The sequence below is a fragment of the Lactuca saligna genome, chromosome 9 (genome assembly GCF_052625555.1).
Source record: "Lactuca saligna cultivar CGN05327 chromosome 9, ASM5262555v1, whole genome shotgun sequence".
Classification (NCBI taxonomy): domain Eukaryota; kingdom Viridiplantae; phylum Streptophyta; class Magnoliopsida; order Asterales; family Asteraceae; genus Lactuca; species Lactuca saligna.
Window position 1 is genome coordinate 37,837,324 of NC_136425.1, and position 72,089 is coordinate 37,909,412.

Sequence of the window (72,089 nt, forward strand, 5' to 3'; positions counted from 1 at the left end):
AAAAATGCCCTTGCCCTACGCTCCAATTATCAGCACCTCCTTCCCACTTCCTTCTCTCTTTCAGTGTTGATTTTATTCACCTGCAACAAGCAAAAAGTATGAGTCTGTGTTCTGCATTCTCGAACGAGCAAGAATAGAGCAGAATCAGAGGATGATGGCCATGAGAAGGAGACGCGCATGAACTGTAACAGAGGTGTTTTGCCTTCTTCGACTGCTTCGTCTTCCATTTAGAGAGTTAATAGTTGCAGGTTGGGTGGTTGCACGATGACTAATTGGGAAGAGATGGAGGATAGGTGAGACTTGAGAGTGAGGTGACAGCGAAGATTAATTAGAGTGAGATTGTAACGTGAGAATTAATATCCAACAACTCTTTTTATGTGGCTTGGCCTTTTAGTTTGTAAAAGTCATTTATGTGAGTTTTATATTGAGAATTAGATAATAGAGTATAAATCAACTTTCTAATGATACAAATACATAACCATTTTTTTATTATATAACCTAAATTTCAAGAATTATATATTAAAGTTTAATCATACAATATATATATATATATATATATATATATATATATATATATATATATATATATATATATATATATATCAACATTCATAAAATACAAATAGTTAACCATTTTCTATTTGGATTTTCAAATGATTTGTGTGTTATTTACATTTTGTATAAAAAATTGTATGTTTTTATAACTCTTCATCAACTTCATCCATCACCGTATAAAGTAGCAGGGTAAATTAGTCAATTTTATTAGTCAGTATCTTCAGTCAGATGTACAATCAAACAACATGGTTTCTTACTCAGTCAGGACTTCTTACCAAGATAGACATTTCTCAATCAACACTTTCGTAGTTAACAACTATCAAATGGGACCTAAGTCATTGGAAACCTAAATCACAAAGGAGCCCAAATCAGCACCACCCGCACCGCACGGGCTACCCGCGCAACAATATGCGAGTCACACACAACTATGCAGGGGCATTTCCAGGAATTCTTGTTTTGAGTTATAAGGGGGAGGTTGGTGTGTCACTTTTCCACACTTTCACACATCCGATTTTTAGAGCTTTTTCTCTGCATATTGGAGCCTCAAGAACACCAAAAACACTTGAAGAACATCATTATTTTGCTCTTGATTCTTGTTATATGCTTGGTACTTCTAACCTTTATTTTACTTTCTTGAGTTTGACTATGATAGGCTAAACTTTCTTTGGTTGATTTTGGTGAAATCCATGGATGCTTAGTTATTTGAAGACTATTATGAACTTGTGGTGCTTTTTATGAAAGTGTTTTACATTTGAACATCTTACCATCTATATGTATTTATTCATGAGTTTGGATGTATGCTTTAGTTGGCTAATTTCCTAATTAAGTAATGGGTCATCAAATTAGTGAGCAACAAATGGTTATTGTGTTAGTTTTTACTTCACACAATCATAAAAATACTTTCTCCAATATGGTAGTGAAATCATTTGACTCGTCTTGGATTTGGTGACTTTTTAGTTCTTAAATGCTAGTTAATTTTCACTAATTACGTGCTTAATGGAAATTGTGAATTTAATTAAAAAAATATGTTATGAGTTTCTCTAGCTAGTTTACCAACTGAGAAAAGTTGGGATGACCTCAAGCTTCTAAGGTTGATACAACCAAATTAAATTGAATTATAAGTCTTGCACCATAATATCTAGTGATAGTTAGCTAAATGTCCATGCTATGTAAGTCAAAGTCAATCATTCATCTTCTACTTATTTTATATCAAACATTGCTTTTGTTGAATTATGTTTTTAAATCTTAGTATAATTCTAGTTTTCTTTTAAATATTTTAAAAGATCAAAATCCCCCAAATTTATTTTATTTTGGTTTTACAAATATTTGTACAACAAGATTATCATAAGGTAATTAATTGAACAATTTTTGTGGATTCCATCCATATACCACTACACACTATTTTAGTGTGTAATATTGATGATATTTATTTTTGTTGGCCCTCAACAACCTCCACAAACTAAATATTGATATCTATTCAATGTTCCATTTTCGTTTTGTCTCCACTTAAGTACATGTCAAATTGAAGTCTTATCATATATAACAGAAAAGTTCATAACGAATTTTGTTAGGGTTGTGCTATAAGTACCCCATTTACTCACATACAGTGTCACATGGGGGTGGGGGTGGGGGGCACAAACACTATTACACTCACATATAGAGGGATACAGAACATGGGGGTACGTATAGAAATTGCCTTTTGTTAATGAAATCAAATATATGCTATTTGTTGTGTTATTTTTGTTAGCTTTATTCTATTTTGTTGCTATTTTTTTGTTATATTTATATAGCATTTCCTTTACATGTGAGAATGTCTGTCAAAAATAATCTAACATGGAGTAGGTTACCGATGAAATGGATATATGATAAATAAATGAGGAGACAGCAAGGAGAGACCAATTTTATAAGTAGGTACGTTATATATGAATGGTATGGATGAATAGTGGCAACTCATATCCTTATTGCTGACATGCGTAGGCCACAATAATAACATAATATATAAGCCACATAAAATATAAGAAGGAAACCATCAGACACAATAAAGAGAATTTTAATTAATTATACAAACATCAAAAAGAAACAACCAAACGCAATTCATGATTATATGAAACAGGAAAAACATGAAGACTGTATAAAAGGGACACGTCTCATGAATCTCACATGACAATAAATATATATGAATATGATCACCTAACTATAACCAATACATCCATATTTGTGACCTTAAAACACACCCCAAGAAATAAGGAGTTAGAAATAAAAAAGACAGTACATCTAACAAAAATATATTATTTTAATTATCTAACAAATATATTAGTTTAGTTATTCATGATGATCAGTGGCGGATACTTAACAAAATGTTGGGGATACCATGTTTGAAAAAACTACATTTACATTATACCGAAAAAATTCTTAAAAAATTTCCATCATGCCAAAAATATTTGAAGGTTAGACATATGTCTACCAATTATGACAATATACCTCGTAGATGACAATTGGAGAAATAATATGGGCATGATTCAAACGAGATTGATACGTCATCTTAATGAACCAAGTGTGAAAATATGAAAACCAAGTGTGAAAATATGAAAAGAAAATATGTGACCCATAGGCATTGAAAGGTTGTCTGGTAGCCAATATGAAAAGATAAATCACAATGTCCCTTAAAAACGTGATTTAAAGCTTGAACTTAAGATTTCTTATAGATTGTCATCTCCGTACTCCATAATGAAAATGATATAAATAAATAAAGTTCTCGGTAAAAACAAGGAAAAAGACGACTACAAAATAATTGTTCGTTTAACAATTCTTTTCTAAAGGGGTTAAATTGCCAATAGACCAAAGTGAAATGTAAGAAATCAGAAATGTAGGGGTTTAATTTTTCAAATAAAAAACTTTTGAAATTGAAGCAAAATAATGGTTATAAGGAAGGTTGGTAAATTTGTAAAAGCAAAGTACTTAGGAATGTCATCTCACCACCATAGATGGTAGTAGTCTAGGGGCCAAAGTGAGTGCCATCACTACTAGCGCCTGTTATTGATGGGCCGATGATGGACTACAACCATCGAATTGTGTTGTCATATTTTAGTCATAAATAAAAAAGGTAAGAGGGAGAAATATCTTTATTTTGTGCATAAAAAGTAAAACCCTACAAACTTTGTAACCAATAGTGGGTTTCAAAGCGAGGTCAATAGTGGGTGAGATCTATATCCTCTTGTTTCATATAACATTCCAAATAAAAGTTAATGGTAGTGGGCTTCTAATTATTTATATTAATGGATAAGGAATACGTTATTGGGCTAATTACAATAGGTAACCCACATTGTTCATTGGGTTAAGTTAAATTAAAACTCCAAATATTTATCTAGTGGAAAAGAATACAAAATTGGAATTCTAGTTAGTATCTTCTGAATTAGATGCAAAGGGGAAAGAAAAACGGGAAAATGAAATAATGATATTAAATGACTTTTGAATAAAAGAAAAGGTCAAAAGTTATTTTCTTACATGTTCTTGGTTAACATCGATAGAAAGAAAAAGAAATCAGCAAGTGTATATGTGTGTTGGTGTACTCTCCTTTATTATAAGAACAAGATCCCTTTACTTTTACAAAATCAAATATCTCTACATTCACACTTTCTCTCAAATTTACAGAAAAAAAAATCTTACTACATCACTCTCCTAATCTACACTCCTCTGTAAACCAAGTTGATTTACAGATCTAAACCTAAGTGAGAATAAGCAAGAACGAGATGAGCGAGTTAAGGCTTAGATGAGGAAAGAATACGACAACTTTATTAGAGAGAGACACATACTAAAAACCTAGAAAAATACTCAAAAAATAATGAATCAATATCATATTGTGACATCCCATAATTCACGGTTATTTTCAAATTTTATTTATGTTTATTTGAAAATCAAAGTATTCATTTTTAAAGAAAAATGTTGCGGAATTTGTTCCCAGAAAAATATGATAAATACATTATCAAAACATTTCCGAAAAATGTATTTTATTCATTTTAAAACATTGGAATGTCATTGTAAATACAAAAACATAAGCATAAACAAACCTTACATCTATTTGCACTAATGATTCACATCTCTTTTAATCTCTCAGTGTAATGTAGCTTTGTATCAACACTTGTGATACAAATAAGCTGAGTGGGTCAGGTTGGGGAACCTGGTGATCACATAGGGTTTTCAACCGATAATAATATAATTATTATGTTTAATCATCAAACAATCAACCCAATTACCCATCTATCTTCTATATTCTTAAAAATTTATCCTAAGAATCATATGTCCTTCATTCATTCATTCCTAAGTATCTTCCTAAGGAATAGACACAAAGTCCATTGCTGTCAGGGCTCTTAAATTACAACAGGTGAACACGTAGTTCAAAACATCTGGTAAACACGTAGTTCGAAAATACCTAATGAAAACCTAGTTCAAAAACACCTACAGGTTACGGGCCTGCTAACGTTTCACTGGATTGTCTAGAATAGTCTGCGGTCATTGTCTATACTCTCCTAGATGACTAGATCATCTTAAACATTGTGACCTCTCATCATTTTTCAATTCATCACACATCATCTAATTCATCTACCCATGTTTTACCCAACATATTTGTAGATATAAAATACATATACAATTAAAATAAATTAAAACATGTATAAATCATTCATCCAGCATAGATATCAGGAACACACAGCACGTAATTTATATTAAATACTTCATATTTATGTGTAAGATGAAAGTAACTATGAACTCACATTAGTAGCGTGATTGGATAGAATCTAACTAGAAACGGTCGGCGGTTCGTGATCGTCGGGCTCGGGATGCGGAAACGACCTTCAGAAAATCAGAGAGAATGAAAATAGAAGGTGTAATGAAAGAATGGGCCTCGATTGTTATTCATAGGCTGAGTTTGGCTTTCTCACGTAGTGAGAATCAATGCTCACGTCGTGAGCCATGGCTGTATCATCTCGTAGACTTGCCATATGTTTTTATAGCTCCGAAATACGTCCGGATAACTTCTCACATCATGAGAATGATATGTTCACATCGTGAGTCCAGTTAGATTAGGGTTTTTAACACGTGTCATGCTCTCAAGCAGTTGCATCTTCGGAAGGTCATAACTTCTACATACGAGCTCCATTTTTGACGTTCTTTATATCCACGCGCAAGTAGAGACATACTCTACAACTTTCATTAAGACCCCTAAGGCTAAAAAGTACTTTATCGTAAACTCACTTTTTACGATTCCTGTTGTCGTTCCGGTTTTGTCACGAAACTTCGACAGGTCATAACTTCTTCGTTATAACTCGGATTTTAGCGTTCTTTATATATACGGAAACCTTGTGACATATACTAAAACTTAGTTAAGATTATTTATTCTAAATAATAATCTATAAAAAAGACATTTTTGACGCTTATCGTCTCTAAGTTGACTAGCACGAATCTGTAGGGGCTACAACTATCACCCCCTTAGGATGATTACGTCCCAGAATCATCAACAAAATAGGGTCTTATATTTACTTCGTGTGTTACATTTTTATCCTAGGTAAATCGAATCTTCTATGTTCCTTCGAATGAGTATCTAACTCTTGTACTTCTTGACTGCTAACGGTGGTCAATCTTGCACCCGCTCTTTATCCTATTTTAGACTTTTAATCGTAACCTTCGAGTTACAAAATCGATCCTTATTGGAGACTCCTTCTTCTTCATAAACAGACTAATCTTAAAGAGAAGTTCTTTACTTCGATTATCATAATAGACCGATGGGTCATGTTCTAATGACCTCTCATCGCATGATGCAATGCTTAGACTCGGGTCTTTTAGAGTCAAATTCCATAATGGAATATACATTCCTTCATGTTCTAATGTGATATAATCACATTTTATCATGTAAGATTTCTGGCTATCTACTTCTTACTTAAACAATGGTCGCGATATTTCTATTGATCGCTTCGATTATTTTTCACTTCAATCTTCTGGCTTAAGTCGGATGCTACATCGAACTTGGTTCTCGGAACCATGTAACATATTTGTCTTAGTCGTACTCAATTTGATATGTCCACTATGGTCGGAATACCAATCATCTTCTTAGTAATTACCAAAACGATGGTAATGACATATTTAAACAAAACGGAATCAATTACTAGTTTCTTGGTAACCTTGTGACTTTCAATGATCCAAGTGTGAGTCTTGTGCTTCCAGTAGTATAGGCATCTACTACCATTCACACCTACTCATACTCGTCCCAAGTATTGTCTCCTAGTCCCCAAGTACTTATTTCCTAAAATCACAAAATGATTTAACACATATGAATGTGTCTAAATAATCATAAAATTTTCATTAGACTATACTAGGACTTCTTTCTTGTGTATCTTCAATCATCAACTTTGCTTCAACTTGTTTGGTATTGGATATTCCAAACCATGGGATTACTCTATGGATTATACCAAAAAAAATATTGCCAATTGAAAGTGTACTTCTCTCGTACTAGAAGTATTATTTATTAGATGCATTCTAAAGGCAAGATACCACTCTTACGATATCTTTCGATAAGTATCATTCACTATCGTAAGCCTTCTCATTTCCTCCATTTACTTAGTTCACTATGAGTCTTCACCATGATGTTATGCTCATAGAAGCATGCGTTCAGCATATTTGTAACATCCCAAAAACCAAGACCAATAATTTTTGTTTTAATTATAATCCTTATAAAATTTGGTTGAGGAAAACATTGTTGATATCACATTAGTTCATAAACCCTAGTTACATGTCTCAAACCCATAGTGTCAGATAGTAATAATGTCAGAGTAAAATCCCATAATTCTAAAATGCGAAATCATGTGTTTGCGATGCGCTGCTGCCCTGCCAGCTCCTTCCCCTTACACGAAGAGGTACCTAAAACCAAAACTGAAACTGTAAACACAAAGCTTAGTGAGCTCCCCCATTATACCACATACCATACAATCATACATACTGTCGGACAATTTTGGGTAGGGATGAGTGTACGCGGGTACCCGTCTCATTTGGCGAGAACTGGAACCGGCGGTTCCTAGAAAGTTAGAACCGGAACCGGAACCGCTCTAGGAGGTTCTTAAACGTTTGGAACCAGTCCCGGAACCGGCGGTTCCGATTCCGGGAGCGGGTAACCCGATCGCATTAATTTTGATAACTTTTTTCGACAAAACCGCAATTTAGTTCGATCCAAATCAAATCAATTCAAAGACGGACAAAATTGGACCAATATATTCTAAACTGGTCTAAGTAACACACCTTTATATGAAATTATATATATATATATATATATATATATATATATATATATATATATATAAACCGGTTCCAGCGGGTACCCAGCGGGTAACGGTTCCGAAAAAACGAGAACCGGAACCGGAACCGCTTAAGGCGGTCCCATAACTTTAGGAACCGGAACCGGAACCACCTAAGGCGGTTCCAGTTCCAAAACCAAAAGTGGGTACCTGGTTCCGATGCTCATCCCTAATTATGGGGTGCCCGACCTACCCATATCAAGCCATTCTGGGGTGTTGACTACCCGTGTCAGGCTGTTATGGGGTGCTGACTACCCGTGTGTCAGGCCGTTCTGGGGCGCCTGCCTACCCTCCGGTCTATCTCACCCGGTCACCGGGACGATTTCACCCCTACTACTATTACACAATAAAATATCATAAACGTGTTGTCAGACATATATGGGGTGTTCGACCTACCCTTCGGTCCTAACAACCGATCGGGGACTATTCCCCTCCTACTACCACTATCGCATAAAACATAACATATTGGCACATAGATCACATAAGGTAATAGCAAACCAGACAATTATCACATATACAATCATCTCAACTGTAATCAACTACTAGCGGGTCGACTTTGGTGCCTTAGACCCACTTTTACTGGAAGGTAACTCACCTTGAAAACTGTGTGTTGAATATCGCGAAAATTAGTCTCTAACAACTGCTCTGATGACTCCCAGATAACATAAACACATTAACACCCGATCAGAGTCTATAACACAACTTATGGTAAAATGACCATTTTACTCCTTGGTCCAATTGGGACATTCAGGAGTCCCAGTTCTAATATATTAAGCCCAACCCTCCACTGGCCTATTAAAGATTCATTAAGGCCCACTAATTGCCCAATTCCTGAATTGGGCCCCAGTCCCCCCTAATTGGGTCCAAAAAGCTCCAAGTCCAAAGGTAACAACTCCAAGGGTCCAATCTTGGCCCAATGCTCTAGTTCCAGATTTCTAAGTCCAAACTAGTACTTCTCAGTGGGCCACAGGGCCCCAAGCCTAGGCCTAGATCCTTAAGCTCGAAATCCCATGGTTTCCATTCTTCACACGTACGTGCGGCGTACCTTGAAAGTACGCCCAACGTACTCTTAGCCGTAAACGGAGGTTGACTGTAAACGGTAACTGACTGTGAATGGTAACGGACTGTGAACCACCCCAGTACGCGCACCGTACCAGGGTTAATGCTTAGCGTACTACCCAGTTTCCTTGGGACTTCACTTCTGACTTAATCCATTAAGTCTTTACATCTAAAATGTAGATCCATGTCCTTTAAGGTCTCCCAAGCCATAAAGTTACAAATTTTAGGTGCTTGCATGGATGGTTGGGGTCAAAACATGATTTTGGTCCATTATACCAACTTTAAGACCATCTAACCCTTGCATGGTTTTGGCTTTACCACCAAGATCCGATTTTTATGACCCTAAGTGCTTCTAAGAGTCCAAAAGTACAACTCTTAAGCTCTGCAACCAACAATACTCAAACACTCCCAACAATGGGGTCCAAAAATGACATAACCCCCCTCCCCCAAATAAACAAATCTAAGCATACAATGGTCAAGTATGGAGCTTAATACCTCAAAAGAGTTAGAAATGGTGTCAATCCTCTGGATCTACAAGCTCTTGGTGGATCTTTGCTTCTTCTTCAAGCTCCTTTCTTCTTTTCTCACTACAACAACACACAAACACTCTCAAATTGTTTTTAGAACACAAAGGCACACAAAGGGACCTAGGGTTTTAGTGGTGGTTGGGTAAGAGTGAAGGGAGGCTGAACCAACAGGGTTTATGTTCTTTATATAGGGAGCAAACTCTAATTTTTTAGGATTTAAGGATCTACACACGTACGTTGGCGTACGTGCATGGATTTCTCGTTTCTTTTTCCTAAGTACGCTGAGCGTACATAGCAATGTACGCCCCGCGTACGAGGTTCCTCAACCCACTCTTAAGGGCTCAAAGTCAAAGTCCAACCAAACAACCCATAAATTTATTAAGGAAAACACTCATAATACCTAGAAAAATCTTTGATGTTACAATATCAAAAAGAGAATATAGACAGAGGAAGGTTTTGATGTGTATTCATCCTTCTTACTCCGACAAGTTACATGCTAGTTATAATATCGTAATTAAACGTTTAGAAATCTGAACACATAAAATTTTCAGATTCAGTTGGTAATAAACCATGGATCTAATCAAATAATAACATCATAAAGCATATAATGCTATAACACAAATCATTTAGCGAATAAAACCAATTTAGGCATCTAATCCTAAAGTAAGCCAGTGTCAGTGTCAATTCAGGTGTACTTCCTAAATATAGCAGACACTCATTTCACAATCAATGGTTACCATTCTAAGTTTAAGTCTAGAAATCCTACAAATTCCTAGTTCGTTTAAACTAATGCTCCGATACCAATGTGACATCCCCTAATTCACCGTCATTTTCAAAATTTATTTATGCTTATTTGAAAATCAAAATATTCACTTTTAAAGAAAAATTTGCGCAATTTGTACCTAGAAACATATGATAAATACATTATCAAAGCATTTATAAAGAAATGTATTCAATTCATTTTAAAACATTGGGATGTCGTTGTCAATATAGAAACATAAGCATAAACAGACCTTACATTTATTTACACTAATGATCCACATCTCTTTTAATCTCTCAATGTAATGTAGCTTTGTATCAACACTTGTGATACAAATAAGCTGAGTGGGTCGGGTTGGGGAACCTAGTGAGCACATAGGGTTTTCAACGTACAATAATATAATTATTATGTTTAATCATCAAACAATCAACCCAATTACCCATCCCCATTATCTTCTTTATTCTTAAAGATTTATCCTAAGAATCATTTGTCCTTCATTCATTCATTCCTAAGTATCTTCCTAAGGAATAGACAAAAAGTCCATCGCTGTCAGGGTTCTTAAATTACAACTGGTGAACACGTAGTTCAAAACATATAGTAACACGTAGTTCAAAAATACCTAATGAACACCTAGTTCAAAACACCTACAGGTTAAGAGCCTGCTAACGTTCCACTGGATTGTCTAGAATAGTTTTTGTTCGTTGTCTATACTTTGCTAGATGAATAGATCATCTTAAACATTGAGACCTCTCTTCAATTTTTATTTCATCACACATCATCTAATTCATCTATCCATGTTTTACTCAACATATTTGTAAATACAAAATACATATACAATTTAAATAAATTAAAACATGTATAAATCATTCATCCAACATAGATATCAGGAGCACAAATAAAAGGTACACATAACATGTAATTTATATTAAATACTTCATATCTATGTGTAAGATGAAACTAACTATGAACTCACATTAGTAGCGTGATCGGAGAGAATCTAACTAGAAACGGTCGGCGGTTCGTGATCATCGGTCTTGGGATGCGGAAACGGACTTTGGAAAACCAGAGAGAACGAAAATAGAAAGTGTAATGAAAGAACAGGAATCAATTGTTATTTATAGGCTGAGTTTGGCTCTCTCACGTAGTGAGAATCAATGCTCATGTCGTGATCCATGGCCGTATCATCTCATAGACTTGCCATATGTGTTTATAGCTCTAAAATATGTCTGGACGACTTCTCACATCGTGAGAATGATATGTTCACATCGTGAGTCCAGTCAGGTTAAAGTTTCTGACACGTGTCATGCTCTCAGACAACTGCATCTTCGGAAGGTCATAACTTTTGCATACGAGCTCCATTTTTGATGTTCTTTATATCCACACGTAGGTGGAGACGTACTCTGCAAAATTTCATTTAGACCCCTAAGGCTAAAAAGTACTTTATCGTAAAATCACTTTTTACGATTCTTGGTGTCGTTCCGGTTTTGTCACGAAACTTCGACAGGTCATAACTTCTTCGTTATAACTCGGATTTCAGCGTTCTTTATATATACGGAAACCTTGTGACATATACTAAAACTTAGTTAAGATTATTTATTCTAAATAATCATCTATAAAAAATCATTTTTGACGCTTATCGTCTCTAAATTGACTAGCCCGAATCTGCGGGCGCTACAATTATCTCCCCCTAGGATGATTACGACCCGAAATGATCAACAAAATAGTGCTTGTATATTTAGTTTGTGTGTTATCTTTTCATCTTAGGTAAATTGTAACTTTTATGTTCCTTCGAATGAGTATCTAACTCTTGTACTTCTTGACTGCAGGCGGTGGTCAATCTTACACCCGCTCTTTATACTATTTTGGACTTTCAATCATAACTTTTAAGTAACAAAATCGATCCTTATTGGAGACTCCTTCTTCTTAAACAAAATAATCTTAAAAGAAGTTATTTACTTCAATTATCATAACAGACCTATGTGTCATGTTCTAATGACCTCTCATCGTATGATGCAATGCTTAGACTCAGGTCTCTTATAGTCAAATTCCATAATGGAATATACCTTCCTTCATTATCTAATGTGATATAATCACATTTTAGCATGTAGCATTTCTTGTTATAGAGTTCTTACTTAAATAATGCTCGTGATACATCTATTGATCGTTTTGATTATCTTTCACTTCAATCTTCTGGCTTAAGTCGGATGCTACATCGCACTTGGTTCTCGGAACCATGTAACATACTAGTCTTAGTCGGACTCGATTTGATATGACCACTAGGGTCGGAATATCAATCATCTTCCTAGTCATTACTGAAATGATGGTAACAACATATTTAAACATAACAGAATCAATTACTAGCCTCGTGGTAACCTTGTGACTTTCCCTGATCCAAGTGCGAGTCTTGTGCTTCCTGTAGTATAGGCCTCTACTACCATTCACACCTACTCATACTCTTCCTAAGTATTGTCTCGTAGTCCCCAAGCTCTTATTTCCTTAAATCACAATACGATTTAAGACATATGGGTGTGTCCAAATAATCATAAAATTTTCCATAGACTCTACTAGGACTTCTTTCGTGCATATCTTCAATCATCAATTCTGCTTCAACTCGGTTGGTATTGGATATTCCAGTCCATGGGATAACTTTATGGATTATACCAAAAAAAATTCTTTATGCCAATTTAAAGTGTACTTCTCCCTTACTAGAAGTATTATTTATTAAATGCATTCTAAGTGCAAGATACCACTCACAAGATATCTTCCGATAGGTATCATTCACTATTGTAAGCCTTTTCATTTCATCCATTTACTAAGTTCACTATGAGTCTCTACCCTATCGTTATGTTCACAGCAGCAGGCGTTCAGCATATCAGAACGAAAATATAGATAGAGGAAGGTTTTGATGTGTATTCTTCCTTCTTACTCCAAAAATTTACATGCTACTTCTAATACCGTAATTAAACATTTAGAAATCTGAACACATAAATTTTCTGATCCGATCGACAATAGACCATGGATCCGATCAAATAATAGCATCATAGAGCATATAATGCCATAACATAAATCATTTAGCACGTAAAAACAATTTATGCATCTAATCCTAATGTAAGCTAGTGCTTGTGTCAATTCAGGTGTATTTCCTAAATATAGCAGACACTCATCTCACAATCATCGGTTAGAATTCTATGTATAAGTATAGAAATCACACAAATTCCTAGTTCGTTTAAACTAATACTCTGATACCAACTGTGACATCCCCTAATTCACGGTCATTTTCAAAATTTATTTATGCTTATTTGAGAATCAGAGTATTCATTTTTAAAGAAAATATTGTGGAATTTGTTCCCAGAAAAATGTGATAAATACATTATTAAAGCTTTTCCGAAAAATGTATTTTATTCGTTTTAAAACATTGGGATGACATTGTCAATACAAAAATATAAGCATAAATAGACCTTTCATTACACTAATGATCCATATCTCTTTTAATCTCTTAGTGTCATGTAGCTTCGTATCGACACCTGTGATACAAATAAGTTGACTGGGTCAGGTTGGAAAACCTGGTGATCACATAGAGTTTTCAACCCACAATAATATAATTATTATGTTTAATCATAAAAAACCAACCCAATTACCCATCTCCACTATCTTCTTTATTCTTAAAGATCTATCCTAAGAATCATCTGTCCTTCATTCATTCATTCCTAAAGATCTTCCTAAGGAATATGCACGGAGTCCATCGTTGCCAGGCTTCTTAAATTACAACTGGTGAACACGTAGTTCAAAACATATGGTAAACACGTAGTTTGAAAATACCTACTGAACACCTAGTTCAAAAACACCTACAGGTTACGGGCCTGCTAACGTTTAACTGGACTGTCTAGAATATTCTGTGGTCATTGTTTATACTCTGCTAGATGACTAGATCATCTTAAACATTGAGACCTTTGATCATTTTTTAATTCATCACACACCATCTAATTCATATACCCATGTTTTACCCAACATATTTGTAGATATAAAATACATATACAGTTTAAATAAATTAAAACATGTATAAATCATTCATCCAACATAGATATCAGGAACACAAATAATAGGAACACACAACACGTAATTTATATTGAATACTTCATATGTATGTGTAAGATGAAAGTAACTATAAACTCATGTTAGTAGCGTGATTGGATAGAATCTAACTAGAAACTGTCGGCGGTTCGTGATCGTCGGGCTCGAGATGCGGAAACAGCCTTCGGAAAACCAAAGAGAACAAAAATAGAAGGTGTAATGAAAGAATGGGTCTCAATTGTTATTTATAGGCTGAGTTTGGCTCTCTCACGTCGTGAGAATCAATGCTCACGTCGTAAGCCATGGCCGTATCATCTCGTAGACTTTCCATATGTGTTTATAGCTCCGAAATATGTCCGGACAACTTCTCACGTCGTGAGAATGATATGTTCACGTCATAAGTCCAGTCAGATTAGGGTTTCTAACACGTGTCATGCTCTCAGACAGCTGCATCTTCGGAAGGTCATAACTTTTGCATACGAGCTCCGTTTTTGACGTTGTTATTTCCATGCGTAGGTGGAGATGTACTTTGCCAACTTTCATTTAGACCCATAAGGCTAAAAAGTAGTTTATCATAAACTCACTTTTTGCGATTTCCGGTGTCGTTCCGTTTTTGTCGCAAAACTTCGACATGTCATAACTTCTTCGTTATAAGTCAGATTTCAGCATTCTTTATATGTACGAAAACCTTGTGACATATAATACAACTTAGTTAACATTATTTATTCTAAATGATATTCTATAAAAAAAAAATTCATTTTTGACACTTATCATCTCTGAATTGACTAGCCCGAATCTGCAAGCGCTACACATATAGGTTTCGGTATTTTAGCATTGGTCCTTCGAGATTTCCATATTTTTTTTCTTGCCCTTCTATATATAACCACTTTTCACTTTGAGCCACTCGATAATTCATAGTAGCAAGTCGCTCCATTTTCCGTTGTTTTTAAGTAACTTCTGCTAATCAATAAAACCAATATATCCATAGTTTTCCATGACAAGATTGGAACAAATATTACTCTCGTATTTTCAACAATATGAAATCATGAAAAAGGGACAAAGACAAGGTTATGAGTTGAGATCAAGAGAAAAGTGAGCAACATGTAACACCGTGAATTTTCAAAAGAATTTTGTATTTTAAAATCACAAAGTGCTCATCATACATTCACAAAAAATCAAAATTTAACAAAACATAAATCCATAAATTTTTAATTGTTGATCCAGGATCCTCCAAACACAAATCTTTATCTCGTGTGTACAATCGAGCCACTGCTGTCCCGAGATACTGAGAAAACCTAAAACACACAACACATAACACGGTAAGCACAAAGCTTAGTGAGTTCCCCAAAATACCACATACAACACATACGCCACCCAAGGCCACAATACTGTTGGAATAGTGTCTAAGGCTTCAACTATATTAGGCAAGTATTTGACCCGATTGTGCATGGTCCTTTTGGGTTGCCTTCACCATAGCAACCTGGTAGGATGATTTATTATGAGAGAATAGATAGTATTTATATATTATGAGAATAATATAAGGAATAATAATATTGTTATTTGATTAATATAAGTCATAGATTAATTAGTATTAATTTGGTGACTTAAAGAGATTAATTAAATAAGAGGGTATAAATTGTCAATTGTTTGATAGTTACACTTTAGGCTATGAATCCTTATAGGATATAGGGTGGACGATTTCTAGGGCTAGGATAAGCCTAAAATCGTCCAAGTCATATCCAAGGAAAGGATTAGGATTACTTAGAGTCTAAGTTATCCAATTAGGGTTTAATGGTAAAACCCTAGGAGCCTTACAAGTATAAATATACCCCTTGGGATAGGGAAATCGACACCTCTTCTACAACAAGGATACCCTGGCCGATTTCCTCCTCTCTCATCTCTCTCGAATCATTATCTTTGCTAGTTGGTGTTTGTAAGCCATTAGAGGAGTGACAATTGTGACTCTAAAGCTCCAAGAACAAGAAGATCAAACAAGTGTTTTGAGGTATGCTTCTAACTCTGGTTTTGTATTGTTCTTATACCTAATTAGCCATTAGAAGTATTGGATTCAATGCATGTTTAATTAGAGAAGCCTAGATCCAAGCATTAGGGTTTGTATGTGCACATAGGAATGTTCATATGACCAAAACCCATCAAGTACGACCCTACGGTCGATGTGTCTCAGCGGGACCCTCTAGTCCCGTAGCTCATTGGACCCTCTGGTCCGGTCATAGCTCGTTGGACCCTGCGGTCCGGTCTACATCATTGGACCCTCTGATCCGGTCTATACAATTCATAGCATGCATATATTAAAGCACATAATCTCAAACATACACATAGCACACAAGATCCTCCAGTTTACACATAGATACCACTATAGGTAATGTATAATGAGAAAACTCACCTCGAATATCTTGGATAATCTCGCGCCCGCATATACTGATGTAACCCCCGCCTAAGCACATAAACAATCATCTCAAATCAATAACGACTCTCCAGGCTAGACTAGTCTCTTTAATGTCCTCTCAGAAGGCTAAAAGACCATTTTACCCTTCTAACGGTCCAAAAGTCCAAGTGTTGACCAAACCCAAAAAGTCAACGAAATTCAACGGTCAAACTTTGACCGGACTCGTCGAGTACACTCGTGTGACTCGGCGAGTCCATGCGTGTCTTCTCAACCTCATAAACCTCACTCGACTCGTTAAGTTAACCCTTCACTCAACGAGTTACCACTGGACATGAATCGTAGGGCAACCCGACTCGACTCGTCGAGTTCCCTTATGGACTCGGCGAGTCCCTTCCAAGACAACACTCAAATGAACTCCTGAGGTCAGATCTGCTTCTCTAACTTATAGATCTGACATTCTAACACCCAATAATCACGTAAAGGCTCAAACTTTAAGCTCATGTAATGCTCATATGACCTTAAATGATGAAATGGCTCTTAAAATAGGAACCTAAATCCATAACCCCAAAGCGACTGCATAAAGTTGGAAGGTTGGGACTCTCTGGACCTCTTAAGGTCTAGATCCAAGGCTTATTCCACGTTGGGACCTCACATACTCCATATTCCTTTAAAGAGAAAGGTCAAGAAACCCTAGATTCATGCAATCAACATCATACAGAAAGGAAAGGTCCGATTTGTTACCTCAAAGTGAAGCTCCATGCTTCAAAGCCTCAACACATCAACCCCCTCTGCCCCCTCTTGTTAGAACTCTCCTTCTCTTTTGAAATGTCACACCAAAAGTGCTCAAGGTGGCTATTCTTCAGTCTCTAAGGTCTCTGGTTCGAAATGAGTCTCTTAAGGGTGCAGGTGGCCGCCACAGGAGGCCATAAGGTCCTTTAAATAGGCCCCAAACCCGGACAATTAGGGGTTTTCCTTAACAATGCTGACTCGGTGAGTTAGATACCCGACTTTTCGAGTCCCTTCATTAAACATGTCACCGAGTCACGATCCTACTCGACGAGTTGAGGCGTCAACTCGTCGACTCACTTCTCATATCTCAAAAAGAATCACACAAACTGTCATGCCTGGAAATCCGGATGTTACACAACAAGACATTGTCTCATTAATATTATTAATATTTCTTGGGTTAATTGGAATATTGCAATGGTGTCAAAGGAGAAGGGATGGTTCGGTTTTGGTATCCTGGACGCTCTTAACCATGCCTCCACTCTAAAGTGGCAATGGCATTTTGTAAATGAAAAAAAGAGTGTTTATGGGTGAAGGTGATTTCATCATTGTATGTTTATCTCAGAGGTGATATTTGTAGTAACACTAGAGTAGTTACTTCGGGGAGTGTGGGCTCATATCACTGGTTCCATAAATACTATGCATGATAGTGGTGTTATTCCTTATTTGTGGATCAGAAAGAGATGACGGATGTACTCAATTTTGGCTAGACACATGGGTATGTGATGTGCCTTTAAAAGATTGTTTTTTCCTGGTTTTATCTTGAGCACAAACAACAGTGTACCATTGTGGATAGATGGGTTGGTTGACAGTGGTCTTGGTCTTGGATTCATCAATTTGACGGTGGTGCTTTGCAAATGCAATTTGAGGATCTTCTATTGCACCTTCGACCCTTCCAACTGAACTTTGCGGAAGACGATTTGGTGGTGAGTAATGAATAGTAATATTGTATTCACGGTGAATGATGTTCGTAATATATTGATAATGATTGCTTGTTGGTGGTAACCATGGTACCAGATGGAACCGATTTGTTTCTAGAAAGGTAAAAGTGTTATTAGATCGGTTACATACAAGGTGGAGTCTAAGACTCAAAGGATTGCATATTCCTTTAATGATTTGCCCTTTATTTTTAAAACATGTGGAAAAAAGTGATCATTTGTTGTTATTGTGTGAGGAGGTTTATGTTATTTGGAAAAGGGTATTTAGATAGGTGGATTTGGTGATGTCTGTCACACCCCAAAACCAAGAGCGGCGGAAATGTTTTGGGGCGGAGGACGTCATGTACAGTATAACAACAATGAAAAGTAGTAAACAAGCAACAACATCATCCATTGCATTAATAACATAATTTTAATACAAGTGTTCTGACAAATTGTGATAAACACTAAAGTATAATCAAAATGAAAGATGAGTCTTGAACGAACTCCATCTTCTCTAAACCTTGCATCGGTACCTGTCTATTGATGACTTGAGGATACAAGCTATTTTGAAAGAGAGTATCAGCTTTAAAGCTGGTGAGATCATAAGTATTTTAGTGTCTTAATTTGTATGTAAGAAATTGTTTGTAGATGAACTGTAAGTATGGAAAGTGTATATGAACTGTAAGTATAAAAATGTTTGTAAAACAACTGTAAACGTCTGAAAAACCCTAGAAATCCCTATGATTCCTATTATTATATAAGGGTGTCTTCTACCAAGACCTAATTGCTCTCAATGTAGTCTTCTACCAAGACTTAACTATTCTAAATGTTCGTTTCTTGTAAAAGTGTGTAATTTTCCCAAGTGTAACTATCATTAACAAAATATAGTTTGTACATTTAATGTTTAAGTGAAATGATCACTAAATATATGTAAAGGGGAAATTAATGTAGTATTGTAGTGTTGTATTATAGGAACTACTGCTGTACAAACTACCTTAAACCGGATTTATATTAAGGTATCATGTGATTAATTGTACCATACTATCGACTGCATAAACAACGACAAATGTAGGTCGTAAAATGAAATGACGTTTGGCACCCGCAGACCTGCAGGTCCGGTTGTAGCTAGCAGCAAGGTGTAGGATAGTCAATCCAGTATAGATCTATACGCAAACTCACGCTCTCCCTTCAAGAGACTCTGGCTACAACACAGGCCATGACATTGAAGTCATGCTCCGATTCAGATCATAATGGTTAACGTATTCATGTATATGTAATGTAATGTTACTCATTCTAGTATCGTTGTATATGTTCTCTTTCTAGTATAGTTGTATATGTTCTCTTTCTAGTATAGTTGTATATGTTCTCTTTCTAGTATAGTTGTATATGTTCTCATAGTAAGGTACTGTAATGTTCTAGCTGTAATGTATGATCTCTCTATCTAGCAAGTAGTGACTCATGAATGAACTGACTCAATGTATGATATCGCGTTCTAGTAATAGTTCTAGTATCTTCCTAAACTACCCATATGGTAGTTTACTAGTAATCTAATTGGTACGTATGGACATAGATGTATACCCTTGCTACCTAAGGGCATTGGATGAACTGGAAGGACCTTTATGACTATATATATACACATGATATATAACAAATATTTAAACGACCTTCGGACGGGTACCCGATATCCCACCAGACCATATCTCAAGCGCGAAAAGGAAATAGGGTGGATAGCCTTCCTAAGTCTTTTGAACATTCCTTATATAAATATACATATATAGGCATGCAATTTATAATATAAAAGCATAAACTAAGTTTTGTAAAACCTTTGAACATAATTATTATCTAAGAAAAGATCGACGTGATGTCAATCTATAAAACGATTTGAAGGCATGGGTTTGATAAAACAGTTTAGTATAAAGAAACATTTGTTTGAAACACAATTGTAAATAGTTTGAAATGTAACATACAGAGTAAAGTGTACAGTGTAATAAGGAGTTTTAAACACATAAAGTGTTTATGAAGAACATTTGAAGTAAACTGTTTGGTAAAACGGCTACTGAGTAGCCAATAATTTAAATGTTGCTTATTAATCACATGTGATTAATATAATAATTAGCATAATTCTACTTGTATCCCCCCCCATAAAACATTTAAAAACAGTTAAAACGTTGATTAAGGGGTATGAACTCACATGTAGCAAGTGGATCGGAAGGAAGTGTCGGATGAGTGCTTGGTGTCAAGTGAAGAATTAAACACGCACAAAGATCCTAATAACATATAAGGATATATGTATATGAACAATTAGTCTTTAAACAACTAATAAACAAAGTCAAGACACTCGAAGGCATGACAAACACTTTGTATAAATGTTATAAGTGCTAAGGAGTGCATCTAAGTGTTGTAGGAAAGGCTAGTATGATTGGGGTTCAAGGAACACTCTTAAAATGAGTTTACTCCCTAAGGACCAACACCCCTTGAGTTTACGGTCGTAAACTCCTAACTTTTGACCATTTGTTGGTTTGAAGTCTTCTAAGCTATTCCAAGCATTCCTACTTCATGATTTAGCCTTAGGATGTGTTGTGTGGCATCAAAACACTCCTAAATGGAGTTTATGGTCTAAGGACCATTTCTCCATGAGTTTACTACCTTAAACTCATGAGTTTACTACCTTAAACTCATAAGTTTGGTATTTGGTGGTTTTCAAGTCCTTAGCTCAAACTTGGAAATAGTCTAGGTTAGATTTAGACATAAGGAACAATCGTGGGGCATTTATGGGACTTTTACACCTCATTTGAGGTGTTTACGGTTTTGGGAGCTCCCCAAACCGTAAAAACATAAAAATATATGATTTTGGTGCTTTTTGTGTAATACACCCATCAAGGATGGATCTAGACAAGTCCCTAAGGCATTGTGAAGCATTTAGACACCCTAAAGCACCCCAAGGCACTATATTTGGTGTTTACGGTTTTGGGAGCCTCCCAAAACCATGAACACCTTGTTCTTGGTGTTCTTGGGACTTTTCCTTGGTATAAACATGTATAGCAAGCTTAAAATGACTCTAGGATAGAAGTACTTACATAAAGGAAGCTTGAAATGAACTTTAAGTCCAAGAACACTTAGTGTGTGTTCTTGGTGTTTTTGGAAACAAATCAAAACACAAAAATGGATGGATTAAAGGATGTACAATCACTAGATTAAGTGATATACTAACTTGAAAGGGCTAGAAACACTTACTAGATTGAAGATTTTGAATAAAAACTTGGATGATACTTGAGAGGATATTTTGGAGTTTACTCTTTTGACATTTGGGGAGTAAACACAAATGACTAGCTTTTGGGGGAGTAAACTCATACACAGGTATGAGTTCACGGTTTTTGGGTGATTTTTCAACCCAAACATAAAAGTTTGGTTGGGAATTTCTAAGACGCGAGGTGTTTGCGGTTTTTAAAATTCAAAACCCGAGACAACACTTTCTTTCACCCGTTCGTTTAAAAATAATATTAAAATAATCAAATGAACTTTATATTTCTTAAAAATAAGAAATAATGACATTAACTTATGATACAAAGTGGTTGACTTTTAGGGTTTGACCGAATGGAAATTTCGGGTTGTCACAATGTCGGGTGTGAATATCTTACTAGACTTATTTTCTTGGTTGGAAGCGGTATGTCTCTCTTTTCAAATAGAAAGGCAGTTTTGGATTTTATTATTCAGACGATGCTTTGGTTGATTTGTAGATTTCATAATAGAGCAATTTTTGGGGAGTTGCTTCCGATAAAAAACTGTATTTTTTATGATATAGTTGATTACTCGTATAATTGGCTTGTTTTTAGAAACAATAATATTAATGGTAGTTGGTTTGAGTGGTTTAAAAACTCATCTCTGGCTATTTCTTTGTAATTTTGGCTTCTTGCTAGGTTCGTTTATAATATTCAGTAGTTCAATATATATATATATATATATATATATATATATATATATATATATATATATATATATATATATATATATATATATGTCTTTGAACAACTCGTAAGGGTGGAGGTATAGATCAAAAGATGGGAAAATAGTGGCGATACTGTCGGGGAAACGAAATTGTGGCCCGAAGAGTTACCCTTGGTTATCACTTTCGCAGGTTAGTGAACCCGTGACTCTCTCTCTCTCTCTCTCTCTCTCTCTCTCCATTGACTGGTCAAAGAGAAATAAATAAATATATATTTATTTATTGACTTTTACCTATATAACTATACCTCAATTATTAAAACAAACTGCACCCAATTCTATTCTATCTCCAATTTCATTTATCTTAAATTTCATTCCACACCTCTACAATTTTATTCTACACCTCTCCAACTCACTCTATAATTTTTTGTAGTAAATCCAAACAAGGTGGTTCTATCCAAAGAATCTAGTGACATACTCATTCTCGACTAAAATCAACAATCAAGCGAGATGCATGAACCCGTTTTTGATAACCAACACGAGTACACAGAATGTTAAAAGTCAAAGAACCGGTTGCAAAAGGAATAAGTGGCTTTGGCTAAGACATATGCCGATATTTATGAAGATAAGGCACACATAAATTAACAAAGATCCAAGGCATTTTGGGTGTGGGTTCGAGAACATTTTAATGTTCAATTGGGAGGTTCGAATCGGACAAAGCACCAAGTATGTTCAAAATGGAAAGATCTTTAAAATAAAAATAAAGATTTTAATAGCATCTACAATCGTAAGATGAATAGTCTAGCTAACGGAGATCCGAGGTCGATGTTTTTAACGATTTACAAAGGCTACTTTAGAGACTTAATAATCATAAAACTTTTCCCCATGAAAAAACTTGTGAGTACTTCCCATGTCAAACTTGTGATATTTTGAAACACCAAGTGAAATGGTTGCATGTAAAAAAGTTGGTGAAGACTCCCTGCCTCCTTCATCAAAACGAACCAAAACATCTTCATCCAATATCTACATAACATCTTTCGATTCACAATTTTACATGGATTCAGCCAACAACCAGATATGTTTCATGTTGAAGAATCACCGCCTCAAAGACAAGAAAAATGAAAGAAAGTGACATATGCATCCTCATAACCGAATGTAATAATTGACATCGTTAATGAAATTATCAGCATCCACACCATAAAACATAACGAATGTGGAAGAGAGAATACGATATTGGGATGAAAAATTACATCTTATACGAGAAACTGGGAGATAAAGGCCCAATATATATAGTTTTTTTTTTTTCCAATCCGCATTATCATTTGACCGAAACTTTTGTTCATAGTGATTGAAGGGACTAAAGCTGTAACATTTGCCACCTTAAATCAAATTTTTTAAACTATGATCAGATCTATAAAAAGATGTAGGTGCTCTTTGTTTTTTTTATAAAAAACTACTTCAGACCTCTTATTGTTACGCGAAGTAGCACACGCGCAACACTTTTGATTTCGCAGTTGTTTGTATTTTAAAAGTATTCAGAGTAAAAAATCTTTACACGTGTTCTGTTTGACGCAACATTTGTATTGCTTCTTCCAACCTCTTTTAACCTTTTCTTCTTCTTTTTTATAGCTGAAATCTTGATTATATGTTGCTGAAATATTATTTTAATTTTTGTTTTTTTTTTTTTTATTCTTGATTTTTTTTTTTGTTTTTTATATTAAATAATAATAATTTCTTGATGAAATATTATTATTTTTTGTTGAAATATTATTTTTGCTGAAATATTATAAATTATTGTTGAAATGTTATAAATTATTAAATTTTCGGTATTAAAAACTATTCTCGATTTATAAAATTAGTTTATTTTAATTTTTTAATATTTGTAGCAACATGCAGATGTTAAAAAAAAAACATACTTCTTATTACAGTCTGCAACCGTTTGATCTATCTCTTCTACTATATAAAATTGCACACACAGATTTAATGAATTTTCGCTTCAGAAAAACAAATACCACCCTAACAATGTCAAAATTTCTTAAACTATGATGAAACGTATAAAATGATTTATACGCACAAAAATGTAATTTAACATGTGTTTGGCAGCCATAAACTAACTTATTTTTGTCAAATAAACAAACAGCCTAATTAGTTTGTACAAAAACTGCTCTTCGACGTCAGCAATCAATTTTGGGTCGGTTTGACAATCGTGGTTAACAACGCCGCTAAGCATTGGTATCATCGAACAGGGAAAATTAATAACTCGCATAATCGCCACCACCTTCTCCTCGATTTCTTTGTTTCTCCATTCTCTCTCTCTCTCTTCCCCTCCACACTCGGTGATCTCTATTGCAAATCTGAAAACATGACTACACTATCAAACTCCCTTGTTTTACCCATGAACAAACCAAATCATTTATCATCAGGTATCGTTACTCATTCGCAAGCATTACTGTTATTGCTCTTTCAGTTGAATCGTTGTTGTTTCACTTTTCCTTTTATTGATTCATCGTGACAAGTTTATGATTACGGATTGATTTTTGTGGGGAGTCCTTTACTCCATTTCTATTTCCTCAATTTATCTCGTTTTCATGCATTGCTAGAGATTTCAAAACCCTAACATCTGCATTGCTCATAGCTCCCGTATCACTTCCCAATTTGCAAAAAAAGGTCTGTTTTTACCTAAAATTTAGGAATGTTGGATATCCGTGGAGCTTTTTTTATACCAATAAATCATTAGATATGTTTGGATATGCTTATTTAAAGTGATTATAGCGACTTCAAGAATCAAATCAGATAATCATTTTCTACAATTTTGATCTCATGGTAGATTCGAAGTCGCTTGACCAGAGTACCAAATTGTCGTTTGGACAAACCCATGTGAGTAAAGTACAATTACACACATCTAAAAGAACACTCTCCATTCAAGCAAGATATAGGTACAAATTTGCCCTCGTTTTCTCTTTTCTTTCCAAATTTTCATTTCTTCCATTGTCAAGTTATTGTTTTATTCATCTCCAGTGATGATGGAAGATCCAACAATGGGAAAGCCTTTGTTGGTGGCTTTGTTCTTGGTGGATTAATTATTGGCACACTTGGTTGTGTGTATGCACCTCAGGTTAGCTTATTAAACTTAGCATGATCCTAATCCTATGATTTGTATAAACTTTGTACTTAATTAAATTTAAAAGCATAATCTTGATTTAAACCAGATAAGCAAGGCGTTATCTGTAGCTGGAACTGACAAAAAGGAGTTGCTGAAGAAGCTGCCTACATTCATTTATGATGAAGAAAAAGCTTTGGAGGTTTTTACTAATACAATCTGTTTTCAAACTTTTTGTATGATATTGTTGTAAACATATATAATCTATCTGAATTTGTTATGTTTTTTTTTTGTTCAGAAAACACGGAAAAAGCTAACAGAGAAGATAGCACAGCTGAATGATGCCATTGATGATGTGTCTTCGCAGTTGAAATCAGACGATGAGGAGTCAATTGGAAATGGTGCTGTTGTTCCTGAAAAGACTCGATCTGTTGCTTGAGTATACTATTTTTGTGTTTTTGTCTTTTTCACAGATGTTTGATGCTTGTTTTAAGAAATAATAGTGGACGTATGTTATTGGGTATAAAAGATATAAGTACTCGATATATAAATTTGTGGATGCAAATGTTGCTTTGATCATCTTGTAATACATTATACATGTAATGTTTTGGGTGTTTTTTGTGGTAAAATCGTTTAATAGAGCTAGAATATGGTTAAAATTTGTTCATAGAATAAAAGTGGCTGAAAATATGCCGCTTTTTAAATTATATGGTCCAAGTTTTTTGTTCATGTTATCATAATTTGGATTGGTGGTGCCCTAAGCTAAAAGAGCTGGTGGGACCGACTTTGGTACACATGGATGTGGACGTGAAATCTTGCAAAATATCATTTTACACAAATTTCTCATTTGTTTTGGTTTTTTCCAAGAATACTTTCCAATTGTTTAGAGTTTCTAGTTAGATCGCTTAAATTTGGTAATTATAGTCGATCATGGGCTATTTTTGACATTAGTTTTTGGTTATTTGAAGTTGATGTACAATTTGAATCTTACCTTGTATCCTTAGAGGGTGTTTGGATAGGGAAAAAGATGGTGTTTATTGTTTATTACTTATTAAAATAAGCTAATTTTAATAAGCATCCCCTTATTGTTTATTGCTTATTGATTATTCCCACTACAAACACTTTTGCGAATACGACTTATTTCCACCGCAATAAACTAATAATAAGTTATAAGCTAATTTATCCAAATACCCTCTTAGATATAGTGGATGTAATTATAGACATGGTTTTGAAAATCGGGTTGGACCGGTCGGTTGAACCAAGAACCGATCTGGTTATCAGTTTTTTGACATCCAAAAACCGTTTGTAAGTGAATCGGTAAGAAATGATCCAATCACGGAAAAAAAACGGTTCAACAAGCCAGAAACCGATTTTTTTAAATATATATTTTTTAAAAGTATCACGATATAATAAATAGAAAAATAATAATTAAGAGAACTTTTTATGAAACATGCGTTTTATATTATTTTAAGGTTTTTTGTTTTATGTTTTATGTATTGTTTTTTTTTGTATTTTGTATTATTTTTTATAAATTATAATTATAATGTAATAATGAGGATTTCAAAATTTTGAAACGATCCGACTAGTTGAACTATCAAAATGATAAGATGACCGGTTCAGTTACTAGTCCTGGTTTTCAAAACAATATGTACACTATATGTGTATATATAAAAAATATCTTAGTATTGTTAATGTGTGATTTGAAATTTGATACTCCGAATGAACAACCTGAAACAAAGGGAGGAAAGTTGACACTATATTGTGTCTATGATAAGTCTATGGAATAGACTTACGATATAGATAATGCATTAAACTTATTAGAGTTTGATGGACTAATGGACTGACACATCATAAATTTACTTACAATACAACTTATATTAATTTTCCTATAATGTACTGAACTCAATAGAGTTCAATGGAATATATATTTAATAGTTAAAAGGTTTCATTTTTCCTATTAAAGAGTTCAATGATCATTAAACTCTATATCTATTGAATACAAACATGACATTCTATAATGATAGATCTTAATCCATTAAATGCCAATAAGATATGTCAACTCATTTAACTCTCCCATTGAACTATACATTATGAATGCTCGTATGAGAGCCGATGTAAACACTTTCAAAACAATCGAGTAATAAAAAAGTAATCAGGTTCATCATACATATAAACGTAAGTTACATCGACTCTGAACCACAATCAATTTTTTATGTCGGTTTTATTGGATATAATTTTGATTTCTTGCATAACTATTTTTACAATTTGTGCCCAAACAAATATCGTGCAAAAGATAATATTGTGGTCGAGACTTGAGACTGTTGGGAGGTGGATATTGGAAACATGATCTTATCTTTTTCTCCCGCCACTCGTTTCTTCCCCATAATCTTAAGAACAAATCGATACGAATTCGAAGAAATTCTCCATATAAAAGGTAAGGAAGCGATAGACCTCTGAGTTTTCAGTTGCATTCAGCCATGGCTTCCAATGCAGCTCTGGCTTCCACAAGAATCCCCACAATCACCAGGCTTCCCTCCAAACCCTCCCTCTCAACCTCTTTCCCTTCCCAATGTTCCACCAAGGTCTATCTCTCCCCCACTCTCCATTAATCGAATCGATACGTTTCTAATACCACCGTGTGTATAACTGTATATGTATGTATGTATGTATATTCAATTTTGACTTTGATCATCGGTGATTTTCAGAGATCGGAAGTGGCTGAATTCTCCGGGCTCCGATCCAGCGGGAGTGTGACCTACGCCAAGTATGTCAAGGATTCATCCTTCTTCGACGTCGTGTCTGCCCAATTTACCCCTAAGGTTTTCTTTCTCTTCCACTTATGTATATGGATTAATGTATACGATGAGCTTTTGATTCAAATAATCAACGCAACTGTGCAATTGGGTTTATTTAGATCAAATTATATGAGGAAAGTACCCTTGATTTGTATTTGTTTGGTGATTTGAAACGAAAAAAACATTATGAATCAGGCTGCAGGATCAGCAATTGCTAAGGTCGAGACAGTTGCGAAACTGAAGGTAGCGATCAACGGATTCGGACGTATCGGCCGGAACTTTCTCCGGTGCTGGCATGGCCGGAAAGACTCCCCACTCGAAGTTGTAGTTGTCAACGACAGTGGTGGTGTCAGGAACGTAAGTCAACATTACCACATTTAAAGCAAAGGTTACAAGTTCCCAATGCTTGATTACAAGCTTTTCAACATTTGTGGGTTGTGACACGTGCAGGCTTCTCATTTGTTGAAATATGACTCAATGTTGGGTACCTTCAAAGCCGATGTTAAAGTAGTCGATAACGAGACAATTAGTGTCGATGGAAAGCAAATTAAGGTTGTTTCTAGCCGAGACCCACTCAAACTTCCATGGGCCGAAATGGGCATCGACATTGTTATTGAGGTATATCTAACACAAATCTTTAACCATAATATCTAAGCTATTTTTATTGTTTAGTTATTATAATTATATTTTGTCAATGAAAGTCAATCGAGTTTTACAATATTTGTTATCATTTTGAAACATACTATAGGTTAAAATAATCACAATATAAACTATTTTAGAAAAAAAAAAATTGTCAAATATGAATGAAAAAAATAGAAATATAACTTTAACAAGGAAATCGTCGAAATATAATGACTTTGATGTATTTTGTCATAAAATAAATGAGTGAATTTTATCTGACAATTAGGGTACTGGAGTGTTTGTGGACGGGCCAGGTGCTGGCAAGCACATCCAAGCCGGTGCTAAAAAAGTTATTATCACTGCACCCGCTAAAGGTGCCGATATTCCAACATATGTTGTTGGTGTTAACGAACAAGACTATGACCATGATGTCGCCAACATTGTCAGGTCCGTTTTTATATCGGAAAAGATAAACTGTTAAACTGTATCACTGACGATTTAATTTTGAAAATTTGATCGTTACAGTAACGCTTCTTGCACCACCAACTGCTTGGCTCCTTTCGTGAAGGTATTGGACGAAGAATTCGGTATGTATACGCTTCATTGACTTGTACAGTACAACTCGTTATGCATCTATAGAAAATTTGTCAATTTTTAAATTTTTTTTTTTTAATCCACAGGTATCGTGAAGGGAACAATGACTACAACTCACTCGTACACCGGTGACCAGGTACATGATTTAATGTCTAAAGACTAAAATACCCTTATTAATAAGGAAGATGTTAGGTGTACTAATTGCTTTGAGAGTTGTACATTTGCAGAGGCTACTGGATGCTTCACACAGGGACTTGAGGAGGGCTAGAGCTGCAGCCTTGAACATCGTCCCAACCAGCACCGGTGCAGCCAAGGCGGTGTCGTTGGTGCTTCCGCAGCTGAAGGGCAAGCTGAACGGAATCGCGCTTCGTGTTCCGACGCCTAATGTTTCAGTGGTTGACCTTGTCATCAACGTCGCTAAAAAGGGGCTCACGGCGGAGGACGTCAATGGGGCTTTCCGGAAAGCGGCGGACGGGCCGTTGAAGGGAATCTTGGCTGTTTGCGACGAGCCGCTCGTGTCGGTTGACTTTAGGTGCTCTGATGTTTCGTCGACTATTGACTCGTCGTTGACGATGGTTATGGGAGATGATATGGTTAAGGTTGTCGCTTGGTACGACAATGAATGGGGATACAGGTATGACAAATCGTTCGAAATTGTTTATTTTTCTTCAAATTAGGGTTTTCTGGTTCTTAAAAGATGATGAAGAAGAAGAAGCTAATGCGCGTTGTGTTTTTGTTGATGTAGTCAACGTGTGGTGGATTTGGCACATTTAGTGGCGAGCAAATGGCCGGGGGAAGAGGCAACTGGAAGCGGAGATCCGTTGGAGGATTTTTGCAAGACGAATCCTGCGGAAGAGGAGTGCAAAGTTTACGAATTTTGATTTGCTTGAAATATCGTCATTATGCAGCATCATGTATTTTGTAAATTTAACATTTGAACGACCATGAAATTTGATTTCAAATTTTGATTTCATGGTGAAAACAAAGGGCATACTTTTTTACATATCTTTATAAATATCTAAATTATCATATTCTATTCCTGATTCCTCTTAGGCTTTTTGTGCCAATAACACACACACACCAGTAACATAAAATCTAACAATTAAATGATAAATCATCAAAATGGTTCATACTTTATAAATCACATGGTACTAATATTACCCTAAATCACAACTCTTGTCCTATACCCTAAACACATACATGTAGGGTTGCAATGAGGGACGAGAATTTGGTTCGAAAACCCGAAACAATCTGAAACCCGAACCGAACCGAATTAGGCCCGAATAAGCAATTCGATTCGGTTTTCGGGTATTTATATGAGGCTTATCTAGTTTTCAAGTATCTATATGAGACTTATTCAGTCATTGTATTCTATCGTTACCCAATACTCACGTAACCTGGAAAAAAAAAATCAACGAAATCAGTCATCCAACACCAAATTGACGACATGAATCTTTGATCGATCAAGGTTTTTCTCATCCCTAGTTTGAACATCATTCATTCACGGTTATAAGAAGAAAAAAAAATGTCCTTGCATCTGCCTTGATTGGTTCACGTACATAAGAAAAAAAAATTATCTTCATCCTCATTTTCTAGTTTCTATTGTGACAAATCCCATTCAAGTCATGGAAAATTGAGTTCCAAATCAAGAAACTCAAGTAAGTATTGGTATCTTAATCTACTATTCAATCTTTTAATGTGTTATTATATATGTTACTCATTGAAATGTTAATCTATTACTCAATCTTTCAATATGGTGTTATGTATGTTATTAATTGAAATTGAATGTGTTATGTTAACATTTAACGTTTTCTCTATAAGTCCAAGCAATGGGGATTTTGACCTTGAATGAGAGAATTTAATGGAGAAAGAAACCATATTTGTTCTTTTATTTGTTTCATTCCATATTGATGAATTTATTTAAATGTTAAAGAATCTATATTGTTATTTAACTATGTTAAAATGATTTTGTTATTGTGCTTTAGATTGATGATGAAGATGTGTTTGTCGATAACACTCAAGTTGAAGGAACAAGTCAAACAACAAAGCCAAAGAAAAGGAAATATGTCCAAATGGCGGCTTGTTGGGCCAATTATGATGTAGCTCATATTGACAAAGTTAGACTTAGGGGTCGTTTGATAGTTGTTGATTGAGAAAGTCCTGACTGGGAAAGATCTATCTAAGTAATAAATTATGACTGAGTAAGCGACCATTTTGTTTGATTGTATATCTGATTGAATATGCCGACTAATACAAAATGACCATTTTACCGTTATGCTCTATATTATAATAATAATAATAATAATAATAATAATAATAATGTATACACCTTTTGTTTATTTTCCTTGTTATTTCTTAAATTGATATCCAAAAAATCGTGTACACATATTTGCTTCTTTTTTTCTTTCTCTTTCTTACTGCTTCTTTTCTTTCTCTTTCTTTTTCTTTTTCTTTTTCTTCATCTTTTCCCAGTTGCCCTCAAAGAGTCAAAGAGGCAAGCCATATACCCAAACATAAAACACCCATTTCCTTGGTGGTGCTTGTTTTCTTTTTTCGGCGACATCAAAGAGGCAACAACCTCTTGCCCCTAAATTTCCGGCAAGATGAAAGAGGCAATAGCCTCTTCGTGTTTCGTTGGGTCAAGAGAGAAGAATCAAGAGGAGCTGTCGGAGCAGCCCTCATCGACCGATCTGCCATCATCGGTCCCAATCTGCTCCACCCTTCTTTCCCCTTTGGCCCTTTCGTGTTTCTTTTTGCTAATTCTCCACCGGACTACCTCGTTTGCTTCCTCTGTTCGTGTTTCTTTTTTCATTTCCAGGGATTAAGTTAATGGATATGAAAAAAGACGACGTGAGGGTGGTGTTGGTTCAAGGGCAACTATGGAATCAATTTCACACTTTCTCAGTCAGCAAGTTTTTTTTGTGATGAGCGAGTAAGACATTGGCGACCCAATCATATGCAAAACTCAAGTATATCAAACAGATAGAGTTAAGCGAGTCAGACATTTTTGTTTGACCTGACTCAATTAGAGCAAAATCAAACAGGGCCTTAGCAAATGCAAAAAGTGTGAAACATTGCTCAAAACTGAATCCGGCAGAAACGATACTTCTAGTATGATTATGGAAAGATGTAAAATGGACCTAAACAATTTAGAAAAGAAACTAGAAAACCAAACCACTTTAAATTTCAAAAAAAAATGAAAATGAGGAGAATAGTATTGGGACTTGGAAGCATGATGAGAAAAGAATTAAAAAAAAAAGCTTTGTTAAACTTATTTGTAGTTAGAGAATTACCGTTCAAGTTTGTAGAGAATGAATAATTTATTGAGTATAGAATTGCATTGAACGGGAAAGTATTTTTGCAATGTAGAACTATAATTTCAAATAGAGTCACCGATTACTTTCTTGAAGAAAATGTTAAGTTGTTTAAGTTCTTTAGTAATCCCTTAAGTAATGTGTATTTGTCCACTGATTGTTGGACAAGCTCATGTCAAAGGTCGACCTATATGGTGGTCACGACCCACTTTATTGACGAATATTAGGTCATGCACAAAAGAATGATCAACTTTAAATCTCCAAATAGTCATTAGGGAGAAGACATTAAACGTAAGTTGTTGACTTGTCTTTAAGAGCATGGTATCAATAACGTAATGACCATAATCGTAGACAATGCTAGTGCGAATGATAAAGCAATCGAAATTCTAATGAAAAAATTATCAAACTTGTATGATGGGGAAAAACAATTACATGTAAGGTGTATGGCCCACATCTTTAACCTTATTGTTAGGGATGGGTTTGATCAACACCAATCTAGTATCAAGTGCATGCAAAAGACCGTTAGATACATTCGAAATTCTACACAATGGATTCAAATGTTTAAAGAATGCATTGAAGAACTAAATGTGGAATCCAAGAAGTTTTTGTGCAAAGATAGCCTAACCCGATGTAACTCCACATACGAGTTATTAAATATTGCGATGGAGTTGGAGAAGGTTTTCGGCATGTTTGAAGTCAAAGGTAATTTTATATTCCATTCCTTTGTGTGTGTGTTTAATTTCAGCATGTTTGCAAATTTGTAGCCAACTTTGAAGTGTCATAACATCTACGATTAGCTTGATTTTTTTCCAACTTGTAGTTCACAGATTAAACTACAATTTACACTATTTAAATGCGTTATTTGGTTGTATATTCTGCGAGATACATGCCTCTAAACATAGGGTATTAAATCTGAGTTTTTTTTTTTGTTTCAATCATGTTTGCAAATTTTTAGCCGACTTTGAAGTATCATAAGGTCTTCGTTATTTATCCGATTAACTTGATTTTTTTTCCAGATTGTAGTTCACAACTTAAACTACAATTTACACTATTTAAATGCATTATTTGGTTGCATATTCAATGGGATACATACTCTTAAATAAGGGGTATTAAAGCTGTTTAAAAAAAAAACTAACATTTACTTTATTATAATAGATCCTACATATGTTCGAGATATTTTGACCCCTGCAAAAGAAGATTTCAACATTTGTAGAGTTATAGTTGGATTTCTTGAGAAATTCAATGTGAAAATTGACATAGTATCGAAGCCAAAGAAACCGATGACACATCTTTTTTTTTTTGGAGAAATATGTGATGTGTACAAATACATTAAGGAATGGGCGGGTAGTCTCCAATTTTGTTTGATCGGGAAGGGCATGATTGAAACATACAATATGTATTGGGGCGACCTTGAAAAATTAAATGATTTTTTGTATTTTGTGGTCATATTAGATCCACGATTCAAGTTTGATTTTCTTCAACAAGCCTTTGAGAAGTTCATTAAGTTGAAGAATACAAAAAAAGATCTCATGCTCAACTCGGAAGTCATTTTGAAGGCTAAGGCCTTAATACGAGGTCTTCAACTATTGGGGTTCAAAGGTTGTGATGTGTCGAAATTATCTTAGTTGTTTGTAATGTCGAATGTTTGATTGTATTTTATTTTAAGGACTATTTTTTTGTAAAGAAGCTTAGATGTAGAAGTCCTTCTACTTTTTGTGCTTTCAGTTTTCCCTATAAATATGGGAAGGATACTTTTAGAGAAAAAGAACTTTTCCATGATTGTAATCATATTCTCTTTTAACCTCTTGTATTCAACTGATCAAGCAATACAACGTGCCATATATATTATATTTAGATCTCTTGTTTTAAATCATTTCTTACTCTGATTTTGTTTGATTACTCAATTCAATCGGAATTACATTTGGTATCAGAGCAGGAATCAAACTGTTTTGATATGATTTTCTCCTGTTACAAATTTTTTTTGAATCTCATTCTAGATTCAAAAGTTTCCGCACTTTTCATCCTGAAAATCTTTGTAGATCTTCAGTTCTGATTTGATTTTGCATTTCGATTGACGAATCGAGTGTTCGGTGTTCATTTGTTGTTTGATTCGTCGTGTTAATCTCAAATTTCTCAAGCTTTTCTCTGAAATCGTCCGTACATCAATGTCGAACTTCAACATGAATACCATGAATTCTTTCTCTTATTTGCTAGGATCTTCAACTAAGATTCATATGCTTATTCTAGAGTATTACAATCAATGGGCAGATCTAATGGAGGATTACTTGAACGAACTCGATGAAGAGCTTTGGAAGTGCATTACTGATGATGTTCATCCATCTCCATCTATTCAAAGCATTGGAAATTCTGCATCAACTCAAAGTGTTACTGAACAAACTGAAAGGCTACAGAAGAATGAGAAAAGATACATGAGAGAGCTTCATGGTGCTCTTCCTTCTGTGGTGTATAATTACGTTCGAACCTGCAAAAACTCAAAACAAATCTGGAATACACTGAACGAAAAGTACCAGGGTAATGAGAAGATCAAAATCAGTTCAGTCAAGCAATGTCTGAATGAATTATGGGAGTTTAAGCAAAAAGATGGCGGGTTGATTGAATTGTACTATGATCGTCTGAACGAGCTCATCTACAAGTGTAATAGGTATGGAATTACGAGGTCTGCTATGGAATACAACCTTACTTTCATAATAGGGATTCGAAAGGAATGGAGGAATGTGAGTTTGATGATGAAGACACAACAAACCTTCGATTTTTTGACTCTTAACGATCTTTACAATCTACTACAAGCTCAAGAAACTGAAGTGAATGAAATAGCTGAAGAGTCAAAGATCAATTTGGGAGGTCCTTTAGCATTGGTTTCGAAGGTATCCGGAAGAGCAGATGAGATGTAAGCTACTGAGAAGGGAAGTTTTAAAGATGAAGTTCTTATCGTCAACTCTGATGACGAAGCAATGGCTTTTTACTCCAACAACAGAGTAAATAAGTTTTATAAGAAGCCATTCAATGCAAAGTCGAAAGTCGGTGAAATGAAGGAAAGTAACACTGGAAAAGTTAGTGATGAGAAGAAGTTTGAGAAGAAAGAGGTTAAGGGTGAAGATTCGAAACAAGAGAAAAAGCTAAAGGATGATTCGGGAATTGATTATTATTACTGTCATGGAGCAAATCACATGTCCAATGACTTCATGCTGAAGAAGAAAGAAGAAAGGATGAATAGGGTTAAGGATGATGCATACTATTCCGAAAAGCTGGAAAAAGTAAGGGCAAGGTCGAAGGGATTGTCACTGGTTGAGAGAGAAGAAGATGAGTATGAGGGCAAATACCAAATATGGTCTTCAGGCTCAGATGATGAAGAGACGAGAAATCCGACACATGGAGCCATATTTGCAAAGGTTGAGGAGGATGAAGAAGAGAAGATTACTGGTCGTTGCTTTGTTTCGACATCAACAGACAAAGCACCAATGACTTCAAAGGTACGTTCTCTACTTCAATCTTTTAATATTCCTTCAAGTTCTTATGATTATGTTTTAACTGAGTTTGATGTTGTTGTCACTTATATTAATAATCTAATGATTTCTGCTAGGAATGAAGCTAAAAAATTTAGTACTCAGTTACTAGAAACCCAAAGGATGTTAGAGGCGAAGAAGGCTAAGATAGATTATCTAGAGTTGGAAATAACAAACATCATGATTGATAGAGATAGTGTGAATACACATAAGAGGATTTTGTTAAAACAGATGAATATTTACTGTAATTTTGCTAAAAGACTTTATTGTAAGTTGACTGAATTTCATCACTCTAGTGACATAAGTAAAGAATAACATAGGAAGCTTTTACCATTCTTATCTTTCAAAAGGGAAAAAGTAGATGCAACTTCTTATGATTGTGAGATGGCTATTTATCACTTTGATAAAGTTTCCAATAAAAGATATCCCTATAGAATAGTGAAAATTGATGAACATCTAGATGCTAATGATCTTGTTGATATAGTTAATAAGACTTTGACTGTAAATGAACAAATAAAGATTTTGAAAAAGACTGAGAATTCGACTTCTGTCTCTTAAAAAAACTTTGTTTATATCGAAGATGAGAATATCAGTGAAATTGAAGTAAAGGAAGTTGTTGACTATTCTCATGTATCGGTCATTAATGTCAAATCATTAGCTAAGGGTAAAGAAAAATGTCATGATTCGAATATTAAAGTTGATAAAGACCAACCCTCTACTTCAAAAGTTTTTGACCCTGACCATGTGACTATTGAAGATAGTCAGACTAACAGTGATGATGATTACGATGTTTCGAAAGAAACAATTGATCCAAATGTTTCGAAAGAAACAAAAATTCCTCGCATTGTTGAAGATCATGTGTATGAAGAAACAAAGAAATTTTACAAAATCATGAAACAAAAAGGTTCTCATTATCTTGAACCTAATTATGTGGTGTATCCAAACTTCAAGTGTACTAATAATGTTGTCTTTCCAAACCAAGTTTTTGTTACAAAGGTTAATGGCGAAAGTGTAAAACAAGAGGTAAAAAATTGGTTAAAGAGGACAATAAGAAAGCTTCAAAGGAAGAATTTTTCTCAAATCAAAGCACCATTGAGAACAATCTTACAAAAAAACTCATACACTTTTCAACGACAAAAAAACAAATGTTAAAGTTTCTAAAAAACAAATTGAAAAAGTTTAGAGTCAAAAAAAAATTATTCAAATACCAACTTGTAACATCCCAAATTTCAAGACCAAAAATTTCATTTTTAATTTAATAATTCATAAAATAGATCATGAAGTTATCCCATATCATAAAAACCCATAAGTCATATATCTCAAAACATGTCATAATATAATAATGTCAGAGTACAAAATCCCAAGAATATCATAGTGCGGAAAATCGTGGTGTGATGCGCTGCAATCGTGCCAACTCCTTTCCCTTTGAAGAAGAAGGACCTGAAACAAAACAAAAAACCATAAGCACAAAGCTTAGTGAATTCCACCATCATACCACATACCATACAATAATCATATTGTCTAACATATTCGGGTATTGGACTACCCCTTTGGTCTCTTTCAAACCGGTAACTGCCTAGCATATCAGGGTGTTGGCGTACCCTTTTGGTCACTTGAAACCGGTAACTTGCCTAGCATGTCAAGGTGCTGGCCTACCCCTTCGGTCCTTTCGACCGGTCCCTCGCCTAGCATATCAGGGTGTTGGCCTACCCCTTCAGTCCTTTAGACCGGTATCGGGGACTATTTCACCCCCTATTTCTACCATATAACATTCTAGCTCATAAACACATAATTCATTTACTGCCTAACTTATCCGAGTGTTGGCGTACCCTTTCGGCCCTATCGATCGGTACTGGGGTCTATCCTACCCTCCTACCACAATCACATAATATCATAGCATACTAGCACATAAAGCATAACAAATAATGACATACCAGATAATTATCACAAAGACAATCATCTCTATAATAACTCTTATTAGTGGGTCGACATTGGTGCCTTCGACCTACTTCTACTGGAAGGTAACTCACCTCAAATATTGTGTAGCGACTGAACTATCCTCGTCTCTGGGATCAACTCCTCTCAAACTCCTACACATAAAAAATCTCTTTTAATTACCCTTTCATACTCATAAACCCTTTAAGGGTCAACTCTGCTAAGTGGTCAAAGTTAAAGTCAACATCCAAGTCAAAGTCAACATCTTGGTTGACTCAACTCGCTGACTTGGTCCATCAACTCGTTGAGTTTCATGATCCATAAAACCCTGGAAATCTTAATCCAACTCGTCGAGTTCCTCTTCATAATAGATTCGGGACATTTCCATCTCAACTTGCCGAGTTCCTCCTTGAAATCATTATGCTCTTTAATCTTCGAAACCCAAAATCATGTCCAACTCACTGAGTAATTCTCCTAGACTAGACGAGTTTTCTTAGTAATAGAAAAGGTTGGGGGATGATGACCCAACTCGCCGAGTTGTATGAACAAATCGTCGAGTACCCAATAGCCTAACTCATTCAGTCGTTTCCATTCGGGGTTCAATGCTTCTAACCTGTAGATCTAGCCCCCTTAGACTAAGTTACCATGTAAAGTTCCTAAATTTACATCCATGCATGGTGTCATGAAGCTAAAAATACCAAAACTAAGCTATATAAGAGGTCTAGGGCATGGGGAAGGGCTAAGTCTTGATAAAGCTAGCAACTTTAGGCCTCATAAGCTCATGAGTGCCTAGATCTGAAGTCAAAACCTCATGACACACTCAAATCCGAAAAATGACTTCAATATGGCCAAAAATAACAAAATACAACCCTAAATGAAGATCTAAGCAAAGGAAAGCCAAGGTATCAACTTTATACCTTGATTGTTGTCATTTCAGCCTTAATGAAGATCTAAGCAAAGGAAATCCTTGATTTGGAGTACGCCCCATATACTAAGGGACCATTATGCTATATTTAAAAACAAAAATGATTAGTGTTCACCCGTTTTTCCATTACACTTCATTTTCTGTTTAACTAATGAACTTTGTCTTGTAGAGGGACTTCAATTTTGATTAGTCAAATCACATGATTATGGGTTGGAGTAATTTTACACCAAAATTGGTGTTAAAAATGAGTTTAATGTTAGTTTGGAGATGCCTTAAGTTTAGTTAAACATAATCAATAAATTAAATTATAAAAGAAGACATAGTTACATGATTTTTAAATAGTAAGAATACGACTTACTTTGTGTGTGGGCTAATGGCGAGAAGACTTGTATCTTTTATTAACTTGTCTCATTATCCTCAAGATTTCTTTTGATTATGTCAACTTTCTTAATGCCTAAGAGTCCCTTTTTCTATTATTTTAATCCTTTTTCCTACTTGTGTGAATTTTACCGTTTTATCCCTTGGTAATTGTCTCATAGTCTCCAATGCAGCCAATACACGATGACATTTGATTGTTGTCATTTCGGCTTTAAAAGTATTGACATACTTAATCATCGGCTTACCCATTTGCTCAATTAACTTCTTGGTCAAAATTTTCACCCCATTCTCAACTTAGCTGAGTTCATATATATAGCTTTCAGGAGCATAAGTGTGATGATGAAAGCCCCACCATCATGTCTCAACTGGAAATAGTTTTCCATTCTTACCTCAAAATTTTCAATAGACCAGATGGACCTTTTGACATAATAATTTCAATTTGTCAGGCAATAGTAAATACAAAAATTGAAAGTGATTACTTGTAACATCCAAAAAATACGGATAAAAATTTTGTTTTTAAATTCATTCAAAATATACGGTAATCATATCAAAATATTTGAAAGTATATCATAGTAACATTTTTATCAGAGTACAAATTCCCAAAATCACATAATGCGGAAAACCCATAGGGTGATGCAGTGAGATCAGGACGGGCCCTTCCTCTTCGAGCTGGAAGTACCTGAAACATAAACTGAAAATCATAAGCACAAAGCTTAGTGATCTCCCCCAAAATACCTCATACCATGCAAACATATTGTCAAGCATATTTGGGTGCTTACAGTCCCCTTCGGTCTATTTCAACCAAATACAGTCAAGCATATTTGGGTGCTTGCAGTCCCTTTCGGTCTATTTCAACCAGATATAATCAAGCATATATAGGTGCTTGAAATCCCCTTCGGTCTATTCAACCAGATACCGGGTCTATTTCACCCCTACAACTACTACATAATATCATAACAAAAGAATAAAGAATCACAGAGACATCAAACAAATACAAGCATAACAAGCAATTATCAAGAAGACAATCATCCTACTAAAAGCATAAACTAGTGGGTCGACATTAGTGCCTTCAACCCATGGATACAATGAAGGAAATTCACCTCAAGATGAAGATATCAAATCATACTCGGGCTACTGACTCGTAGAATCCTCTCACTAGATTACAAGTATAAACCCCAATTAGGAATTTGGCCAATAGTCTAACCGAGAGTCCAAACCCTAAACCTTGACTTTAAATACAAAGGGTTGCTTAAACCTTGCCTTATTGGGCTTACCCTACCAAGGCCCAAATCTACTTCAGCCCAAAAGACATTCCAAGCCCAATAAAAAGACCCTAAGGCTCAATATGGACCAAAGAGCTCCAAAATGGCCCAAATCCTATAAACATCTTGCTACTACAGAAAGGCCTGAGGCCCAAACCTAAACAAGGAAAAAAGCCCAACAAAACTCAAGCCCAAAAATCTCTTAAGCCCACAGACTGTGTATGCACGACGTACATGGCTCGTACGCTTGACATACATTATTGATCCGGAAATCGGGGCACTAGCCCAGTACGTGCAACGTACTTAGGAGTATGCATGGTGTATTGGTCAGTCATCCCAAACATGCTCCAATGTCTTAACCTATTAAGCTTTAATGTCCAAAATTTAGATCCAAACTCATAAAAGTTTCCTAAACCATAAAGTTGCAAAATTTACGCTCTTGGATGCCTTAATGGGACTCAAACCATGAATTAAGACTTCTATCTCTCTTAAATGGTCACCAACTCATGCATGGTTGAGTCTTAACATTCAAGATACAATGTTTATGACTTCAAGCACCCCAAAGAGTAAAAAAGGACAGCTTAAATGGGCTTGAGTAGCCCATACTCCAAAAGACCAAGTTATGAGACCAAAAGATGCTAATTTCTTCCCTAAACCTAGATTCAAGCTTGAAATGAACAAGTTTCAGACTTTATGCCTCCAATAAGCTAGAAATGGTGCACAAACTCTGGATCTACAAGCTTCTTATTTTCCTTTGCTTCTCCTCAAGCTTCATTCTCCTTCAAACCACAAAAGAACACCCAAAAGCTCTTTGTAAGCTCAAAAAATCACTCAATATGGCTAGGGTTTCGAGATTAGCACTAAAAGGCAATGGGGGTTGATAAGGTAAAGAGGGTGAAGGGATAATGTGTTTAATAAGGTGCAAACCCTAAAAATTAGGGTTTGCCTTTGGCTTGAGTACGCCCTACGTACACATGGGTACGCCCATCGTACTTAGGGATCACCTCGATCTACACATGTAAAGGGAGTACGACATGCATACCTTATGTACGCCTAGCATACTTGAGTCTAGTCCAAGGGTAAAAAGAATTTTAATGGAAGAGTTTTACCTGAAAAAATCGGCGTTACAACTCTCCTTCACTTGAATCACACTTCGTCCTCAAAGTCCGTTGTCGCAAATAACTCAAGTAAGGCACCCTCGTTTCTTCCTCTGGTTTCTACGTCCACTCAGAGCCCTTGCGGTGCTGCCACTGCACCTTTACCAACTCAATAACCTTGTTCCTCAAGGTTTTTGTCTTCCGGTCAAGGATCAGATACCAACTTGTACCAAATCCTCAATTTGAGTTCAGTCACTCTAAGAGTGTGCTTGAATCCCTTAAACCAAGGCTCATATACCAACTTGTAACATCCCAAAAATTAAGACAAAAAATTTCTTTTTAATTATAATAAAATCATCATTCAAAACGTGTTCATAGAGCCATAATAGAATCAGAGTGTGAATGTGTGATCAAAACATCCAAATACATCAGAGTTAAATATAATGTGGAACAATATGGTGTGTGCGATGCGATCACCTCGAGCTCTTCCCTTTTGATCCGAAAGTACCTGAAACATAAACTGAACATTGTAAGCACACAACTTAGTAAGTTCTCCAAAACACCACATACCATACATATCAAAAATATAATGGGCCCCACCTGTCATCAGGCCCCGCTCGACATCGAACCCCGCTCGGAACAGATCTATTAGTTATCAAGCCCCACCCGGTATAAATACAAACACATAAACGCATGCAAGAATCACAAAGATAAATAAAAATGATTTTAAGTTATTTTATAAACAATAGTTTATATTTGGAATAATAATCATCGATCCAAATCAGAAAATGATAAAATAATCTTTTTAAATTAATTAATAATAGCAATTGCTAAAAATAATATATGTTCAAAACATATATTTAGTTTTATTTAGGCCTGACAATCGTGTCGTGTTCGAGTTGGCGTGTCGCGGGTTGGCAGGTTGGCGGGTCAAAATATGCCAACCCAACAGGTTGGCGGGTTTGGAACATAAACCCATATATGACCCGTCAATCCATTTATTTATACGGGTTCACAGGTTGGCGGGTTCGTGGATCAGATTTGGGTTCGTGGGTCAATTTCGATAAATAAAATTGACAATGAAACATGAATAAATTATTGATGGTTGATGCAAACATATCCGAATTTTAGACACTTAAGTCTTAAACATCCAAATGGAAATTAAAAACATTCATAGAAACATATTCAAACTAAACATTAATAAAAACATAGATAATTCAAGTAATAAAGTAATAGCCACAATTCCCATTTTTTCTTCCAAAAAAACAAAGTCAATTCTCTAACACCATTTCGATACTTGATTTCGATCATAGAGTAACAAAGGGGATAGTGAGTTTGTGGGAGACCGGGAGACTGGAAGTCTGGAAGAAGGAGATACGCTTATACGTAATTTGATTTTGAGATTATTATTTAGGGCAATGAGAAAAATGGTTACAGTCTTAGCCTTATAGGTTACGAGTTATGACCTTAGGTCATCCACCACGAGTCAAAATATTAAAACAGTCAAATTCTCTATAAATCAATGATATAAATATATATATATATATATATATATATATATATATATATATATATATATATATATATATAATACTTATTAAATATTAATACTTGATACATAATAAAATTTAAAAATAAAATAATTTTTTTTATTAAAAATATAAACGGGTTGGCGATTTAACCCGTTTATTTTTTGAGAAACTCATATATATAACCTGTTTAATAAACGGGTTGACAGGTTAGCGAGTTGAAAAACTCAACCCAAACTCATTTATCTCGTGTCGTGTCGCGGATCGTATCGAGAATTGTTAGTTATAGTTTTATTTATATATAATATGCATAAAAAAACTATTGAGATGATATGAGTATAGAAGAATTATACCGTAACTAACTAGTTTTAAAAATAAATATAAAATAATAATAAATCAACATTTTAAATTAAGTTTTTCATGTATAACCTCAAATGAAGACGATTAAGATGTAGTTCTATTGTTTATTTATTTATTTATTTATTTATTTTTTGAGATTCAAAGATACATATTATGTCACTTTATGATAGTACCACTTAAATAGGAAAATCCATCAATAGGTTTAACCAACTTAACTTGAAACTCTAATATTTTTATAAATAAAAACTCTAATATTTTTATAAATAAAATAAAACCTTAAATATTATATCATATAATATTATGTTATAAAGGAAATATTTTTACTATATCATGTATTTAAAAATCTTAATGATTTTTTAATTTTCAACTTAAAATAATTAATCTATTAATTTAAGATATATTATTAAATATAAAATATTATACTATTAATAAAATTTTAAAATTATTATTTCAATAGACTTGTTCGTTTCAAGACAACAATAAATATTATTATAATCATATTAAAAATCTTTTAATAATCATAAAATATTTTATATTTAATAATATATTTTAAATTATTAAATATCCTTCTACAATTTATTTTATTTTTTTTATATCCATAAATGATAAATAGATTAAAATATTATTAAAGAAAATTAAGTAAAACACATATCATTTAGATAAGAAGATGGTAAGAAAATATATTTAATTTCCTTTTAAATTTTTATATAATATCGAGAGATATATGAAATGAATATTCCAAATATTATATGTTATCTCTTTAAAAAAACTTAGCCGCAATAACTTCCATCATATCCAGTTATCATCCGCCACGTATATTTCGAAACTAGAACGTACACACCGCCTCTACCGTCCCTTTAACGGCAATGGTTAACGAACCTACTCTAACACTAACGGACGTCTAGACGTCGTCTAGTCATCTACTGGTCCTTCAAATCCATCGGCTGGGATTCTTTTGCAGTTGGATACACAAAAATGTAAGCATGGATCAGGTCAACTACCACTTAGGTTTGGACACGTGTTCCCGCCAGACATCTACCTATTAAGTTCCCTGGAATTACCCGTTGCCAACATTTTTAGGTTAATTACTTGTAGACCCCTCTCTTTAGTTTATATTACATAAATAACCCCTAGCTTATGACTTATTGCCATTACAATAGTAATAGATCGTTTGCCTTGTGTAGAATAAGATATCCATTTTTGACAATTAAAGAAGATTCGACGTCCTCAAAAAGCTGTTACGATAGTATTATTTAAACAATGATTTTTTTTTTATTTTTTATTATTTAAAAGCATGCCAACCTTTTCGTTTTGTATTTCTTGGTCAAGTATTTGTTCATTGTTTTTTTTGTATTATATGTAAATAACATCATTATTTACAAATCCTTTTTTATATTATATAGTTCAAAGTGCATCATCGCTATAAAAAAAATCAAAAAAGAATTTATAAATTTAATTATTCCCTAAAAGTACCCTACTACCCTATGAAGGAATCTCTTTCCTTGAACAATTGCAAAAGTCCAATTAGATAACCTCCTAACCACACCTTTGTCCGTGGCCGCAAGTTTGCCTATTTATGTGTATATATCACTAGTTGATATTGCTTATTGAACTTACGATTTTTTTTAAATGATAAGTTTGTCAATTTATTCGGTGTTAAAGATGAAGTTTAAAAACAAGAATTAAATTAATTTATCCGATATTAATAAAATTATAAATTGTTTTTTTTTTTTTTTTTTTTTTTTTTTTTTTTTTTTATATTAGCAAATCTATTATCTAAGAAAAGTGATTCGTGCACAATATATATATATATATATATATATATATATATATATATATTTTCATATAACAGTTTGAACTTTATAAAGTTCCATCATTATCATATAACATTTTAAAACACAAATTGTTATGTATTATAAAAAATTATTGTGTACGAATCAACTCTCATTACCTAAATTAAAAAAACCAGAGTTCTTTAGATTTTCATTCTATACATATAACTATTAATTCAATCTACAAACTTTAATCATACTAAGAAGCATAGACTTGTAGCCACCCTAAATGTCAAGAACCGAAACCAACTAGAACCAACGATTTTTGAAATGTTTTAACATTGTGTGTTCGATTTACAAAGCTTTATAAAACTTAGTCATGACAAACAGTAATATAACACAAATAAAACTGACAAATATTATATATTATAAATTTTATACTAGTGTAATTTTTTTCATGAGAACAAAATAACATGCAAATTAAGCATTATGTGTTCATGCAAAAAGTAAAAGCAAATTGGCGAACTTTCGTATCGGAAGTATTAAAGTGCTCAAATTGAACTTCAAGGTCTGGGGCTCGAGTTACAGATCATCAATCATGGTAGAAGTTTTAGGGCTATTGTCGAAATCGTTTTAGGTGCAAGGCTTGTATGGAGCTTTCGATCTCAACAACCTGGGTATGATTTCTTCCTCCTTGCTTGGAAAAGTCGTATAAGACCCAGGGTTGATGTGCTATAGACCTAGAAGGTCTTAATTGAATTTGAGACTTAATGGGTTAAGTGAATTGAACCTAACCCTAGTTTTATTTTTTTGAAAAATCCAATGCCATGTCACGTTTTTGTAAAAATTATACAAAAATCATTGAAAGTCAGATTTAGGGTTCGTAAATCTTCAAAGTTCATATTTTGAGTCTAGTATGTTCGTGATTTTCCCTTAACCTGATGTTGGTGATAACTTGGGTGAAAATTGTCATTTTCACAGACTAGTCCGAAATCGAGCTGCACTATATGCGGTTTTGTAAAAGTCACCATAAATTGTAGAAAAATCATATGAACGCGTGTAAGTAGTCCCTGAAAATTTATTGACCTAAACTTCATGATAATGGTTTCGTAACCTAGTTTGGTTGGGTTTAAGAGGGGCAAAATAGGCCTTGATCATGCTCTTGTTTTGGGTTTAAATCTAATAATTTAAACTACAAAACTAATTACATATTTAGGGTAAAATGGTAGCCATTCCTAACCTTGATTGGTATTATTAGGAGGTTTGAAGGGTGACCTGGAGTGAGTAAGTCTCGGGCTAAGTTTGGAGTTTGATCTTGCTACTTGAGGTGAGTTTCTCATTACACTATGTTATATTATATTTTTTTATGTTAGTTCGTGTGTGATATGTGTTGTTTATGTGGGTAACAGTAGGTGGTGTTAGAGTCTAGTGGTAGTATGATTTTCCCTGATATATTGAGGGTTATGCATTGTAGGACGCGACGCATCCGAGTTGGGGTTCAGGACTAGCCAATGCGTCCCAAAGGCTCAACGAACTGAGCAAGGGGGATTGGGCATGACCACTGTGTCCTAATTCATTCGGGTACGGGGGTCGGGCTTAGCCAATGTGTCCTAAAGGCTAGATGTATTGAGCAAGGGAGATCGGTCATAGCCAATGTGTCTGAATAGGAGTATGTTTGTTTCTGATTTGTTCTTTGACATGTATATGTGGTTAGGTATTGATACCGTTTGTATCTGTGTATATGGGTAAAGTTTGTATGATATGATACCATGTATGTGTGAAATTCAGTAAACTTTGTGTTTACTTATTTCCCCTTTAAAAATATTGTTTCTGGAACATAGGATGGTAGGGTATGATCGTACACACTGGCTCGAGACAGGTTATTGGAATTTCGTTATTGAATTGGTTATGTTTTCATAAATTTTAGAATTTCAACTAATAATGGTTTTTGGAAATTGAACTAATCTTGGGGGTTGGTTTTAAGCTTATGTTGAATAAAAAATATTAAACAGATGAGTTATGTTGTTTTAAAAAGTTCAAATTTTTTTAAAAATTTGGGATAATATCCGTGTTCAAACATTAAACACTATATTATTACCAAAAAGATTGTTTAATGTAAGTCTTAAAAGCAAATTAAAACCTAATATTCCATTACTTTGTCAGTTACGGAAAATGAATAGAATGAATTATAATTTTACATAAATGTAAAACTTTCCTGGTTAACTAGTGGTGCAAAATACACACAAGTTCTCATTCATCGAGTTTAGCATAATAGGTGCAACACGTATTCCCGACAAAACATTAGCAAAGATTTATTACTAAGAAAACTTATTGCACAATTAATTCAGCAAAATTAATAAAAACCCAATGAATAAAATCTAAAAATAAGGAAAAACTGAAAATGTATTTTTTTTTTTTAAATGTTGCTAATTAAGTATTCTCAAGAGAATCGTTGAACTTATCATGTTCAAACTCACTAATGTGTTGGATGTGATTGGGTTTAAATACATGTGTGAATGTTATAAATAAGAAGAATACCATAGATTATCTACATTTGTTATATAAAATCCGACATACATTCATATAATGATATAAATGGTGTTTCTACACATGCATCTCTTACGATGTTTGCACATTTTTTTTTTTTTTGTGTCAGTGCACACACTTTGTTTATCAGTAGGGTAAAATAAAATATAAATTGATGTTTGTTTGCAAGATTTAGTTTTTATGCACGATTTGTTTGTTTGTACATATGTTCAAACTTCAAAGTACCTTATTGATAATGAAATGCAATTCTAATGCATGCAAGAAATATAACGGTGTGAAGTGGGATAATTCTTTCCCTGGGTACCTTATTGTGGTTTGTTATTAAATATAGGGGTCTGAGTGTAAGATGTTTTATATACAAACAAGTACTCCTTTTATTTTGCTCTCACACACTTTCTCTTTCTAAAAATCTCCCCTTTCTCTCTCTATAAACATCTCTCTCTGTAATTTCTATTTCGAGAAGGTTTCTTAGGGTTAAATACGCTGACAACTGTGATAAAAGGGCATACAAAAGCATAACAATCATCGTCTTCACCCGTGAGCAAATTGCTTTCTTCTTCTTTACCATATTTAGTCTTCTAATTATTGTTGTATTGTTCAACTATATAGCAGAAAGAGGATCTGGATTTGGGAAATTGATCATTTGCGTATGATCCGTTGTTAAGATATACAATACTACTTGAGATTTAATCAGATTTTTCTGTATATATTATTGTTCTTTGTACACGACTTGATTTCCCCCCTAACTTTTAGGGTCAATTATCCGAATTTGTTGGAGATTTTTTGTCCATAGTTGTAACGATTGAGGTTTATTTATTCATATCGGATCTTCAGATTGATATTATCAAAGGTCGTGTGTCAACTGTGGAAACTTTCGGATTTTGTAGTGGAATTAGAAGAGAAATTTGAAGTGAATTCTGGTTTGTGATTGTTTTTTAGTAAATCTAATTCGATATTATCCAGGGAACAGCACGGTTTTTGTTGCGATCCCAATATCGAAATAGTAGCACTTTTTCCGAGGGTTTAGAAATTTGCTTTGGTAGTTGGTTTAATTTGGGGGTTTTATGCACAATCAAGAACAAACATGGCTGCGGGTACAGAATTTTCTCCGGCTTATGCAATGCTAGAAGGTGGTTTCAACAATATCGTGTCTATTGGAGAAGACGAGATTTCACAGAATTCAGATCGATTGAAACACATGGCGATTCGTAAACCTCCAAGGCATCTTTCCGTCGTTCGACATAGTATGAGCACAGCAACTCTGCTAGCGCCCACAAATCCGGTATGATAAATAATCTTCTCTTAATTCTAATCAATTGCTTCCTATCTGTATTCTGTAATTACAAGTGTTAGATCCAAATAGATGAGTTGAAGGTCTAAATTATGTCAGCTAATTTGATTGATTTATGTGATTTTTTCTAGGATTTTGGCATCGGGATTGTTGCTGTTGCTGTGAAGTCTACAACAGATGTGAATTCTGAATTCTTGCCCGTGATCCGATCAGGAAGCTGTGCAGAAAAAGGACCAAAACAATACATGGAAGACGAACATATATGTATAGACAACCTTCTTGATTATTTAGATCAAATAGAAGGTTTCCCTTCCCCTGGAGCTTTCTATGGCGTATGTCTCCACTCTTCGTCTTCCCTCTTCTTCCATTCCACAAAATTCTTCAAACACTTTTCATGAACTAAACATTATTATTCTATTCCACAGGTTTTCGATGGACATGGTGGCACAGATGCTGCATCATACGTTAGAAAGAACATATTAAAATTCATAATCGACGACCCCAAATTCCCAGTTTGCTTAGAAACAGCAATCCGGAATGCTTTTGTTAAAGCCGATCATGCATTCGCCGACACATCTTGTCTCGACATCTCATCGGGAACCACCGCGTTGACTGCTCTCATATTCGGAAGGTAAGTCAACCTCTTTGACCGAAATCATGTTCAATTTTCTACCTTTTCTTCTTCTTTTTCCCATTTGACCTAAAACGCTGAAATCAAAACACAGAACGGTGGTAGTTGCAAACGCCGGCGATTGTCGAGCGGTGTTAGGGAAACGAGGAAGAGCGATTGAACTCTCAAAAGACCATAAACCGAATTGCCCATCGGAGAGGTTAAGAATCGAAGAACTCGGTGGCGCCATCTACGACGGATACCTAAACGGCCAGTTATCAGTGGCTCGAGCGTTAGGAGATTGGCACATGAAAGGTCCGAAAGGTTCTGCTTGTCCGTTAAGTGCAGAGCCGGAGTTGCAGCAGATCGTGTTGAGTGAAGACGATGAGTTTCTCATAATCGGTTGTGATGGTTTGTGGGATGTGATGACGAGTCAATGTGCAGTGTCGATTACGAGGAAGCAATTGATGATTCATAATGATCCGGAGAGATGTTCGAAGGAGCTTGTTCGTGAAGCTTTGAAGAGGAATACGTGTGATAATTTGACGGTGGTGGTGGTTTGTTTTTCGCCGGAGCCGCCGCCGAGGATTGAGATACCTCAAACGCGAGTCAGGAGGAGTATATCGGCGGAGGGGTTGAATTTTCTCAAGGGTGTATTGGATGGTAACTCATGAAACAGGCGGTGATAGGCGGAGGTTCCATGATTGATTATGTTCGGAAATAAGAAATTATTATTATTATTGTTTTTTTTTTTTTGGTATTAGCTTTTTTTAAAATGTATGTACATTGTTGTTGTATGGATTGGTAGGACTTGACTGTTAACCCATTGTTAATATTCCATGGTTTGCTCTAAATTTACATTTATTATTCGAAATATTTGGGGGTTTTATGGTTTATACTTTATTTATTGGATGTATCTAATGTTATACTCTCAAATCGACCTCCAAATTAACTCTAAAAAATCAACAATAGTGTCTCAAATATGCTATAAGTATGGTCATGGAGCTCGTATGTGTTTTCTTCTTTGTGGCTTTCCACAAAATCATAGAGGAAGAAGAGGTGGAAGAAGTAGTTATTGTGGAGGAAGAGGAAGGTGAAGATGAAATAAAGGAGATTTTAACAACTTTAATGGTGTGCATGTAGAGGTAGTTTTAATGGGATTTTTTCTAGAAATGTTACTAGCTTTGATAGAGGATATATGATTGATTTTCTTGCTAGAAACAATGGCTATTATCCCGAACCAACGACTACAATATGGTTGGGAAGAATCTAACCCTAATGTCCACGTTCCTTTTTCCATGCAGCTACCATATCATCCGAAATATTATGGGCTTAGCCCACAATCATCTCCTAATCATGCTTTATCAATGGCCCACAGCATGAGTAATATGGTTGGATTTTTAGCAAATGGGCCGGATCAGACTATTGGACCTTATCATTTCCACTTGAACTTCGTCTCAACAATATTGGCATGATAATGTTCAGAATATTGATAGTAAAAAATGCCTACCAATCTTGCTTTGTCTACTCGCTTATCTCTATCTCTTACTTGAAGGTTCACTTACAACAATAAATGGTATTCTGCATAGCAGCAATAATATTTAGGTTTTTTTTTTTTTTTTTTTTTTTTTTTGATCTTATTGATCTCTTATGTCTGCACCGCATATCGGCGAAATCCACGCATAGATATTACTCTTTGCAGACTTTTTTGTTTTTTTTAAAGAATGCAGACTTAAAAATGTATGTGCATCATTTTTTTGATGCAGGACCGACATCTTCTAATATCTTCAAACATTTTCTAGCATAAAAAAAACACATATATTTGTTTTTTTTTTAAATTTTAAACTTCGATTTATTCTAACTTTATCATGATAAACAATTTGGAAAAAAAATTACACATTTCAAGATAAAAGGTTGATAACACTAGCATGATCTTTGTGACAAATTTATAAATAAATATTTAATTATAATAATAGTCGTTGAAGTTATTTATATTGATATGAAAAAAAACACATATTATATTATATATTTTTTTAATACTTTATGTAATAGAGTATCATCCATTTCTTTGGAAAAACATTTTAGGTCACTTTTTTAATTGTTTTATTTGATAAAGTAAAATGAAAATTTCCATTTTAGAATCCAAATTTATTTTCATCCATTTTATATGTTATGTTCTTTGATCCCTAATTACAATGTTTAAATATAATTTTAGAACCAAATCTTATTGGTTTTTATCAAATATATACGTTAATTTGTACAATTTTATTTTTATTTTTTATACAATAATACATAAAAGTTGATTAGATTTGCTAATTATCTATAATAAAGTCATAAAAGTATTGAAAAACTTTTATAAGTTTTAAAAAAGAAAATATCAGTTTGTTTAGATTTTAGTTTATTTAGTAGTCTGTAGATATTAAAAAACAAACATTATTCTGCTTTCAGACTATAAATATTTGATCCACCTCTTCTACCGTAGAGGTCTGCAAATGTGGTACGCAGACTGTATATATTTTTACCTCAGAAAAACACATTGTCTAACCAAATCAAATTCTCTCTCGATAAGTTCCTCAAAAGATCCGATTCGGGCGGATTCTTCCCCTAACTAACGAAGAGATCTTGACGGAATTGTCACATATGAAATTGAGCACAATTTTGCAAAGAAATAGCCGACTTGTTTCTTGAAAAGAGATGAGTAACATGCTCAATATCATTTGATTTAATAGTTGACCGAAACAAAAAACACCTTACTCTTTTGTTGCTGTCAACATATTTGATTATTAATGATAAAAATTTGACATTGAGCATCCAACTTCTTATTTATTTTTTAGATAATTTTTTTAAATAATAGTAGCATCATACACTCATGTAATGCTTGTAAATTTTCAAAGCAAACTAGATTACCATTCTCCCAAAATTGTTCATATCACAGTAATGTTGGAGATAATTCATCCTGACATTTAGGAAGTGAATCCAACTATTTTTTTACCTGGTTTTTACTAGTTTATCTCGTTTATTGGTTATTAAAGTATATTTACGTGGATTTATCTATCATCTCATCGTTTCAACGCCTTGCTTCTTTATGACCCTTAAAAAATCATGTAGAAATATTTTTTTGAAAATCTTCTTTTTGACACTTCAAAATCATGGCGAAAATCGTTTTCTACAAATAGGATATATATTTTTTTCCTGAATGTAGCATCACATATAAGATATCATGTCCTCACATTGCTCAACACTTGTATTTCATTCCAACTTATCAAAGATATATTGGTTTGATGCTTATTCCACTATGTATTTTCTTATAAATCACATTCATTTGCAAATTCATAATCGTGTGTCACCATATGAGATTTTATTTCGTAATGAACCTAATTATTTGTTGTAACATCCCAAAAATCATGATAACATTTTTATTTTTCAATTAAAGTAAAATCATTGTTCAGTCAAAACCCAAGCCATAAAAACCAAGTATTAGATACAATTATCCCAAAATCAAAGTATCATAAAATCTCCGAAACATATCACTGGATGATGTGTACGATCACGCCTTCGTCTTTCCCCTATCCTCTGAAGTACCTAAAACCATAAAATCAACTGTAAGCTAAAGCTTAGCAAGTTTCCCAAAATACCACACACGAAACAAAAATACATGTATACCATCCATCATAGCCCTAGGCTTATAGGCCTTAATCCCCAGGTGGGCTTGAGGCCCAACAATCCAAGGCCCAATAACCTAGAGCTCATAAATTATTTTTGTCCACTTCATGCGTACGCACGACGTACTCTGCATGTATGCCCAACGTACGCTGACCTTGACCACATACGGGTGGTTAACCCAGTACATGCAGCGTACCATGGAGTATGCCCAACGTACTGGCCAGCCAACCCACAATTTGAAACATTCCAAAAATACAGTCCAAAAATTTCATTTTTAACTATTATATAATAATAACTATCAAACCCATTTTATAGCAAAACATAAGTCATAGTGTCAAATCAGCTTTCTCATCAAAACTCATATTAACATATATCAGAGTGAAAACATCCCAGGCTAAACAAATGGTGTATGTACTGCAATCATCATGAGCTCCTCTTTTGAAAACCGAAGTACCTGAAACTAAAACTGAAAACCATAAGCACGAAACTTAGTGAGTCTCCCCAAACTACCACATACCATACACATAACATACAACTAAGAGATACGGGCCCCACCCACTCTCTTCGAGATTCGGGCCCCACCCATACTCCATTATATAGGAGATTCGGGCCCCGCCCACACTCCGTTGTCTAGGAGATTCAGGCCTCGCCCACATTCTGCTATCTAGGAGGTTCGAGCCCCACCCACACTCTGTTATCTAGGAGATTCGGGCCCTGCCCACACTCCGTTGTCTAGGAGATTCGGGTCCCCCACACTCCGCTACTAATATGCATACAAGTATCACACATACAACAAGTATATCTAATTCTATCAAGCAGTCACATTTATATACTTAAATAATACTATGAGGTTGGGGCCCCGCCCACACTCAGCTACTATGAGATTCGGGCCCCGCCCACACTCACGTACATAAACAAACACATACATGTATTACATAGATAACAAGTATAGCAATCCAACAATCTGATTGATATCTATACTCTGGTAATAATGAGATACGGGCCCCATCCACACTCTAAGTTCCTATCAGAACATATAAACTACACGGGCCGATATTGGTGCCTTAGACCCGTTCCTATTGGAAGAGGACTCACCTCGCATTGCTGAAGTCCCGCAGATAAAACCCTAGCTGATGGATGACAGATTCCTGAATCTGTCAACATCAAAATAACACCCAATTAATAATTGGGTCCCCTGTCACATATCCATAAATCTATGCTTGGGGTAAAAGACTACTTTACACCTAACTTAGCTTGACTCAAGCCCATGGCCCAATCCAAAGGCCCAAAAGTCTAACAATGAACCAAGACCCAAATATGGACCAGTTTTCCAAATTGGGCCCAAACATCTACATGGTCTTGCCTTAAGGCCCAACTATTTATTCTTGGTCCAACACTTGATATTCTGATGGCCCAATATCTCATAATCATCAAGGCCCAGACTACGGCCCAATTTTCCAAATTGGGCCCAACCTCCAAATGGGCCTTATCCTAAAGCCCAATTCAGATTTTATAGTCCATTTACTTGTTAATAGTTGGCCCATCAAGAGTCTAGACATCTAGGCCCAACAGAAAGGCCCTACACTAAACCCAACACAATTAGGGTTTTCACATGAAATGACGATTAGGGTTAAGTGTTTCCCACTTAATCCATTAAGTCCTTCACTCTACTAGGTCAACATACAATATGGTCGGGATTAATTCATGATTCCAATCCATTGGTCCAAACTTGCGGGTCCCGACAAATTCCAAATTAACATATACATAATTAGGGTTTTCTAAACCCTACTTAGGGTTTCCAATCCCATCACATCCCAATTAGTCCATTCGTGAAGCTTCTAGATTAATTAACTATTAATTAATCGAGAACCACCCACTACCACCTCAGGCAGTGGTGGCCGGCGGCGGTCCATGGTGGCAGCCACCACTTCACCGTGGTGGTGGTTAGGACTTTTAGGCCAAAATAGTGAAAAAATATTCCAAACACACATCCAAACACACCCACATATACACACATCCACCCAAAGTGGCGGTTGGTGGCGGCAAAACGGTAGCATGAGGTGGCAACCACCACCTCACGGTGGTGGCGGGGGTTTTCTTCATTTTTTTTCCGATCTAACAACACCCACACACACCGATATACACTGAAACACGTACACCAATTGTATAGACTCACACACACACACAACGTAGCCACCCATTCATGGTGGCATGCGACTGTCGGACGTGAGTGGCGATTTGACAGTTGACGGAGCGGCGATAGCGACCAATTTGGGGGTAGAAATAGTAGAAACGAAGAGGGAAGAATAATGGCGGGTTGCACCATTACTGGATGGAGGCGGCTACGTTCACATCTTCGACTCCGTTGGCAACCCTCCGGCGATCCATGTGACGTTTCAACGTTGCTCCCAACGCCCAACAACCTTGGCGGCATTCCAATAGTGAGTTAGCGGCGATAGCGGGCTCGGTAATACAACGACGGCTAGGGAGCTCCTTGAGGGTGGCGGTTGTAATAAGATATTAAGGGTTAGGGTTTCATGTCTCCAAAGAGATGGGAGGGAAGAGTGACGGGTTAATGTCCCGATTCTAAAAACTTTTGCACAATTAACAAGACTGGTCCCTCCCCATTGGATCTTTTCCAACTTAAGCCCAATATTTTGTTGGATAAGGTGTCTAAGTCCATAACTATATTTAGTATGTACTTGACCTGGCTTGGGATGGTCCATTTGGGTTTCATGATATCACAACAATTGGATAGACAAAATGAGAAAAATGACACTTATGATTTGTTAATCTATTATAAGTTCTAATATATTAATATTAAATCATATTATTTAATTAGTATGACAAAACTGCACAAATGGTCCCTGTGGTTAGCTGAAAATTGCCACTTTCTTCAAAAAAGATTTGGACTAGCACCAGAAGCCCAAACTTTTCATTTTGTTGCGATTTTGGTCCAATTTGCTTTGAAATTTTTTATATTGATGATTCTACCCTTACTTTTTCTTTTTCCAGTATTTTTAGTTTATTTAAATACTTTTCTAATTAAAAAAAAATTATCCTTTCTATTTTATTTTTATAAATTTTTATAATAGAAAAAAACACCTCTCTCTCTCTCTCTCTCTCTCTCTCTTTCTCACTCTCTCTCTCTCTCACATATCTTTTATGAATGGACGAGTGAAAAGCTGTTGATTTCGGAAGATAATCAACGTTTTGAATGAACTTCTCAAAATTGGACTTTGGTTTAAGCATACTAAAATGATGTAAACTCAGGTCTTCGATTTCAATAGATGGGAGAAAAGGATGAAAGGGTGTTCGTCTTTCAAACTCAACAGGAATACCCAAGAACCCATTGAACCGATCGAAGGTAACATGCAAGAAGATCTTGCTTCTTTTTTTGTAGCTGTGGTCTTGCATGAAGCAACAACCCAGAAAGATAATCTGAATAGGGTAAAAAAAAGTGCCAACAACGACACTTGTTGATTATCCCTTTCTCTTTGAACATTCAATTCATCATCTTCTTAGCAATCGGTAACCCTAGAAACCCTTTCTCCAGATTCTTCTGATTCTTGATTTACATACTGAAACAATGCAGTGTCATGGTAGGTTTGCAAAGAAGAAGAAGATAAAGATGGAGAATGGAGGACCTCTGTTTAGAAAACAAGAAGGTGGATTTTGTCTGTTTAGATGTGTAGAGATTTCTGAGTAAAATAATATTGGTTGAGATTTGGCCTTTGATGGTGGGATTGACGAAATGATTGGAGGGCAGATTTTGATTTGGGGGAAATGGAAATTTAGGATGGAATTGTGGATAGATTAATTGAACGTAAGCATCCTCTTAGTATTTTATTTTTTATTTCTTTAAGTTTGAAACTCAGAAAAATATTGGTTGAGATTTTTATTTTATTTTATTTTAAATTTAAAACTCAGAAAAATAAATAAGAGAGAGAGAGAGAGAGAGAGAGATTTATTTTATTTTTTATTTCTTTAAATCTGAAAATCAGAAAAAAAATCATATTTACAGAGGCAAATTCATCATTTTGAAAAAAAAAAAAAGATTGGACCAAACAAGCAACAAAATGAAAACTTTGGACCTCTGGTGTTAGTCCAAACCTTTTTGGACCAAAGTGACAATTTTGAGCAAACCACAGGGACCATTTGTGTAGTTTAGTCAATTAGTATTGAACAAAAATTAATTTGGAATTAATTTTGTAATAAAAAAAGACTCATTAATATTGGGATTGATTATGTAAATCATTCATTCTTATATAGTGGGCTTATCATCCATGATTCTCTAGATTGGGCTAGGTTCCATAAGGTGCTCCATGGATGCTCCATGGAGGTTAAAACTCATGGATCATGGGGAAATGAAAAGCCATGCATATTAGGATTTACATGGTGTAACCCTACATGTGGTACACTATATAAAGAACCTCATATGGAGCAAAATCAGCAACTAAGAGACATAAGAAAAGAAGGCTAGCCGACCTTGTGCACAAGTGTAATTCTCTCAAGTTATTCCAAGAGTTGTGGTGTTGTGTGAAGAATTTGAGGCATCACATTTGAGGTGCTAGGCTCACAAGGTCTTAAGGAATTCAAGCAACAAGAAAGGTATGCCATTCTACTAGTTTTTGTATTACATGTACCCCAATCACATGCTAGTTAGGATGAAACCTTGGAAAATGAATATTTGCATGTATAATAGAGAAAACATAGATCCAAGGTTTCTAGGGTTGCATGCACACCATAGGAGTGTTAGAATGCTCAAAACTCATCAGTGGTATCAGAGCCTAGTCTTGTTTTCATTATACTTGATGCAAATTGTTGAAAAAAGTCAAAAATATGCTAACTGTTCTGTGAACTCGCCGAGTCCATGCGGGGACTCGACGAGTCCAAGTGAAAGTTCATCCTACTCGTCAAGTAGGTTCTTGCACTCGGCGAGTAGGAGGCCCTGTGTGTATATTTTCGAGTTTTCTTGCTCGAATTGGACTAGAATCATTACCCTAAACTGTTTTGGACTTGTAAAATTTGTTTTTGATGTGGTAATGATTATGCTAATCCAACTTCAATGATATTTATCAAAGTTTCAAGTTTTATATATGCTTATATGATTCTTGAAAATTGTTGATATGAATGTTCATGCTTATGAGTTTTAGTAGATCATTGGAATTATTTGCAAATTGTTTGTTAGTGTAATTCTTGATCTAAATGCCAATTTATGGACTCCATAACTTGTCCTCAAGTTATGGAATTCCAAAAGTCTTTTCTTTAAAACCATTAAGACTCATAAGTTATAGAAATGAAAGGTTTTGAATAGTTTCAAAACTTGCTCTCAAGTTTTTGAATTTGTAAAGTTGCTTTAGAAAACTTTAATTCCAAATCCTAGAGTTTTAAAAGTTTAAAATTCAACCCTTATACTTTATAGTATTATAAGTTAATAATATATATATATATATATATATATATATATATATATATATATATATATATATATATATATAAATAGCAAGTCAGTCTTACCGTTAGTAGGCCTTATTAAAAGTATAATGACGAGTATAATGTAACTAAACCTATTATAAATTCCCAATCTTAGTTACTTTAGAAAAATGTGAATTTGGTGCTAACCCATGAAATTACGCTTTGTACCTTACCAAGTCATTAGTGCGTGTGTGGTTAACCGGCATACTAACATGGACTAGTAAGTGTGGCAAAGGGTAACTTAATGTTTTATCATAGATCGGTGGATCACGTGTGGTTAACCGACACATCGATTAGTTGATAAAAATTAAGGGTACCAAGTTAATTTGCATGGTTATTCACACCTTGTTTGTGATCATCGACATCCCAGTCATAAACTTGAGAGGGCACAATCGAGATTTAAACATGTCATTGAAAAGTTCAATGAATCTTAAAAGATCTAGGAGTTTCAATCCAATTAAAACCTAATAATTTATTTGGTTTTTGATGGTGGAAATTGGTGAATCGTCATTCGCCTACCTTTAAATATTTCATAGCTTGGATTACGGCATCCCTCTTCGAAGTTATAAAGTATTGTGTTGGGTCATAGCCTTAATATTATGTTTGGGTGTCTTATTAAGGATTCTTTATCTAATCTAAACTTGTCTTTCTTCTTTTCAGATGTCTTCCAACAATGCTTCTGGCTTAAACCTTGTCGGCTCCTTCTCTCTCATGAACCTTTCTGGGAGAGTCATCTTTGATGGTTCCAACTTTAATGATTGGATCAGCAACATCAGGATGGTCACATGTTACGAGGACAAGGAATATGTCCTCGACAAGGAGCTGAAGGAAATTGATGAGTCTACTGCTACTAAACAGTAGATCACTGACTTTAGGACTCATGAGAGAGATGCCACCAAGGTGGCATGCATCATGTTGGCCACAATGACAGCTAGACTCCAAAAGTCCTATGAGGACTTTTTCCCTTTTGAGATGCACATGGACCTGATGGAAATATACCATCAGAGTGCTCGTCAAGAGAGGTATGAAATCATCTCTTCCATGATAACAACCCGAATGAAGGATGGTGAACCCATCACGGGCCACATGCAGAAAATGCAAAGGTTTGTGGACCGTTTGTTGAAGTTGAATGTGAAATTCCTTGAGGAGTTAGCTATTGACATCATACTGCATTCCTTACCTACTTGTTATGATCAGTTCCAAATGACCTATCATATGAACAAGGAGGAGGTCACACTCAGCAAGCTTCAAGAACTTTTGAAGATCGCCGAAAGTGGTCTTAAAAGTAAATCGGTTGTTACTACTCCTACTCCTAACACCGCTCCTGTCCTGGCAATCAGGCATGGTAGAGGGAAAAATAGGAAGACCCCTTCGAAGGGTACCAAGCGAAAGTCTCTTGAAGGCTCCTCTTCGAGTGGAACCAAAGGAGGTTATGTCACTCCTTCTTCCAACCCAAAAGAAGTTGAATGCTTCTATTGGCATGATAAGGGGAACTAGAAACGAAAATACCCCAAGTACCTGCAAGATGTTAAGGATGAGAAGGTTAAACCTACCCATGAAGGTATTTACAATATATTGTCTAATAACTCAATGCATACTAATTCTTGGATCCTTGATACAGGTTGTGGTATGCATATACGTTCTGATTTGTAGGGCTTAAGAAAAAGTGAGGATGTGGAGCACGGAACGATAAACTTGATCATGGGGAATAGGAAAGCTTCACCTGTCACCAAGATTGGAGTTTATTCTTTGTTGTTGGTAGTGGGTTAATATTAGAATTGAATAAATTTTGTTACTCGTCTGAAATGACGAGAACTATTATTCTTTTCACGGTTTGTACAAACAAGGATTTACTTTCTCATTTGATAATGAATGTGGTGTTATTAATGCTTTTTATAATAATATTCTTTATTTTAAAGCATTACCTTGTGATGGTGTATATGAAATTGTGCACCTAGGAAATAATGTGTTGCATATTGATTCTTCCACTAGTTTGGACAAAGCATCCTTGTGGCATCGTCATATTAGATATGTTAACAAGAAGCGCATAGGCCAACTCCAAAAGGCTGGAGTCGTGGAATCATTTGACTTAAGGTCGGATGATAGTTGCAAGTCTTGTTTGCTTGAAAAAACGACAAAGTTACCCTTCACCGGTACTTGTGCTAGGGGTGAAGGTTTGTTGGACCTCATACACACAGATGTGTGTGGACCATTCAGAACTGCCATAATGGATGCTAGCCGCTTCTATGTGACTTTTACTGATGATTACAGTAGATATGGTCATGTCTACTTAATCAAGCATAAGTCAGGAACCTTTGAGAAATTCAAAGAGTTTAAACAGGAAGTGGAGAATCAATTGGGCAGGAAGATAAAGATGCTTCGATCTGATCGAGATGGAGAGTATCGAGTTCCTTGACTATCTTAAGGAATGTGAAATTGTTTCACAATTGACACCTCCTAGGACACCAAAGTTGAATGGTGTAGCTGAGAGGTGCAATCGAACCTTGTTAGACATGGTTCGTTGCATGATGAGTCGAGCATCGTTACCAATCTCATTTTATGGGTATGCCTTAGAGACTGCCGCCCATATCCTTAATCTATTCCCCTACCAAGAAGGTTGCCAAAACACGCCACAAGATGTGGACTAGGAAAGTCTCAATTTAGAACACATCAAGATTTGGGTTTGCGAGGCTTTCGTGAGGTGCGAGACTCACGAAAAGCTCAAACCTCGTAATGAACAGTGTATTTTCATTGGCTACCCACAGAGATCCTTTGGTTACCTCTTCTACAAACCAAGTGAGAATATGGTCTTCGTGGAAAGGAGAAGAGTCTTTCGTTAGAGAGAATTCACAAGCCAAGGAAACAGTGGGAGGTAGATTGATATTGAAGAACTTCAAGATTCAAGCGGTGAAGGAACCTGAAACACTAGCGATGAACCTGATGAGGAAACTCTTGTTGAGCCAATTGATGAGTCTGTACCTCTTAGGCATTCCATCAGAGTTAGGAATCCACCTGAGCATTACTATGGTTTCCATATTACTGTGGAAGGTGATGCATTTATCAGTGATAGCACACTGGTAAATTTGGATGAACCTAACAACTTTAAGGAAGCCATGGCAGACCCTGAGTCCTCCAAATGGAAAGAGGCTATGGAGAATGAGATTCAGTCAATGTATGACAATCAAGTTTGGAACTTGGTTGACAATGTACCAGGTCGTTAAATAATCGGGTGCAAATGGATCTTCAAGAAGAAGACCGACATAGATGGGAATGTACACACTTATAAAGTGTGACTGGTTGCAGAGGGCTTTACTCAAACTCCAGGAGTTGACTATGATGAGACCTTCTCACCAGTAGCGAAGATTAAGTCCATTAGGGTTATGCTAGCCGTTTCTGCATTTCATGATTATGAAATATGGCAAATGGATGTCAAAACCGTTTTTCTTAACGGAAAGTTGGCTGGGGATGTTTACATGAGTCAGCCAGAGGGTTTTGTTGATGCAAAGTACCCTAATAGAGTGTGTAAGCTTAATAAATCCATCTATGGATTGAAACAAGCATCTTGCAGATGGAATCTTTGTTTCGATGAGAAAGTCAAAGAGTTTGGTTTTTCGAGGAGCGAGGATGATTCTTGTGTATATGTTAAGGTTAGTGGGTGTATAGTTAGCTTTTTGGTATTGTATGTGGATGACATACTACTCATAGGAAATGACATCCCATCCTTGCAGGAAGTTAAGTCCTAGCTTGGGAAGTGTTTTGCTTGTTGGATTAGGGTCTAAGCCCATAACCATATTTGGTAAGTACTTGACCCGGTTATGCATGGTCCTTTTGGGTTGCCTTCACCAAAGCTACTTGACTGGAGACATATTAGAGAAAGAGGTTATTATGATTTATTAATATATTATAAGAATAATATATTAAAGGAGAAATCATATTTGTTTAATTAATACTGGTTAATAATTAATTTAGAATTAATTCAGTGATCAAATGTATTTAATTAAACTAAAGGGGCTGAATTGTAATTATTTGATAGTTGCAAATTAGGGCATTGGATGCCCCTAGGATGGGGGTGGACGAATTCAAGGTGATAAGGCCTTAGAATTCGTCCATGATAAGGATTCAAGGATTATCTTATGGGCTGCTTGGTGGGCAAGTAACCAGATAAGGATAAGGACTGAAACCCTAATCTCTACCCTATATAAAGACCCCTTAGGCCTTAGAAAATCTACCACTTGATCCCAAGAAGAACTAGAGCCGATTTTTTCCACTCCTCTCTCTCTCTCTCTCTCTCTTGCCTCTCTATTTGCTTGTGGTGTTTGTGAACCATTAGTTGTGGTACTTGCTTTCCAAGACAAGGAGATTGAAGATTAGTGTTGTTATTACAATATAACAACAAGAGGTATGTAATCCCTTCTACTATATAGATTTCAAAATACCTAGGTGCATGCTAGGGTTCTTCTTGTGTTCATAAAGTTGTGTATCTAATAGTGAAAACATGTATCTAATAGTGACTCATTGTTTGTCATAGTTCGATGGAGCGTGTGTGGTTAACCGGCTTATCAAATAGGTGACTGTAACAATGAGGGCACCATGTACATTTGCATGGTTATTCACAGCCACTTTGTGATCCTCGGCATCCCAGTCACAAACGAGAAGGGCATATCGAGATTTAAACATGCCATTGAAAAGTTCAATGAATCTCAAAAGAATCTAGGAATTCTCAATACATTTAAAACCTAAGCCTTTTATGTTTTTCATGGTGAAGAATTAGTGAATCGTCATTCACTTACCTCCAAATTATTTGCATGTTGAATTACGGCATCCCTTTTCTAATGTGTAAATAATGTTGTTGAATCCTAGACCTAATTTCTCATTTTGGGTGTGTAATTAGGGATTCAATTCTAATCAAACTTTGTTCCTTTCTATTTGCAGATGTCTAACGTAAACACCAACAACGTTGCTGCTGGTTCATTCTCGCTAATGAGCCTATGTCAAAAAGTGACATTTGACGGATCGAATTTCAACGAATGGATAAGATACATTCGCATGATTGTTCGTTACGAGGACAAAGAATATGTTCTCGACGAGAAGCTTGAAAAGATCAATCCAGAAATCGCTACTCCTGAAGAAATGGTCGTCTTTGAGGCCCATGAGCATGATGACACGAAATTTCATTGCATTATGCTGGCCACTATGAATCTTGAACTCCAAAAGTCCTATGAGGACATGTATCCCTATGAAATGCACCAAGATTTGCTGGAGAGGTACCACCAAAGCGCAAGGCAAGAGCGCTATGAGATCATCACCAACATGATCACCGCTAAGATGGGGAGTGGAGAGTCCTTAACCTCACATTTGCAAAAGATGCAGAGGTATGTTGATCGTCTTTGCAAGTTAAATGTTAACTTTGGGGAAGATTTGGCTATCGACATCATTCTACACTCCTTGCCCTCATGCTACAACCAATTTAGGAAGACCTACCATATGAACAAAGAAGAGGTCACCTTAAGCAAACTCCAAGGGCTCCTAAGGACTGTTGAGAGCAACCTCAAGGACAAGTCTGTTGCATCAACTCCTACTCCCACCACTACTTCTGTTTTAGCCATTGGGCAAGGGAAGGGCAAGAAGAGGAAGGCTCCTTCAAAGAGCCACCACAAGGGAAAGTCCCAAGATGGTACCTCTTCTAGTGGAACCAAAGTTGGTTCTGCTAAACCTAACTCAAACCCAAAGGAGGCAGAGTGCCACCACTGCCACAAAATAGGGCACTGGAAGAGAAGCTGCCCGGAATATCTGCAAGCCATCAAAGATGGGAAGATCAAGCCGTCTTTCGTAGGTATTTACACAATTAAATCTAATTATTCATCACATGATATTTCTTGGGTTCTTGATACAGGATGTGGTTTTCACATATGTTCTAATTTGCAGGGACTAAGAAGAAATAGGGATGTGGAGCATGGAAGAATAAATCTAGTCATGGGGAACAGAAGATCATCGCCCGTCACCAAGATTGGAGTGTATTATTTAGTAATTAGTAATAGATTAGGTTTAGATTTAAATAATTGTTGCTATTCACCAGGTATGGCAAGAAACATCATTTCATTTCATGGTTTGTTTAGACAAGGATTTAGATATTCGTTTGATAATGAGAAAGATTCGATTTATGCTTATCTAAATGGTGTTTTATATTCTGAAGCATTGCCTTGTAATGGAATTTATGAAACTGTTATGGTTGTAGATAACCTAGGAAATGATGTATTGTGTGTGGATTCTTCCAATAGTATGGATAAAGCATGCTTGTGGCATTTTCATCTTGGACATGTTAACAAGAAACGCATAGCCCAACTCAAAAAGGATGGAGTGTTGGATTCATTCGACCTTAGGGATGATGATGTGTGCGAGTCTTGTTTACTTAGAAAGATGACCAAGTCACCCTTCACTGGCACTTGTGAAAGGGTTGAGGGTTTATTGGATCTCATACACACCGATGTGTGTGGGCCCTTTAGATCCACCACAAGAGATGCGAACCGCTTCTATGTGACTTTCACCGATGATTATAGTAGATATGGGTATATTTACTTAATCAAGAACAAGTCAGAAACCTTTGAAAAGTTCAAAGAGTTTAAACAAGAAGTGGAGAATCAATTTGGAAGGAAAATCAAGATGCTTCGATCCGATCGAGGAGGAGAGTACCTAAGTCTTGAATTCTATAACTATCTCAAGGAATGCAGAATAGTTTCGCAATTGACGCCACCTTGGACACCGTAGTTGAATGGTGTGGCTGAGAGGTGTAATCGAACCCTGTTGGAAATGTTTCATTCCATGATGATTCGTGCATCACTACCTATCTCATTCTGGGGGTATGCCTTAGAGATTTCCGCCCATATCCTTAACTTAGTCCCTATAAAGAAGGTTGCCAAAACACCTCACGAGATGTGGAAAGGGAAAGCTCCCTCGTTGGCACATATCAAGGTTTGGGGTTGCGAGGTTTTCGTAAGACGAGAGACTCACGACAAGCTAGAACCTCGTAGTGAGCAGTGTATTTTCATCGGCTACCCGCATAAATCCTTTGGATAGCTCTTCGATAGACCAAGTGGCAATGTTGTCTTCGTTGCGAGGAGAGGGGTTTTCAGAGAGTGAGAACTCATAAGCGAAGGGAACAGTGGGAGGCAAATCGATCTTGAAGAGATTCAAGAGTCGAGCGATGAAGGAACCTCTAATTCTGGCACTCAACCCGAGGAGGAAACTCTGGTTGAACCGATTGACGAATCATTACCTCTTAGACATTCCGAAAGAGTTAAAGTTTAACCCCAGCTATATGGTTTTCATATTACTACTGGAGGGGACACATATACTAGTGATAGTAAACTAATAAATCTAGATAAACCTAACAACTACAAGGAAGCCATGGCAGGCTCGGAGTATGCAAAATGGAAAGAGGCGATGGACAGTGATATTCAGTCCATGTACGACAACCAAGTTTGGAATTTGGTTGACCATGTGCTCGGACGTAAGACGGTTGGGTGCAAGTGGATCTTCAAGAAGAAGACTGACATGGATGGGAATGTGCACACATATAAGGCGTGATTGGTTGCGAATGGCTTTACTCAAACTCCCAGAGTTGACTATGATGAGACTTTCTCACCAGTTGCAAAAATAAAGTCTATTAGGGTGATGCTAGCCATTGCTGCATTTCATGATTATGAAATATGGCAAATGGATGTCAAAACCGCTTTCCTTAATGGGAAGTTAGCTAACGATCTTTATGGCTTAACCAGGGGGTTTTGTCAATGCAAAGCATCCCAATAGAGTGTGCAAGCTTGAGAAGTCCATTTATGGACTTAAGCAAGCATCTCGCAGATGGAATCTTCGCTTCGATGAAAAAGTCAAAGAGTTTGGATTTATACGAAGCGAAGATGAATCATGTGTGTATGTCAAATCCAGTGGGAGTATAGTTAGCTTCCTTGTATTGTATATTGATGGCATACTACTCATAGGAAATGACATCTCGACTCTGCAGGAAGTTAAGTCCTGGCTCGAGAAGTGCTTCGCTATGAAGGACCTCAAAGAGGCTTCTGGTATTTTGGGAATAAGAATAGTGAGAGACCGAAGTAAAAGACTAATAGGACTTAGTCAAAATAATTACTTGGACAAGGTGCTAAAATGTTTTAGTATGGAAAACTAAAGAAGGGAGAATAACCGATCCAAAGTAATGCCAAATTGAGTAATACTCAAAGTCCGAGTACCGAATCCGAGATAGCAGAGACGAGCCAAGTACCTTACACTTCCACAGTTAGCTCAATCATGTATGCTATGACTTGTTCTCGCCCTGATGTGGCCTTCGCTTTGAGCATGGTCAGTAGATATCAAAGGAACCCTGGCAGAGCACATTGGACCGCAGTCAAGAATATCCTTAAGTACCTTCGGAGGACCAAGGAATGGTTTCTAGTCCTCAGAGGGAGTGATGACTTAAAGGTGCGAGGGTACAGTAACGCCAGTTTCCAGACCGACAGGGACAACTATCGTTCACAGTCGGGCTGGGTCTTTATCCTTAATGGAGGAGCGGTGACTTGGAAAAGTTCCAAGCCAGAAACCGTAGTTGATTCAATGTGCGAGTCAGAGTACATTGCAGCGAGCGAAGCGTCAAAGGAGGCGATATGGTTGAAGAACTTCATTTGAGACCTTGAAGTTGTACTTGCCATAAAGGAGCCTATGAAAATTTTCTGTGATAATGAAGGAGCGGTTGCCTTGACCAAAGAACCAAGGGATCATGGTAGATCTCGAAATATCGACAAAAAATATCACTTTATTAGACATCGGTAGAAGAAGGACTTCTCGTAGTTAAGAGGATATCGTCAGAGGATAAACCAGCAGATCCGCTTACGAAGGGACTGAGTAGGGTTAAGCACTTGCAGCACGCTAGGAGTATTGGGCTAGAGGACGATTTTAGTTTGGATTAGATAGTTTAGAAACGTGTAATAGATAAATATAATTGACATTTGATGATTAAATAAAGGAGTATTATTTATAAGTACAATTACTGTCTTATGTTGATTGTTTAACTACTATTTTGCTTTGCATGTTTTGACTTCCTGAATAATTGAGTTATTTAAGAATAATCGAATTATTCAAACGGTCCATAGTCGTTCATATGTTGGAAGTAGGTATGAATGAATACTGTCATGAATTGGTGTGTAGATTGTCTGAAAGGTATTAGAAATAACAAAGGTTTGTTACAACGTTCATGAGTGCTTATGAATAAGTTTTGAGCATTGGAATAAACCCGCACTTGCTGGAATCACTTCATGGAATTTATCACGAGTGATCGCAAGACGATAATATCATATGGTCTTAAAACCAAGATATATGGTTTATTGGTTGCTAATTGATTGTGCATTGATAATGCGAAACTGCATCAGTAACTTGATGTCATAAAACGCATTGTTGTGTATAATTTTATTAGTGAGTAGTAAATGCATATAAGTCGAAGTTTATCTGTTTCTTTTATCCTAAGAGGGTAAAAGCGATATCAGGGCCCCTCGATGATTTGATTTGACTTATGTGTCGGGCTCGGTCAGGACTGAATTGATGTGTTCAGTTAAGTTCTATGTCAAATGAATCTGAGATCGAGAAACAAGCTGTTGGACAATAAGTATGACTATGTTCCATGAGATTGTCCGCAAGATATCTTAAACAGAGGACTGTATGATCCCTTATCTAAAGGACAGGTTGCTGATAAGATCAGAGTTCGACAGCGTCTTTTAGAGCTACGATTGCTAATCGAGTTATACTCGCCTATGTGGTTACTAGACTTATCCAAGTGGGAGACTATTGGATTAGTGTCTAAGCCCGTAACCATATTTGGTAAGTACTTGACGTGGTTATGCATGGTCCTTTTGGGTTGCCTTCACCAAAGCAACTTGACTGGATAAATAATAGAGAAAGAGGTTATTTTGATTTATTAATATATTATAAGAATAATATATTAAAGTAGAAATCATATTTGTTTAATTAATATTGGTCAATAATTAATTAAGAATTAATTATGTGATCAAATGTAATTAATTAAACTAGAGGGGTTAAATTGTAATTATGTGATAGTTGAAAATTAGGGCATTGGTTGCCCCTAGGATGGGGTGGACGAATTCAAGGTGATAAGGCCTTAGAATTCGTCCATGCTAAGGATTCAAGGCTTATCTTATGGGCTGTTTGATGGTTGCAAATTAGAGCATTGTACACGTTTTCTCTAAAAAATATGACTCACAAGCTCACACAAGGCATTAGGGTTTCGAGATTTAGGGTTTGGGACTTGGAGGCTGTAAATGACACCAGCCTTTGGAGGTTAAGATTTTTAAATACGGAGCGAAACCCTGAAAATTAGGGTTTCACTCTGCCAGTCCTAATCGTCAAGTTGGGGCTCTCAACTCGTCGAGTAGACTTTACATCCTGCGTCCAATTCCATTCCTATTCGATGAGTTTAGGGCCTCCAACTCATCAAGTTTCCATACAAAAGTGAATAAATTTTGATTAAAAATACATACCAGGAACCGGGGTGTTACAATAATATACTTGGAGACGTGACACATAGGAAAAGGAGTATGCAACACATGAAATAGTAGGTTGCTATAATTAAAATGGTGGCAGATGAATACGATGCGTCGACGTTGGAGCGACGCTTTATGTAGAAAATGTAACAAACCAAATTCCAGAAAAAAAAAATCATTTTTAAAGTAGAATAAACACTCATTTTTAATAAAGTTACATTCATGTCGAACCATTTGTTCATAAACCATTATTCATAAATCAAAGTTATAAAGAAGTTAATGTAGAATCTCAAATCATAAAATTGTTGATGTGTGTATAGTCCCGCCTTCGCAATCCAATAAGTACCTGCAAAATATTTAATCCACAACCATAAGCACAAAGCTTAGTGAGTTCCCCAAAAATATCACATAAAACATAACATAATAATCAACTATGGGTTATCAGCAACCATGGGGACTATCGGCAATCCCAATGGGCTAAAAACATGCCCTATGGGTTATCAGCAACCCTGGAGACTATCAGCAGTACCAGTAGGCTAACAACACGCCCTATGTGTTATCAGCAACCCTGGGGACTATCAGTAATCCCAGTTGGCTAACAGCATTCCCTAGAGCTATCAGTAACTTCGTAATACACATAACAACAATCAACAAATAAGATCCAGTTGGTCAGCATGTATATACTACCACATATGCGAGTATAGTGAGAAGAATCACCTGAATAAAGAACTGAAATCCAATACTATAAGTTCCATAGAATTAGCCACACGAACCTCCTGAACTAAACACAAGCTAAACCTGAGACTATAGCTTAACCCCTCAAAGTTTGACCAAAAGTCAAATTGGTCAAAAAGTCAACGGTAAACGGTCAAATTCAACCCCCAGTCGACACCCATATCGTAACCACTTATTGGCCACGTCGTGGCAGCTTCACAATAAAACAGTCGTGGTGATACCAATCGCCACATCATGCCAAGCAATTTGTCACGTCACTGAAACTGAGCTTTAATGACTTATTGGGTTAAGCTCCTAATCCTTCAAGCCACCCATTCATACTTTCCAAAAGGCTTTTCTTACTTCTATTTCAACATAAACATAATCTAAACCTCCGACTATAGCTTAACCCCTCAAAGTTTGACCAAAAGTCAAATTGGTCAAAAACTCAATGATAAATGGTTAAATTCAACCCCCAGTCGACACCCATGTCGTGACCACTTATGGATCACGTTGTGGCAGCTTCACGACAAAACAGTCGCATTAATACCAGTCACCACATCATGACAAGCAAATTGTCACGTCACTAAAACTAAGCTTTAACAACTTATTGGGTTAAGCTCCTTATCCTTCAAGCCACCCATTCATACTTTCCGTTAGTCTTTTCTTACTTCTATTTCAACATAAAAATTGAAGCTTTATAGACATACATGTCCACTGTAAGTCTAGAACTCATAATAGGTCAAAATGGTGAAATAAGGACAAATCTTATGCAGGAAACCCAATACACAACCAAACTTCATATCCATAAGATGTAAAGACCAAGGAACCAAGGAAATCCATAAATTTGCAAACTGTATCTCATCTAACCAACCCAAACTCGAAGATGAGCCAAGAAATGCCATAAATCCTAGATCTATGAAGAGAGAACTAAAAAAGTGGAAACATAATACCTTCCCAAGCTCCACAAGAGTTTGGAGATGTAAGATCTGGAGTGGTGCACTCTTCCAACAAGCAAGCACGCCTTCTCCTTCTTCTTCAAGGTATAAAATTACCACCAAGAGCTCACCAGGTAAAAATGGAGGCTAAGGTTTCTTGGAGTGTGTAATAGAGGTGATCAAGGTTGAGGGTGTGCAAACTCTAACCCTCACTTCCCTTAAATAAGGGCATAAACACCGAAATTAGGTTTAAGCCTTCATGAGACCTCCACCTCGTGACCATAATCTTGTCACGTCGTGGTACACAAGGTTGATGCGCGCTTAAACAACTATTTCCACGTTGTGGCAACCTATGTCCCACGTCGTGGCACATGATTTTTCCCAAAACCCCATCTTTGATCCCGTTAAGTTTTTAGATGGTCTAATCTAGAAAACAAGTGTTACAGAAAAACATCAGTTTGTTGGGGGTTATTTTTAACACATAAAGGTGCTATTTAAGGTTTTTATTATTAGAAATCGAAGGTTGGTATGGGAGAATGCAAGAAGATAAAGGATTAAGTTCAGAGCAAGTGAAATCAAGCTTTGTTTCCATCCCCACCACTTTGTTTTAATGGTGTATTGTGTTAAATATTGAAAGTAAGGTTTATATGTAGGTGGTGGCTCAATCCCATGGTGGTATTAGATTAATAATCTTGTTCAATGAAGTTAAATTGATAAATTATGATTAATACTTG

General features: G+C 35.6%; 3 protein-coding genes across 5 annotated transcripts; all 3 read left to right on the forward strand.

The window, feature by feature from the left end:
• Window positions 1-24,537: 24,537 nt before the first annotated feature.
• On the forward strand, window positions 24,538-26,096 carry LOC145017154 (uncharacterized). The gene is made up of 5 exons (XM_078975231.1): window positions 24,538-24,790; window positions 25,195-25,303; window positions 25,386-25,482; window positions 25,577-25,669; window positions 25,766-26,096. The coding sequence occupies exons 1-5, from the start codon at window positions 24,730-24,732 to the stop codon at window positions 25,904-25,906; spliced, it is 501 nt and encodes a 166-aa protein (XP_078831357.1). The 5' UTR covers window positions 24,538-24,729; the 3' UTR covers window positions 25,907-26,096.
• Window positions 26,097-27,889: 1,793 nt separating this feature from the next.
• On the forward strand, window positions 27,890-30,513 carry GAPB (glyceraldehyde-3-phosphate dehydrogenase B subunit). Its single transcript, XM_078974081.1, has 9 exons — window positions 27,890-28,049; window positions 28,173-28,286; window positions 28,458-28,619; window positions 28,713-28,880; window positions 29,170-29,330; window positions 29,409-29,470; window positions 29,564-29,613; window positions 29,705-30,111; window positions 30,223-30,513. The coding sequence occupies exons 1-9, from the start codon at window positions 27,945-27,947 to the stop codon at window positions 30,356-30,358; spliced, it is 1,365 nt and encodes a 454-aa protein (XP_078830207.1). The 5' UTR covers window positions 27,890-27,944; the 3' UTR covers window positions 30,359-30,513.
• Window positions 30,514-48,499: 17,986 nt separating this feature from the next.
• Window positions 48,500-50,895, forward strand: LOC145015159 (putative protein phosphatase 2C 27). 3 transcript variants are annotated; one of them, XM_078973606.1, is made up of 5 exons: window positions 48,500-48,657; window positions 48,730-49,402; window positions 49,543-49,743; window positions 49,837-50,042; window positions 50,137-50,895. In XM_078973606.1, exons 2-5 carry the CDS (start codon window positions 49,205-49,207, stop codon window positions 50,693-50,695), a joined length of 1,164 nt encoding a protein of 387 aa, XP_078829732.1. In that variant the 5' UTR covers window positions 48,500-48,657; window positions 48,730-49,204; the 3' UTR covers window positions 50,696-50,895. The 3 variants fall into 3 exon arrangements, with proteins under 3 accessions (XP_078829732.1, XP_078829733.1, XP_078829734.1); XM_078973607.1 differs by having other exon boundaries at window positions 48,733-49,402; XM_078973608.1 differs by having other exon boundaries at window positions 49,084-49,402.
• The last annotated feature ends 21,194 nt before the right edge of the window (window positions 50,896-72,089 follow it).

What these genes read in the sequence shown, in the direction of transcription:
- LOC145017154 (XM_078975231.1), top strand. Translation starts at nt 24,730, where the DNA reads ATGACTACACTATCAAACTCCCTTGTTTTACCCATGAACAAACCAAAT. An exon ending in ACCAAATCATTTATCATCAG is followed by an intron (nt 24,791 to 25,194) that starts GTATCGTTACTC and finishes ATCTCATGGTAG; the next exon opens with ATTCGAAGTCGCTTGACCAG. An exon ending in GTTGTGTGTATGCACCTCAG is followed by an intron (nt 25,483 to 25,576) that starts GTTAGCTTATTA and finishes GATTTAAACCAG; the next exon opens with ATAAGCAAGGCGTTATCTGT.
- GAPB (XM_078974081.1), top strand. Translation starts at nt 27,945, where the DNA reads ATGGCTTCCAATGCAGCTCTGGCTTCCACAAGAATCCCCACAATCACC. An exon ending in CTGCCCAATTTACCCCTAAG is followed by an intron (nt 28,287 to 28,457) that starts GTTTTCTTTCTC and finishes ATTATGAATCAG; the next exon opens with GCTGCAGGATCAGCAATTGC. An exon ending in ACAGTGGTGGTGTCAGGAAC is followed by an intron (nt 28,620 to 28,712) that starts GTAAGTCAACAT and finishes TGACACGTGCAG; the next exon opens with GCTTCTCATTTGTTGAAATA.
- LOC145015159 (XM_078973606.1), top strand. Translation starts at nt 49,205, where the DNA reads ATGGCTGCGGGTACAGAATTTTCTCCGGCTTATGCAATGCTAGAAGGT. An exon ending in TGCTAGCGCCCACAAATCCG is followed by an intron (nt 49,403 to 49,542) that starts GTATGATAAATA and finishes GATTTTTTCTAG; the next exon opens with GATTTTGGCATCGGGATTGT. An exon ending in CCCCTGGAGCTTTCTATGGC is followed by an intron (nt 49,744 to 49,836) that starts GTATGTCTCCAC and finishes TCTATTCCACAG; the next exon opens with GTTTTCGATGGACATGGTGG.